The following is a 72089-nucleotide window of genomic DNA, read 5'->3' as shown; positions in this document are numbered from 1 at the left end:
CCCCTGTCTGGTAACCCCGTCGAGCACATGTTCGATGGCAGCTCGTTGGGAAGGCCTGGTGCCCTCCCATCACCCCTACCAACCAAGCCAGAGTGAGGACGCGCACTCCCTTCGCTCGTTGTTGTTGTTGTTGTTGTTGTTGTTGCTGAACTGTGAGGAAGAGTTGCGGGGAGGTATTGGGAGGTCCTAAACTTCCTAACGGTGCCATACAATCACATTCTGGTGCAACGAAGGGTCAGAATTAATGGAAACGAATCCTTAACTGACATAGACTAAGAATAACAAGCAAGATGTCCTATAGTTGTCTTACATGAGATGCGGTGAACCTGGGCACGACATTTAATGGGGGAAATAGGGGGAGGTCGGGTCTACAGAGTGTTGTTTACAGCAAATGGGACTAGGGAATGGGGGATTGGGGAGAGTTGGGAAGTATTGAGGAAATAGGGGAATATTTACAAGCGGATATGGATGGATGCAAATCCCATATCCGCAACATTGCACCCTTCTCTACCTCGGGGCGTCCCGACCCGATAAATTTTTACCTACTTTAGTGTGGCACTCAGATGTAGTTCCCTCTACTATTAACTCAACCCTGAGTGCGACAGTTTTACAGATGTTCACAAATGAGTAAATATGTCCCCCTGCGACGTTGCACACTTCTCCTCACAGAAACACACCCACAGGATAACCGAATCGCGGAAAGCATCCTCAAACTAAACATACAGCCGGTAGGGAGCATCATTTATACAAGACTGATATTTACACTACGATCCAGGACCTGTTCTTTGAGGAACACATGCAGATGTTATGCATAGGGAGAGCACGCATGCCAGCATCGATACACCAACCCACGAGTGCCCTGTGGCCCTATGGCCTTTAATAATGTGCAGAGCACCCCGTCCAAGCACCAAAAGCACCACCCCATTCCGCACAGTCAGCACAATCCGGTGCACCAATAAAGTGTTCATCAAAATGCACAATTAAGTGTCCATGGTCACCGGTGGTGTCGCAGCCGGCCGATGTTCTGCCGCTGGTCTTGCCTTCATGGAGTGCACTTGGCCTTCTGGCTTCTTTAGAAATAAAGAAAGGCGCCAACCGCGTCCATTTCTGAATTGTGGCCGTCAGGGGGGCCAACTAAAAGTGGTTCACCTGTATGGCATAGGTGCCACGTTTACCCAGAGGTCCATCAACGGGTGGTGCTTGCCAGCAAAAGAACTGCGGTCCATTGTGGGCGGCCACAAAAATTGCGGTCCATATGGTGTATCGATCCAGGCAGCAAGCAGTGGAAGTACAGGCCCACAACTGCGGAGCCAGCACCTCTCTCTCCTCTCTCTCTGCCCCAAAGCCAGATCCTCGGAGGTGGGAGACAAAAGAAGACAAGTGAGTAAGGTGGTAAGGGCGCAAAAGTGCACGCAATACAAGGTAATGCACACTGGGGGCACATGGGAACCAGGTGAGACAGGTACGTTCCTACCGTACGCCCCCCCCCCACCAGGTAACCTACATTGCCCCTCCCTTACCGCTTACTGTATCCACAAAACACAACACTACCCATAAACAGCTACTTTACACATCAACAAACGTCCCTACTGTCTTCCCCGTTCCTCCCATAAACCAAATTCGTCTTCTCTCCCTCCTAATCAATCAAATTTGCCATTTCCAACTCTCATCAAAATTTGCCATCTCCAACTCAACATCAAAATCTGCCATCACCAATTCATCATCAGTCCCTCCTAAGGAGGGAGAGATGGAATCACCCCAATGTCTCATCCACGTCGTGATGCGTCTCACAAATCCAAACAGCAATTCTCATTTCCTGCAACACAAAACAAGGAAAACACAGGTGTGGAGTCATCATCATCACCTCAGGTAAGTGGTGGCGTATGGTGCGACAGGTTCATCAATCCTAACTATTTCCTAAATGACATTAACACACTTTACACTACCCGGGGTCTTTCCCTGCCAATCCATTGGCCAACTTACACTATGGGTTCTGAAAACCAATTCCCATTGACCAAACTGTGGTGCTTCTCAATTTGGGGTCTCACTCCCCGATTCATCTCCCGGTGCCCTTGCACAATTTCTGGGCTGCGACGTGTAGCTCTCCCAGCAGGTCTACCCACCTGCACACCTCCACCACTGCAGTTGCCACCCGAGCTTACCTAGCTCCTCACCCTAACCTAACTAACTGGGGAAGGCCCCTCCTGGCTCTGTCACCCCACTCGGTGTCCTCTGGCACTGGGCTACCCGGGTCCGTCCACCGGATCCTCGGGCCCCATCCACAACAACTACTACTGGCTCCCAGAGCCCACCTGCGGCCTCACCTGGCCGACATCCTCACAGTGGTGGAGTGCCCAAACCAACTACACACACTAACAGGCTACACGCCCAGCCATTTCCACAACACTAATGCACCCATCCAATCATCATTCTTCCACCCGCACCACAGATGCCAATATCCAACCACAATTTACCTATACCTTCTAACTACTCTTTAAACTACCCTCCCCGGGTACTCGTGAAAGGGGTGCACTCTTCCCCCATCCACACCTTCGCACCATGCACACCACTCCGTACCACCTACTCCAACTCTCTCCACACCACTCATTCTCTGCTCCATATATTCCACACACCTGTACTTGCACACCTGTGCTCTCATACTTGGTGCCGCCTGCACCCTTCTCTCCCCCAAGCGCATTCGCGCTGATCCACAACACTCACTACTCACCATGACACTCATCTGCAATGCTCTCTCATTCATCACTTGTACACTCACGCAATCGTTCCTCTGAATACACCCCCAACACTCACACGACATCATCTAAACTACCTGTTGCCCTGCTAACTTAGTGCTCCCCGTCTTCCCTTTAAACTAAGCACATACCACGTCATTATCATCCACACTACCCTCTCTGCGTCCCCACTACAAGTGTCATTGTCACTACCTAATCTTAACGTCACCTAAGGTCATCTTCTAGGTCCCTACACATTATCCAAGCCCACCCGGGCTAGTTTTCACTGCCATACACCCCATAACTCTAGTGCTCCTTTGCCCCCCTTTTGTGAGGGATGACAGAGTTGCCATCCCACCACATCGGGCATCTCCCACTACCAATTTTGCACATCAAATTTCAACAAATCAAAAATTTGCCAATCACTACCCATCATCTGCCAATCATTACTGCCAAACCTTTGCCAATCATCAAATTTTCCCTTTTTCTAATTTTGGGTCCAAAACACTAACCTCATCACCCGTCTACTTACTAGATCCTCTCGGTGCGCCAATTCACTTCTAAAGCTCGGCTTCGTACAGCCGAGCAATGAATGCGGGTTCTTTGGTGCCGGCGGCTGGATGCGACCGACACTCGGTGCAGGGAAGGAGGTTTACCCGGGCCGATATCCCACGCACCACCTCGGCACGGAGCCATCCAATGTCCCGATCTCGACCTGCCGGAACGTCTCAACAAAAAGGGGTCGCCATGACGACCCTTCCTATCGGGCGGCCCGCTCCACCTAGTGGAGCACGGACGTGGCCGTTCCAAACGCGGCCCAGCGTGGATCACGTACGGCGGTCCTTTCGAACCCGCCGTGGTTCGGATCCCCGCCGGTCCTCGTGGCACGCGAAGCTGCCCGATGCGCACCGAGGGCCCGATTCGGCTATAAGTCGCTCTAACCGCTAACCCGGTTACCGTCGATGCCTCACCTGCATGCTTACACGCATACGCTACCCCTTTCTTGCCCATACATCCAGCTGTTCCCATGCTCCTCGTCGTACCTTCTCTAACACACCCAGGTACACTCATTCCGCTCACAGACTTGGTCACACACCTGACCACCGAACACCTTGGCACACATTCGTCGCTCGCACACCTCACCAACACACCTCTTCGCGCCCCCTTCTCGGTCACCTCCTCTGTGACAATCACAGGTGTGCTCTCACTCGCACACCCAACCACGTGCCTCACTACCAACTCAAGTGTGCATTCCCACACACGCTCTACCATTCCAGGTGTGCATCCTTCCATTCCAGGTGTACATCCTCTCTCCCCTGTCACAACCAACTCACGCTCCGTGTCACTCTTACTACTCTCACCACCACTCTTGACAGCGCACTCACCCGTACTCTCGACAGCGCACTCTTTCCTCATGCACCTGTCCGTTACACACCTTTCTCACGCACCTCTCCCGTTACACCCTCCGTAACACTCACCACAGGGTTGCATTCTTCCGTTACATCCTCTGTAACACTCCTCACTACGCGCTTCCATGTGCTCCCTCGCACACGCGCTACGACCGACTCACTCTCGACAGCACCCTCACTCCTTGGCGCGCACTTTTTCCTCACACACCCCAGAGTCGGACTTTCTCGCACACCTCCTTTTTCGCACACCAGACCTGTCGCACACTTCACCAACGGCCTCTCACGAACACCCGGGTCCATCTCGACCCCCAAGCTCATTAAATCACCTGGCGCATCATACGCACGACCATATTGGTCACCACTTACACCGGGTCCTCTTTCTCTTCGCTTCTCCTCCATCAACTGCGAATCCCTCATCCGGTTAATGAGCACATCATCACGATCCGAACACAGACTTTGGACCAATTCTTTTACTTCCTCTTTTATCTCTTTCTTATCCCCTCTCCGTCGCTTCTTAATTTCGCTCACCCCTTCTTCCACTTCTTCTAATTTCTGCTTCACCTCTTTTATTTCCCGGTGCGTCTCCTCAAGTTCGTCCTCTAAGGCTACCTTGACCGTTTCTATGTGCGTCCTCACCTGCCGGTCCTTCGTCTCCATTACCTCTGTCACCTCGTCCAACCTCATTGTCAGTCCCTCACGTACCATCTGACATTGCCTCTGTGTCGCTATCAAGTCATTTTTTATGTCGTTTTGTGTCGCTTTTAACCCTCCTAATACCGCAGTGTTCCTTTGAACCTGCTCCGTTAGTTCTTTTTGTCCCTCCGTCAGCTGTTCCACTTCCAGCGTCAACTCCTCTATACCACCTTGCAATTTTACAGTCCCCTTTCTCACCTCCTTCTCCATGCGCTCCTCACAGTGCCTCACCTCCTCGCGCACTCCTCCGACCTCCTCACTCACACCTCTTCTGATCTCCTCTCCCATCACTTGCATCTCCTGCCCAGATGCCACCCTCATCTGCTCCATTTCCTCCCTGTGAGCATCCAATTTAGTTTCTACCCCCATTCTGACCCCCTCTATCTGCTGCCCCATTTGTTTAACTTCCCTTTCCGCTTGGTCCCTCATGTCCCTCAATTTGCCTTCCATACTGTTTTCTAACCCCTCTAACCCCTTTTTCATCCCTTCCATTTGATTCTCTTGAGCGGCCATTCTATTTTCTACCCCCGTTAACCCCACCTGTATTTCCCCTAATCTATTGTCTAATCTCTCAAATTTGTTTCCTAATCCCTCTATTCTACTCCCTAACCCTCCGATCTGGACCCCCATGTCCTCCCTCAATTTCTCGCTATTGGACCCCATGTCCTCCCTCAATTTCTCGCTATTGGACCCCATGTCCTCCCTCAATTTCTCGCTATTGGACCCCATCCTTTGTTCTAACCGTTGGCTATTGGCCCCCATTTCCTCCCTCAATTTCTCGCTATTCTGGGCCAACAGGGCCCCTATTTGCACCATGAGGACCTGCATGTCCATCGGCGGCACGGGTACAGCTACCGCAATCCCCTGCGCGGCGCCGACCTGTTGTTCGCGCTCCTCTTCCCCATGCCTAGCGCCGCCATTTTGCGAACCTGCCGCCCTCACTGCTTCGCTCTCCTCATGTCCCTCAATTTTGTCCTGGATCGACCCTGCCTCACTCTCCTCTACCGGCACCCAGCCGTCTTGATCTGCCATAGCGCGACTTTCAAAATTCGGGTTTTTGTAAAACAAAAGCATTTTTTTTTTTAGCTGTTTTAAAAATTTGGTTCGGGCCTCGTATCTCACTCCTCGACACCAGTTGTTACGGACGCGGTTAAGATGTTATTTACCGAGCGGAGGTAACCGCGACCGCACAGTTGCTCCCCTTTTCTTCCCTTACACTCACCCGATTCACCCAGACGTTGGCCAAATCGCGCTATGCTAAATCAATGATGGAAAGGACACGACGAATGGGATAGATGAAACGACGCAAGGGGTACAGTTCTCAAGACCTCCGGAGGAGGGTATAATTACAGTGGTGGAGAAAAGGGGGTAGATTACAAGGCAGAGTGAGGTAAAGACACAGAAGAGATGGGCACTTAAATACAGTCTTATCTTAGCCCAGACAGACCACAGACAAACGGACAAGGTAGACTTACACAGGGATTGATGGCAGGAAGGGACAGGTAGGTCGATGGCACAAGGTGCACCTTGGCTCGGGGACAGGATAAAGCACGGTCCAAATGATGCAGGGAGGTGTCACAGCGCTCGGAGGGGACGTCTTGCTTGCTCCAAGCTCAGCGCGCATCTGACGTCACCTCCCTCTCACTGCGCATGCTCAGCGGGGAGTGACACGCCCTCGGCTGGTTGGTTCCGCCCCACTGGGGCCGGTCCGCCGCTTCCATTGGATGCGGGGGTTACCGGGCTCCGCCCTTGACGAGGAGCTGACAGGGGGGCCCCTGTCTGGTAACCCCATCGAGCACATGTTCGATGGCGGCTCGTTGGGAAAGCCTGGTGCCCTCCCATCACCCCTACCAACCAAGCCAGAGTGAGGACGCGCACTCCCTTCGCTCGTTGTTGTTGTTGTTGTTGTTGCTGAACTGTGAGGAAGAGCTGCGGGGAGGTATTGGGAGGTCCTAAACTTCCTAACAGTGCCATACAATCACATTCTGGTGCAACGAAGAGTCAGAATTAATGGAAACGAATCCTTAACTGACATAGACGAAGAATAACTAGCAAGATATCCTATAGTTGCCTTACATGAGATGCGGTGAACCTGGGCACGACATTTAAGGGGGGAAATAGGGGGAGGTCGGGTCTACAGAGTGTTGTTTACAGCAAATGGGACTAGGGAATGGGGGATTGGGGAGAGTTGGGAAGTATTGAGGAAATAGGGGAATATTTACAAGCGGATATGGATGGATGCAAATCCCATATCCGCAACAGTGGAAACCTCAAAGACGAACGGATGTGAAGAAGAAGAAGGCAAAAGTAGGAAGAACAAATATGATTTATTACTAATATTATGTACACAATGAAAAGTAACCAAGGAGGAGGAAAGATAAGAAAATAAAGACAGAAGGATGGAAGGACCAGAAGACACAGTGCAATATTAACTTACCTATTCAGTCTTACTTAACCCAGGGACAAGACACACAAAACAAACTCACGTCCACAAATGGGGAATTGAAGGTCGGAATGGCTGGAAGCGAAGGGTCCAGGCAGATGGTTCGGGAGGAAGGTCCGGGGCAGATGGTTCAGGCGTTGAGGTCCACGCTCGCGGTTCACGCTCCAGGCTCGAGGCGAAACCCGGCGAAAACGGCTTCGCGTCTCACCGACCGGCAATAGGGCCTAGAGGGTCTCGGCCTATTGCCGCAATACAGGCACCCCCTCACGTCTCTCTCTTTCAGTTTTGCTGGATCACGCCTCTCGTTCGTGCCTTCTCACCGACCTTGTACCTTCTCTGTCCAACTTTCATGAACCTTCAAGCACCTCCCTCCACAGAACTCTCACTTCAGAACTCCCTCTGCAGAACTGCTCGTGGGGCTCCCTCACTCATCTCTGGTGGGGGCTTCGCGTGATGGGTTATATAGGCCACACCCTCGAACCTTTGCGAACCTCCCCGATCGTTCTTCCTCCGCCCTCTCAAGCCAAACCCCTTGTGCTTGATTGGTTGATCGGGGCTGGCTCACTCCTCCCATCTATGACGAGGTGCGGAGACACGCCTTTCTTCTCCGAGCTGGCCGCGTGTTCAATGGCGGCAATGCAGTTGGCAATGGGGGCTTTGCACTAGACAGGGGATTCTACCTTATTTCAATTTGATGCAATGCAGAGTCAATTAATGGAAGACAGAGCCTTAAACTAATACACATAATAAGGAAATAACTATTTAGAAGGGTATATGATTTGCTACGTGCATGTATATGGACTAACTAAGAGGACGACCTTTGACCTTTACACACAAAACCGGGATATTTACCAGGAATCATTACACTACTTAGAGGGTGATATTTACAACAATATTCTCAAATCCACAACACTGCACCCTCCTCCTCTAGGCACGTGCTCGGGCCTATAAAACTTTAACTTAGTGTGACACGTAGGTGTAGTTCCCTCTACATTTAACCTGACCCTGAGTGTGACCCTTTTAAAACACAAATAAGTATGTCCCCCTGCTGCATTGCACCCTGCCTAACAGATTTACACCCACAGGATAACCGAATTGCGGAATTGTTCTCAAACTAAACATGTATGGTGGGGAGCATTATTTACAAGTGACGCTACTTGGACTATTTACAAGACGCAACCCAGGACCTGCGATTGTTCTTTCTGGGGGGGGGGGGGGGTGGAACAGCCTGCGCTGCATCGACGCATCAGCACCAATAAAGAGCACCATAAAGCACCAAAAACACACCGGAGTGCACAGTCACCAGTTCATAATAAAAATAAACAAACCCAGCTGGTGGTCTTGCTCTTCGGCTCCGTCTGCTGGCCAATGTTCTTCCAGATGTTGTCTTTCTTCATGTTCTTTGTGCTGGCGGCCTATTTGGACATGAAACAAAAGCACAACCGTGTCCACTGTTTTTTTATTTATTTATGGCCCACATGGGCCGACTATGGGTGGTTCACCTGTGTGGCATAGGTGCCACGTCACCGAGGTCCGCCAGCAAGATCTTGGGCCATCATGGCTGGTTCCAGCAGAGGGGCCATGCCCCAACCCGTGGGGTCCATAAGTGGTGCTCAGCCACAGACAGGTGGTCCATAAGTGGTGCATCAATGCAGGCAGCTAGTTGCGGGGGTTCGGGCACACAATGGCGGACTCCCGCATGCTCCCCTCGGTGCCCAGAGAGCACGACCCATGGGTCGGGGAAGGAAGACAGAGAGGGCAGGTTAGTGAGGGGTAAGGTCACAAGGGTACACATCAATAAAGGCAATGCAAGGTGAGGTGCATCTGGAGACCGAGCGGAGAAAAGCTCATCCCTATCGTACGCCACCCCACCCGTCACCTGTTCTACCCTTGCCCTTTACCCATATTTACAAAAAAAAAAAACTACACCTTTAGAAATCCGTCACTACGTCTCGTCCTCCCCATATTTCCCCTATACCAAATTCGTCACCATCCCATTAATCCAAAATTTGCCATCCCCAATTCATCATCAATCCTCATAAGGAGGGAGAGATGGACAACAACACAATGTCACATCCACGTCATGATGCGTCTCTCAATCCAAACATTTGCACAGAAAAATAAAACCAACAAACCACGGCATGGTGTGGAGTTTTGTCACCTCAGGTGAGTGGATGTAGATGGTGCGAGGAGATTCCAATCCTATCTACCTTCTAAATGACATTAACACATTTTACACTACCCGGGGTCTTTCCCTGCCAATCCATTGGCAATCTTACTCTATGCGGTTTTAAGAACCAAATTCCCATTGACCAAACTGTGGTGCTTCATCAATTTGGGGTCTCACTCCCCCGATTCAACTCCTTGTGCCCTTGCACAATTTCAGGACTGGGTCGTGTGGCTCTCCCAGCAGGTCTACCCACCTGCACACCTCCACCACTGCAGTTGCCTCCGAGCTTACCTGCTCCTTCCCTAACCTATCTAACTGGGGAAGGACCTCTGGCGCTCTCCCCACTCGGTGCCCTCTGGCACTGAACTACCCGGGTCCGTCCTCTGGATCCTCGGGCCCCATTCACAACTCTACCGGCTCCCAGAGCCCACCTGCGGCCTCACCTGGCCGACATCCTTACAGTGTTGGAGTGCCCATTCAACTACACACACTAACAGGCCACACGCCCAGCCATTTCCACCTCACTAATGCACCCATCCAAACACCATTCTTCCACACGCACCACAGATGCCAATATCCAACCACAATTTATCTACTCCCTCTACCTAACTCTTGAACTACCCTCCCCGGGTATTCGTGATGGGGTCCATCCTCCCCATACACACCTTCGCACCATCCACTCCACTCCACAGTTTCCACCATACTCACTCCACACTATCCATTCCATACTCCATGTATTTCACACAACCATTCTCCATACACCTGTATTTGCACACCTGTGCCATCACACCTGGTGCTTCCTGCACCCTCCTTCCTCCAGGACCATTCGGTCAACACAACACACAATCACCATTACTCACTCATACACTGCTCCATACACCTGTTCACTTGCACACCTGTGCCATCACACCTGGTGCTTCCTGCACCCTCCTTCCTCCCAGGCTTCTTCAATCATTCCATACAATGCACAACTACAATTGTTCCTCATGCACTGCTCCATACACTTCCATGCTCAATACAATCCACAATCACCTCACACTTTCCACAATACACTTCCGATTCTCAAACACACGGCATCATCTGATCTAACTACTCCCCTCTGAAACTCGTGCTTCCCAGTCACCCCTTTAAACTAAGCAGATCCCACATCGTTATCATCCATTCTAACCTCTCTATGTCCCCGACTACCTGTCCAAAGTCGCTACTTACCTCTACCGTTACCTATGGTCATCTCTAGGTCCCTATACATTATCCAAACCCTCCCTCGGCGAGCTTTCACTGCCAAACCCCATAGCTAGTGCTCATGTGCCCATTGTGAGGGATGGCAGAGTTGCCATCCCACCACATCGGGCATGTCCCACTATAAATTTTGCTCATCAAATTTCAGCCATTCAAAATTTGCCAATCTCTGCCAATCATTCTACCAATCATCTGCCAATCCAATTTTTGCCAATCACAAATTCCCTATCCTCAATTTCGGGTCCAAAACATTATTATCATCACAGTCCACTATATCTGAGCCTCGGTGCGTCGTTACATCATTAAAACTCGGCTTCGCAAAGCCGAGCAATGAGTGCGGGTGGTTTATTGCCGGCGGTTGGATCCATCCGGCACTCGGTTCAGGGAAGGAGGTTCTCTTGGGCCGAGATGCCAAGGTCCACCGCGGAGCCGTCCGATGCCCCAATCTCGGCCGGCCGGAGCGCTGCAACCACAAGGGGTCGCCGTGTCGACCCTTCCTAGGTGTCCTCAGACCGGGCCGCCCGCTCCGCTTAGCGGAGCACAGACGCGACTGGGCAGAGCGAGGCCCGGCATGGATCGCGCACGGCGGTTCTTTCGAAACTGCCATGGTTACGATCCCCGTTGGTTCCCGCTGCACACAACGCCCGGCACGGACCGAGGGCTCGCTTCGGCTAAAAGTCGATCTAACCGCTGCTCCGTTTAACGTCGATGCTTCACTTGCATGCTCACACCACGCGTTCCGTTCCTTGCTCACACTTCCAGCTGTCTCCATACACTTCGTCATTGCACCTTCTCTTACACACCCCCCAGGTACACTCAAAGACTTCGTCACACACCTGACCACCGCACACCTTGGCACACACTCATCGTTCGTACACCTCACCAACACACCTCTTCGCGCCCACTCCTCGGTCACATCCTCTGTGACAACCACGGGTGTGCACTCACCTGCACACCCAATCACGTGCTTCAGTATCAACTCAAGTGTGCATTCCCACACGCGCTCGACCATTCCAGGTGTGCATCCTTCCATTCCAGGTGTACATTCTCTCTCACCTGCCACAACCAACTCGTGCTCCGTGTCACTCTCACTACTCTCACCACCACACTCGGTCGCGCATTCACCCTTACTCTCGACAGCGCACTCTGTTGTCATGCACCCGTCCGTTACACACCTTTCCCGTGTATCCTCTTGTGCACACTCTCTCGTTACGTCCCCCATAACACTCACAACAGGTGTGCACTCTTTTGTTACATCCCCTGTAGCACTCCCCATCACGCGCTTCCATGTGCCCCCCCCCCCCCCGCACCTGCGCCACGACCAACTCACTCTTGACAGCACACTCACTCCTCGGCGCGCACTTTTTCCTCACACACCCCATAGTCGGACATACTCGCACACCTCCTCCTTCACACTCTGTACCTGTCGCACACCTTACCAGCGGCCTCTCACGAACACCCGGGTCTAAACCAACACCCAAGCCGACTGAATCTCCCCTCACACCATATACATTTCTGAGCATATCGCCACTCACCTCGGCACCTCGTCTCCGCTCCTCCTCCGCCACCTGCAAAGTCTTTATTTGGTCAGTAAGCACATCATCATGATTTGAGCACAGACCTTGTACATATTCCATCACTTCCTCCTTTATCTCCATCTTAGTTTCCCTCCGTCTCTTCTTAATTTCACTCACCTCCTCTTCCACATTCTCTAATTTTTGCTTCACCTCTTTCATTTCCCGGTGCGCCCCCTCGATTTTGTCCTCTAAGGCCACCTTAATCGTTTCTATGTGCGTCCTCACCTCCCGTTCTTTCGTCTCCATTGCCTCTGTCACCTCGTCCAACCTCTTTGTCAACCCCTCATGTACCATCTGACATTCCCTCTTTGTCGCTATAAGTTCCTTCTTTATGTCTTTCTGCGTCGCCTTTAACTCCCCGATTATCGCAGTGTTCTTTTCCACTTGTTCCACTAATTCCTTTTGTCCCACCGTCAGCTGTTCTACTCCCCTCGTTAGATCCTCTATGCCCCCCTGTAACCTAGCCGTACTATTTCTCACCTCTTTCTCCATACGCTCCTCACCTCGCTTTACCTCCTCGCGTACCCCCGACACCTCCTCGCCCACACCTCGTCTGATCTCCTCCCCCATTTCTCCCATCTCTTTGGTAGATGCTGCCCTCATCTGTTCCAAATCATTCCTCTGAGCATCCAATTTGGTTTCTAACCCGATTTTCACCTCCTCGATCTGATCTCCCATCTGTTTAATTTCCCGGGTGGATTGCTCCCCTATTTCCCTCAATTTGCCTTCCATGGTGTTTTCTAACCCCCCTAACCCATTCTTCACCCCTTCCATCTGGTTCTCCTGGGCAGCCATTCTCCTTTCCAACCCCGTTAACCCCTCCTTCATTTCCCAAATTTGATTACCCATGTCCTCTAGTTGGCCCCCCACTTTACCTTCGAGCCCCCCGATTTGGCTTCCCATATCATTCCTCAATTCCCCTATTTGATTTTCTAATCCCCCAAATTTGTTGTCTAACCCCTCAAATTTATTGTCTAACCGTTCACTGGTACCCCTTGCTTCGTCCCTCATTGCTCCCATTTGGCCTCCCATTGCTTCCATTTGGCCTCCCATTGCTTCCATTTGGCCTCCCAGCCCCCTGTTCTCTTCCATGAAGGCCCGCATTTGCAGCATGAATAGCCCCAGTCCATTGGCGGCGCTGCTACGGTCACGGGCGCGGCGACATTTGGTGCCGCCGCAACCACGTGCGTGAGGGCGCCATTTTGTGTACCTGATACCCCCGCAACCACATCTTCATTGCTCTCCTCCTCCCTTTCCCCCATATACATTTCCCTGGAGTCCTGGGCCGCTTCTAACCCCCCTTCTGACTCACCCACCAGCATCCGATCGCCTTGACCATCCATGGCACGATTTTAAATTTAGGATGTTATATAAATAAAATCTTGGGCCACTCGTAATTTTGAGTGCGCTAAGCGCACTTCAGGTCCGAATGTTGCTCCTGACACCAATTGTTACGGATCTCAGCGTCGGCCTTTTTCCCCTTAAGAAGGGGGGATTAATCCCCTTGTGTATGACTGACTGACGTGAGACACAGAAGACCTGTGAGATTGTGGAAATAAGCACAGGTTTATTAACAAATGTAAACTGGTGAGAGAAAAGAGACACAGAAGAGAAACTTAACAGTCCTTACTTACGTTTCCCAGACAAGGGCCCTCTGACTCGCCCGGGGAAGGGGAGGAAGAAGAAGACGCGCACAAATCACGGCCGCTTAGTGCAGCATTGGGCGTTCCCCTTGAGGATGTTCGCCGCAGGGACGTCGGCCTCAGTCATGCATGAACGGGAATCTCCGCATTGTGTCCCAAAGTCGGCGAGGCAAAAGTGCACATGCAGGGAGTCCAGACAGGGAGAACGTCAGAGTACAGGGCCAATGAGAGAGATCGTCCTGCGAGAGCCTGAATCCCAAGAGAGCGAGGGCAACTTTGGGGCTCAGGACCTGCACTTTGAGGAAAATAATTGGGGGAAGGAAATCAAGGCACTTGCTGCTTGCATCTTGCATCTTCTTGTCTTGTGTGTGCGGGCCAACAAAAAACCCGCTGGCTCTGACCGGCATACAGGCCATGTGAAACATCAGGGCCATCTAAATCTTCACATCTTTCCGAATGGCACACAATTGCACACACTTTCTTTTTCATTTGCCAGCAGGGCCACTCGTCACGTGGTACAACTGCATGGCATCAGTGCCACTCCACAGGTGGTCCGAAGGTGCAAGATGAATTGCAGCAAGATGCTGCACAGTAGAGGTGCGGGGCCACAAGGCTTATGGTCCATAGGTGTAAATGACTTCGCAGCATGGTGCTGCACAGGTCAGCCTCCAAATGGTCCTGGGGCGGGGAGGGAAGACAATGCGCAACAAGAAAAAGGAAAAGCACACGGTAGCACACGAAAAACAAGGTGGCCAGGCACCACCATACCTGGTGCGGTGCGAGGGACGCGGCAGAGTGAGTGGAGCAAGCTCGTCCCTAAACGTCCGTACCCCCCACTGTTGGCAATACTAGCCTAGCCCCCCTTGTATTTACAATTCGTCTCTATGTCTTGTCTTCCATATCCCCCTCTAATGCCAAATTCGTCCCCAAATCCCTCCCAGGTTCTCCCAGGAAGGAAGGGATGGAACAAAACAATGTCTCACTCACGTCATGATGCGTCTCACTTCCCAACAGCTTACAGAGCCTCGGTGTGAAGCTCGTCATCCTCGGTGAATGGCTGTGGATGGTGCGAAGGGATCTCACATCCTAACTACTCTACTAAAATTTACTTTTAAACTACCCGGGGTCATACCCTGCCAATCGGCCTCTTTAAATTATGTGGTTCGAAGAACCTGAATTCCCATTGCCCACACAGTGGTGCCCTCCTGAATTTGCGTCTCACCCAACAAATTTTCTACTCGTGCCCTCGCACAATTTCAGGGCTGGGTCATGTGGCTCTACCAGCAGGTCTAACTACCTGTGCTCCTCCATCACTGGAGCCGCCTCCCGAGCTTGCCTGCTCCTCGCAACTACCCTAACTGGGGAAGGCCCTCCCTGGCGCTTACCCCCTCGATGCCAACCTCGGAATTGGGCAACCCGGGTCCTTCCCTGGGATCCTCGGGCCCCACTCACTCACTAACCTAACCGGCTCCCAGAGCCTACCTGCGGCCTTACCTGGCCGACAAGCTACCAGTGACGGAGTGACCGTAACTTCTAATTGGTAACGTAACAACCATAACCCACAAGAAATTGGAACATCAAGGAATTGAAACACTCAAGGAATTGGTGATGTAATATTATGGTTAATAACCATAACTTCCAATTGGTACCATAACAAGCATAACCCCCAAGGAATTGGAACTTCAAGGAATAGAAACCCCCAAGGAATTGGTAACTCCTGACACCAATTGGGACAATTATGGTCAATAACCATAACTACAAATTAAGCCACACGCCCAGCCATTTCACTGTCTCCTGCACCTCACAAAACACTAAGTTCCACTACCCACACCACAGGTGTCAATATCCATGCAATTTACCTATGCCCTCTAGCTGGCTTTAAACTACACCCCCTGGGCTTTCATGAATGGGTTCCACTCCCCCCCCCCCCATTCAATCCTTCACACCATGCATTCCACACCAAGCATTCCACACCTTTTATTCTCACACCATTTATTTTGCACACCACTACTTTCACACACCATTACACAATTCCATTGATCTCACTCACAATTCCTCAAACACACAACATCATCTATCTAACCAATTTATCCTACAACTCGTGCTTCCCCGTCGTCCCTTTACACGATGCACACCCTTTTTTTAACAACCACATAAACTCTCTATGTCCCCTCTACAGTTCAGGTGTCCTACTTAAATCTCAGTCCCTATTGTCTTCTAAATCCCTAACAATTATCCTAGCCCTCCCTCGGCTAGCTTCGGTGCTCCATGGAGGCAACCATTGCTGGCCCCTCCATGGGCCTAACACTGCCATCCCCCTAAACTAATGCTCATGGGCCCTCCCGTGGGAGGAATGGTCACACTACCATTCCGCCACCTGGGGTACACTACTCTCCCAGTCCTCTAAACTATGAGCCCCTCCATCTATGGAGGTACCTTGACACGGCTCGGCCCCGAAGGGCCGAGCGATCCATGTGGTTGGTTGGTCGCCTGTATGGGTTATCCGTCCGGCATTTACGATCCGAGGGGGGCGGGATTGATGGGCCCAGGTGCCGGGCTCCATCCCTGCATGGGGCCCTTCGGTACCACGCACGATGACCCAACCAGCCACGGTCAGAGCACCTCACCTGATAAGGTGCGTGGCTCCGAAACTCCACATTTCCCCTCGAACCCGGCCAACCACCCTTGCCACCATACGGCACCAACCATACCGTGCGGGCGCCGGAGGCACGAACCGTGCACGCTGGTCCTTGCGAGACCGACGCAGCACCGATTCCCTCCAGTCTCCACGGCACACAACTCACCGGGGGCTTGCGTACGCTACTCGTCCCGCTAAGCTCTACCCCGGTAGGTGTCGATGCCTGGGCCGCGTCATCACACCTCGCGACCCACTCTAGACTCACACACACAGGCGCACATGCACCTTTCACACACTCCGTTTTCGCACACCCAGGCACACACTCTTCTTTTACACAATCAGTCGTCACACATGCCGGTGCACACTCTTATTTTACACACTCGGCCATCGCACACGCCGGTGCACACTCTTGCTCACACTCTGGTGCACACTCTCTCTCACACTCCCTCTCACACTCCGGTGCATACTCCTTCTAACACTCCGGTGTGCACTCTCTCTCACACTCCGGTGCACACTCTCTCTCACACTGCGGTGTGCACTCTTTCTCACACTCCGTACCACTACCACTCGTACACCGCACAATGGGCCCTTCTCGAACGCCCGGGTCTCGCCCGATCCCCAAGCTCACCGAGCACCCGTTCGCATCAAACACATTCCCGCCATTTTTACTCACCTCGGGGCTCTCCTTCCCCTGCTTCTCCGCCAGCACCTGCAAACTTTCCATTGGGTTAGGGAGCACCACATCACGGTGCGAACACGAACCTTGCACATGCTCCATAACTTCCTCCCGTGATTCACTCCCTGTCTCTCCCGTCTTTTCATCCCCAAATAACTCTTCTTTTTCTAAGGTTACCTCCTCTATTCCCTGGTGCACCTCCGAAATCTCCCCTCCTACGTGTTCCTCACACCGCTTCACCTCGTCGCGTACCACCGCGACCTCTTCGCTTGGCTTACGCCCAATCTCCTCCCCCATTGTGTCCATCCGAGTACTCATTTTATTCCTCTCACATCTCGTCTCCCCCCTCATATTCATTTGATCCAACGTTTCATTAATTTCCCATCTTGACACTTTCATGATCGCAAAGAATTGCGTCATGAATAATTGCATGTCCATAACCCCCACTTGCACAGTGGGCTCGGCCTCCGCTGCCACGTGCGAGGCGCCGCTATTTTCTTTACCTACTGCCACACCCTCTTCAACTCCCCATTCTACCAATTCTTCCTGCTGGTCCTGGGTCATTAATTCTTCCCTATCTCCTATTCCCACCGGCACTCAGTCGCCTTGGCCAGCACGAACTCAATTACATTTGGTTTTAAAACTAAATTTCGTACGCTCGTAATTTTGAGTACATGAAGCGCCCTCCAGGTACAAATATCCCATTCCCGGACACCAATTTGTTGCGGATCCCGAGCTTGTCGATGTACTGAGGGGGGATTAAGCCCTGCTCCCCCTCGAGCTTCGAGGCCACGAGGCCGCTACCCACTCTACACTCATGGGGGCGGATTGCTGAGCAATTCCAGCCGCCAAACCCGCAGCGAGCGCATGGAAGGGTTTCCGGTCAATAACCTGAGTACCTTCAATACACACGCCGCAGCGAGGACGGGGGCTGGACTTCACACGAGTCATGCTGGTCTGATACGCCCGAGCAGTTTGCGTGTTGTGTAACTCGTGCCGTTAATTACTAGGAACCCGATCGAGCGGTTTTATCTCATGCAATGCAAGGCCAAGGCGAAAACGGCAAAGTTGTAAACAAGCACAGGTTTATTTAAAATGTACACTGGTGAGAGAAAAGAGACACAGAAGAGAAACTTAACAGTCCTTGTTTACTTTTTCCCAGACAAGGGCCCTCTGACTCGCTCGGGGAAGGGGAGGAAGAAGAATATGTGCACAAAGTGCGGCCGCTTAGTGCAGCTCGCCCCAGATGGCTCGTTGGGCGTTCCCCTCGAGGATGTTCGCGGCAGGGACGTCGGCCTCAGTTGTGCATGAACGGGAATCCCCGCAGCGTGTCCCGATGTCGGCGAGGCAAAAGCGCACGTGCAGGGAGTCCAGGCAGGGAGATCGTCGGAGTACAGGGCCAACGAGAGAGATCGTCTTGCGAGAGCCTGAATCCCAAGAGAGCGAGGGCAAAAGAGAGACCAGAGCCAGGGAGAACGTGGGGCAGCAGAGAGAGAGTTCGTGGGCAGAGAGTGTTTGGGGGTCCGGGCCGGATCTTATATCCCTCCGGAGCCCCACTAGAATGTTCCACGGGCCTCCACTCGCCACCGGGGGTCACGCGTCATGTTAGCCCCTCATCAGCCACTCCCCTTTGTTCTCATTGGCCGCCGTTCTTGGCCACTCCCCTTTAGCTCGCATTGGCCGCAGTTATTGGCCACTCCCCTTTAATTCCTCCCTCGGGCCTCCTAGACCTGCCATAGGCCCTCCACATGGCATTCCAAGCTTCAATGAGGCCTACCCTTACTTTACCTGCCTCAACGCATACCAACACTGGAAAGGAGACTATACTTCACATTTAATAAGAAATAACTGACTAAGCGAGGCTACATGTTGTGGGACAACGAATGAAAAGGGGCGTTGCCTTCATTTACAAAACCACAACAATATATATATATATATATATAATGTTTCGGACGCGGCTAGGATGTTAATTGCCGAGCGGATGGCGGCCGCAGCCCGAACAGTTACCCCGGTAGGTGTCGATGCCTGGGCCGCGTCATCACACCTCGCGACCCACTCTAGACTCACACACACAGGCTCCACACTCTCTCCTCACATCAATGATCCCCCAGCTCTCTCCCATCTACTAACCCGATTCCTGAACGTTGGCCAAAAGCGCGCCACAGATATTCAATATGGAAAAGACAAAGACGACGGATGTGAAGAAGAGGAAGACACAATGACACAATCTGTCAATTTCCCGACCCGGATCTCAGTCAACCCGGATTTCCCGACCCGGATCTCAGAACTTCTTGGAGAGGATTGTTGAGAAAGTAGATGGGAGGGTTGTCCAGTCGATCTTTTCGGAGGATGCCCGGGGAAGGGGATGGGCCGGTGCTCCTGCCTCAGAGCCCTCAGGAGAGCCAGGAAACAATATCTCTCCGTTCTCAAGACCGAACTCTCTTATCTGTCTCCCTCTTCCAAATCCTGGTGGCGTCTGGTCAAATCCGTTTCTGGTGTTTATTCCCCCTCCATCCCCTCCCTTACCTCAAACGGCTACACAGCTGACTCCGCACGTGAAAAAGCTGAATGCCTCAACTCTGTGTTTGCCTCTAAATCTTGTGTCCCAAACCCATCCCTCTCTGTACCCACCATACCCAGTCGTACCCTGCTGCTCCTGGACTCTGTGTCCTTTCCTCCTGACAAGGTGGAAAAGTTTCTGTCAACCCTCGACTCTGATTCTGCAACTGGACCCGACGGCATCAGCCCACGGGTCCTAAAATCCTGCTCTGCTGCTCTATCTCACCCTCTCTCTGTTCTCTTCACCCTCTCTTTTGCTCAAGGTCAACTGCCATCTGCTTGGAAATCAGCCAACATCACCGCTTTGCACAAAAAAGGTGCAAAAACAGATCCTAGCAACTACAGACCAATCAGCCTTCTCCCAATTATCAGCAAAGTCATGGAATCCATCATTGCTTCGGATATGAAATCTTTCCTCTTCTCCAATGGCTTGATCTCTGATCATCAATTTGGTTTCAGACCTGGTCACTCTACTCTGGACATGCTGCTTCTGCTTTCTCAACAATGGATGGAGGTCCTCAACGCCAAACAGGAAATTAGAGCTGTCTCCCTTGACATTTCACGTGCCTTCGATACGGTCTGGCACCCCGCTCTGCTCACTAAACTCTCCTCCTTTGGTATCCATGGAAATCTCCACGCATGGCTGGCGGACTTCCTCTCTAGTCGTCGTCAACGTGTGGCCCTGAATGGGTTTCTCTCATCTCCTCTTCCTGTTCAGGCTGGAGTTCCCCAAGGCAGTGTTCTGGGCCCCGTGCTTTTTCTGGTCTTCATCAATGATCTCTCTGACTCTCTCGAAAATCCTCTCTATCTCTTTGCTGATGACTCCACTCTCTGCCGCTCCATTCCTCTTCCCTCAGATCGGCAGTCTGCTGCCTCCTCACTCTCTGAAGACCTGGACAAAATCACAGACTGGTCAAACAAGTGGAACATGTCTTTCAATCCTGACAAATCTCACACTCTTACTATGTCTCTCCGAAAAGATCGACTGGACAACCCTCCCATCTACTTTCTCAACAATCCTCTCCAAGAAGTTCTGTCGCTCAAGATTTTGGGTCTCACTATCTGCCATGATATTTCTTGGGAAAACCACATTTCCAAGCTGGCCTCCAAAGCCAGTCGCCGACTGGGCATCCTCCGTCGTGCGAAGTCCTTCCTCGGCACACCTGAGCTCCTCACCACATACAAGGCTTTCATCCGCAGCTCAATGGAATACTGTTCTCCCCTATGGGCCGGTGCTCCTGCCTCACACCTAGCTCGGCTTCACGCTGTTGAAACCAAAGCTTTCAGAATTATTGGAATCTCCCGCGATGAAGCTATCTCTGAGGGCCTTTCACTCACTCACCGCAGGCAGGTAGGTGGTCTTTCTGTCTTCTACCGACTCCTCTCCGGCCTTGCACCCCCAGCTCTCTCTGTGCTCTGTCCCCCAAATATTCCTACAGGTCGCACAAGATCTGCCAGCAACCCTCTGATGGTTAAACTGCCGAAATCTCGGCTCTCTGCTCACCTTCACTCTTTCATTCCTCTTTTCTCCCGCCTCTGTAACAAACTCCCTCACTCCCTTCAATCCCACTCCTCCCTCCAGGTCTTTAAAACAGCTGTTCACCACCATCTCTTATCTTCCCCCATCCAAAACCTTGATCTTTTCTACCCCCGCTAATTCACCCCAGATCCACCTTGTTTGAAATTCCAACTTCTTTCCTGGAAGTCCTGGCAGTGTCCATATGTTTTATACCTCTCCCACCGACCCCTTCCCATGCCCCCCCCCCAAAGCCCTCGCCCTCTCTCAGATCTCTCGATGTCTCCATGTCTCTCGGTCCCTGCTCTCAAATGTTGTGTTTGTGTCCTTCCCCCTCTCTCCCCATCTTGTCTACCGCTCCCGATGTTATATGTTTTATGTGTCGGTTTGTCTTTCTGTGTGATTAATGTTCGCTCTTTCACGAGCCTCGATCTTGTATACAAAAAAACAACAAAAAAAAAAAAAAAACGGAACATCTTCTCTTCTGGACTTGGTTATGACTAACTTCCCTGAAAATGTCTGCTGCTCTTCTTCTGCTCCGATCGGATCATCTGATCATGTCCTTGTTAAAGTGGACATCTCTCTGACCATCCTCAGGAAGCCTGCTCAGCGTCGACGAGTCTGGCATTTCACTCAGGCCAACTGGCACGGTCTTCAAGCAGCCATCAATCATCTGGACTGGTCTCCCATCTCTACCACCTCTGACATCAGCTCATCCTGGGAATTCTTCCAAAGTAAATTGCTCTCTCTCATGCACAGATTTATCCCATCTCGTCTTCAGTTGTCATACCCTTCCTCCCGTCCATGGTACACGGAATCTTGTGGTGAGGCTGTTGCCCAGAAACAACTTGCCTTCGTCTCCTGGAAAGCAAATCCAACGGAAGTAAATCTCATTTCCTTTCACAAAGCCCGAAACAAGTGTGTGTCCACCCTCAGGAGAGCCAGGAAACAATATCTCTCCGTTCTCAAGACCGAACTCTCTTATCTGTCTCCCTCTTCCAAATCCTGGTGGCGTCTGGTCAAATCCGTTTCTGGTGTTTGTTCCCCCTCCATCCCCTCCCTTACCTCAAACGGCTACACAGCTGACTCCGCACGTGAAAAAGCTGAATGCCTCAACTCTGTGTTTGCCTCTAAATCTTGTGTCCCAAACCCATCCCTCTCTGTACCCACCATACCCAGTCGTACCCTGCTGCTCCTGGACTCCGTGTCCTTTCCTCCTGACAAGGTGGAAAAGTTTCTGTCAACCCTCGACTCTGATTCTGCAACTGGACCCGACGGCATCAGCCCACGGGTCCTAAAATCCTGCTCTGCTGCTCTATCTCACCCTCTCTCTGTTCTCTTCACCCTCTCTTTTGCTCAAGGTCAACTGCCATCTGCTTGGAAATCAGCCAACATCACCGCTTTGCACAAAAAAGGTGCAAAAACAGATCCTAGCAACTACAGACCAATCAGCCTTCTCCCAATTATCAGCAAAGTCATGGAATCCATCATTGCTTCGGATATGAAAACTTTCCTCTTCTCCAATGGCTTGATCTCTGATCATCAATTTGGTTTCAGACCAGGTCACTCTACTCTGGACATGCTGCTTCTGCTGTCTCAACAATGGATGGAGGTCCTCAATGCCAAACAGGAAATTAGAGCTGTCTCCCTCGACATATCCCGTGCCTTCGACACGGTCTGGCACCCCGCTCTGCTCACCAAACTCTCCTCCTTTGGTATCCATGGAAATCTCCACGCATGGCTGGCGGACTTCCTCTATAGCCGTCGTCAACGTGTGGCCCTGAATGGGTTTCTCTCATCTCCTCTTCCTGTTCAGGCTGGAGTTCCCCAAGGCAGTGTTCTGGGCCCCGTGCTTTTTCTGGTCTTCATCAATGATCTCTCTGACTCTCTCGAAAATCCTCTGTATCTCTTTGCTGATGACTCCACTCTCTGCCGCTCCATTCCTCTTCCCTCAGATCGGCAGTCTGCTGCCTCCTCACTCTCTGAAGACCTGGACAAAATCACAGACTGGTCAAACAAGTGGAACATGTCTTTCAATCCTGACAAATCTCACACTCTTACTATGTCTCTCCGAAAAGATAGACTGGACAACCCTCCCATCTACTTTCTCAACAATCCTCTCCAAGAAGTTCTGTCGCTCAAGATTTTGGGTCTCACTATCTGCCATGATCTTTCTTGGGAAAACCACATTTCCAAGCTGGCCTCCAAAGCCAGTCGCCGACTGGGCATCCTCCGTCGTGCGAAGTCCTTCCTCGGCACACCTGAGCTCCTCACCACATACAAGGCTTTCATCCGCAGCTCAATGGAATACTGTTCTCCCCTATGGGCCGGTGCTCCTGCCTCACACCTAGCTCGGCTTCACGCTGTTGAAACCAAAGCTTTCAGAATTATTGGAATCTCCCGCGATGAAGCTATCTCTGAGGGCCTTTCACTCACTCACCGCAGGCAGGTAGGTGGTCTTTCTGTCTTCTACCGACTCCTCTCCGGCCTTGCACCCCCAGCTCTCTCTGTGCTCTGTCCCCCAAATATTCCTACAGGTCGCACAAGATCTGCCAGCAACCCTCTGATGGTTAAACTGCCGAAATCTCGGCTCTCTGCTCACCTTCACTCTTTCATTCCTCTTTCTCCCGCCTCTGGAACAAACTCCCTCACTCCCTTCAATCCCACTCCTCCCTCCAGGTCTTTAAAACAGCTGTTCACCACCATCTCTTCTCTTCCCCCATCCAAAACCTTGATCTTTTCTACCCCCGCTAATTCACCCCAGATCCACCTTGTTTGAAATTCCAACTTCTTTCCTGGAAGTCCTGGCAGTGTCCATATGTTTTATACCTCTCCCACCGCCCCCTTCCCATGCCCCCCCCCAAAGCCCTCGCCCTCTCTCAGATCTCTCGATGTCTCCATGTCTCTCGGTCCCTGCTCTCAAATGTTGTATTGTGTTTGTGTCCTTCCCCCTCTCTCCCCATCTTGTCTACCGCTCCCGATGTTATATGTTTTATGTGTCGGTTTGTCTTTCTGTGTGATTAATGTTCGCTCTTTCACGAGCCTCGATCTTGTATACAAAAAAAAAAAAAAAAAAAAAAGACAGAAGTAGGAAATACGAATATAATTTTTTTGCTATTTACACAATCAAAGAAACCAAGGAGAAGGAAGGATAATAAAATAAAAGCAGAAAGAGGGACGGACCAGAAGGACACAGTGAAACTTAGCTTACCTATTACAGTCTTACTTAACCCAGGACAGAACAAACAAAAGACAGACTCACACGAATAGGGAATGAAGGGTGGACTGGCTGGAGGGATCAGAAGGTTCCGGTGGTCCACAGAGCTGGAAGGATGCGGGTGGTGGGTGTGATCCTGGCTCGAGTTGAGCAGCCGCCGACTCTCCCCAATCGTCTCCACAGGGCGACGTTACTTCTTGGCCGCAACTGCCGTCACCGCCGTCGGTGGTCAATGGGAATTGGTTATTAGAACCCATAGTGTAAGTTGGCCAATGGATTGGCAGGGAGAGACCCCGGGTAGTGTAAAGTGTGTTAAAGTCATTTAGAGGATAGTTAGGATGAAGGATCTCCTCGCACCATCTGCATCCACTCACCTGAGGTGACAGGTACTCCACACCATGCCATGTTTTGATTATTTTTTTATGATGCAAATGTTTGGATTGTGAGACGCATCATGACGTGGATGTGACATTGTGCGTAATTCCATCTCTCCCTCCTTATGAGGATTGATGATGAATTGGTGATGGCAAATTTTGAAGTAGAGGGATTGTGGTGACGAATTTGGTATAGGGGAAATATGGGGAAGACGTGACAGTAGTGACGAATTGGTAATGTGTAGATTTTGTACATATGGGGTAAGGGCAAGGGCAGGGGTAGGGTAGGTGACAGGGGGGTGACGTACGGTAGGGACGAGCTTTCTCACTTCGCCCTCCGTACGCATTTCACCTTGCATTGCCTTATTGACGTGTACCGTTGTGACCTTACCCCTCGCTCAATTGTCTTTCTTTTGTCTCCCACATGACCTGTGCGCCATTGGGTGCCGAGGGGAGCGTGCGTGAGGTGGCCATTGTGCGCCCGAGATTCCCAGAACCAGCATGCATTGCGTTGATGTACCACTTTATGGACCGCTGTTCTGCGGCCAAGTACCACTTGATGGACCCCAGGTTCTGGGGCAGGGCACCTCTGTTGGAGACCGGCCATAGTGGCCAGGGAATCTTGCTTGCGGACCTCGGTAAGGTGGCACCTATGCCAAACAGGTGGACCACCCTTAGTTGGCCCCTGAGGCCCTAAATAAAAATGGACACAAGTTGTGCTTTTTATTATTTCCAACTAGGCCGCATGAAGCCAGAAGACGTCGGGAAGAACATCGGCCCAGCAGAGAAAGAGAAGACCACCACCAGTTGTTTTGTTGTGTTTATTATGAACCATGGTGACTGCGCACCGGGTGGTGCTTTGTGGTGCTTTTGGTGCTTTGTGGTGCTTTTGGTGCTTTTGGGTGCTTTGGTGGTATTGGTACTGGTGCATCGATGCAATGCGTGCTGTCTCCTCCCTCCCAACAGGAATTTCTTTCTCTTGTTCCCTAAAAAGAAAAAAAAAAAAAAAAACACAGGTCCTGGGTTGCGTTGTAAATAAGAAATCACGTCATTGTAAATAATGCTCCCCACCGTAAATGTATAGTTTGAGAATAATTCCGTAATTCGGTTAGCTGTGGGCTTGAGTCTGTTAGACAGGATGCAATGCAATAGGGGGACATACTTATTTGTGTTTTAAGATTGTCACACTCAGGGTCAGGTTAATTGTAGAGGGAATTACACCTACGTGTCACACTAAGTTAAAGTTTAATAGGCCCGAGTACGGGCCTGAAGAAAGGAGGGTGCAGTGTAACGATTTTGAGAAGTGTGTAACGAATTTGAGAAGTGTAACGGTTTAGAGAAGTGTAACAATTTTGGAGGAAGTGTAACGAATGTGAAAACGTTACAATGTGAACGTTACAAAAGGTACGGTAACACCCTGTTAATGTAAATAATGGTCGCAGTCGGCGTCCTAGTTAATTCCATGAAACTTACACGCAGGTCACGATATATCTTTTAAATAGTGTATTTCCTTATTCCATGTAGGCTAAATATGTGTTTCCCACTAGATTGACTTTGCATTGTATCAAACAAAATAAGCGTAGGCCCTTCCAATTTCCCCAAAACCTCCCTTCCAATTGCCTTCCGCATTTTGGGCGGTTTTCTTCAAACCACCATTGGCCACGAGGTAGGGTTGGGGAAGAAAGGCGTGTCTCCACCTCGTCATAAGAGGGAAGGAGTGAACCAGCCCTAACAGCCAATCAACACCGCGGTGAGCGACCCGGTAGGCGTGCCCTCGGAGTCGGCGGCTTGATTTCGCTCGAGGTGATAAAAGCGACTGTAAGGGACTGCTTTAAGGGAGGCCTTGAGAGATGACCCTGGGAGATGAGCAAAGAGGCTGCACCAAGAGAAGCGGTGAGATGCGAAACGCTCCAAGCCAAAGAGGAGAGGTACTCGGCAAGGAAACCAGCTTTGGAGAGACGCGCTGAAAGGAGGGAGACGGCTCCACCCCAAGAAGAGGAGCAGGTGTGCCGAACCAGCGCGTGACGTCTACCGCAGCGGATACACGACGGAGGGTTTCCCGCCAAAACCGCGAGGAATTGCGAACTGCGGCCTCCCGACCTTGCCTCCCTCTCAAGCAATCCATCTCAAGCCCTACCTGCCTGCAATATCCCCTGTGTAAGTGTGAACGTCCTGTCCTACTCGTTGTCTTGGGGCTAAGTAAAAATGAATAGTGTAAGTTAACGATTCGCTGTGTTACTGCTTCTTCCATCCATTGCTTGTGTGTGTATAATAAAATCTGTTCTTCCTCCGTATTCTTCTTCTTCTTCTTTTTCATTCTCTTTCGGTCGCTTTAGAGATTTCCCGATTGAATATCTGTGGGGCGATCTGGTCAACGTCGGGTGGAATCGGGTTCTAATCGGGGAGTAACTGTTCGGACGCGGTTAAATACACCACCGCTCGGTCAATATAACATCTAAAGCCGCGTCTGTAACAATATATATATATATACATATATATATATATATATATATATATATATATATATATATATATATTGTTACGGATCTCAGCGTCGGCCTTTTTCCCCTTAAGAAGGGGGGATGAATCCCCTTGTGTATGACTGACCGACGTGAGTCCTGAAGTTGCCCAAGCTCCCTCCGGAGAGGCAGGTGAGCAACCCCGTTCGCGACCACGGACAAGATGTTAATTGCCGAGCGGATTAGCAGCCGCGGCACGAACCATTAGCAAGTAACTGACCCGATTCTTAAATGTTGGTCAAAATTGCGCCACAGGTGTTCAATGTGGTGTTACGGACCGCGGATTGGATGTTATTTACCGAGCGGAGGTAACCGCGACCGCACAGTTGCTCCCCTTTTCTTCCCTTATACTCACCCGATTCACCCAGACGTTGGCTAAATCGCGCTATGCTAAATCAATGATGGAAAGGACACGACGACTGGGATAGATGAAACGACACAAGGGGTACAGTTATCAAGACCTCCGGAGGAGGGTATAATTACAGTGGTGGAGAAAAGGGGGTAGATTACAAGGCAGATTGAGGTAAAGACACAGAAGAGATGGGCACTTAAATACAGTCTTATCTTAGCCCAGACATGCTCAGCGGGGAGTGACACGCCCTCGGCTGGTTGGTTCCGCCCCACTGGGGCTGGTCCGCCGCTTCCATTGGGTGCGGGGGTTACCGGGCTCCACCCTTGACGAGGAGGTGACAGGGGGCCCCTGTCTGGTAACCCCGTCGAGCACATGTTCGATGGCAGCTCATTGGGAAGGCCTGGTGCCCTCCCATCACCCCTACCAACCAAGCCAGAGTGAGGACGCGCACTCCCTTCGCTCGTTGTTGTTGTTGTTGTTGTTGTTGTTGTTGTTGCTGAACTGTGAGGAAGAGCTGCGGGGAGGTATTGGGAGGTCCTAAACTTCCTAACGGTGCCATACAATCACATTCTGGTGCAACGAAGGGTCAGAATTAATGGAAACGAATCCTTAACTGACATAGACTAAGAATAACTAGCAAGATGTCCTATAGTTGTCTTACATGAGATGCGGTGAACCTGGGCACGACATTTAATGGGGGAAATAGGGGGAGGTCGGGTCTACAGAGTGTTGTTTACAGCAAATGGGACTAGGGAATGGGGGATTGGGGAGAGTTGGGAAGTATTGAGGAAATAGGGGAATATTTACAAGCGGATATGGATGGATGCAAATCCCATATCCGCAACATTGCACCCTTCTCTACCTCGGGGCGTCCCGACCCGATAAATTTTTACCTACTTTAGTGTGGCACTCAGATGTAGTTCCCTCTACTATTAACTCAACCCTGAGTGCGACAGTTTTACAGATGTTCACAAATGAGTAAATATGTCCCCCTGCGACGTTGCACCCTTCTCCTCACAGAAACACACCCACAGGATAACCGAATCGCGGAAAGCATCCTCAAACTAAACATACAGCCGGTAGGGAGCATCATTTATACAAGACTGATATTTACACTACGATCCAGGACCTGTTCTTTGAGGAACACATGCAGATGTTATGCATAGGGAGAGCACGCATGCCAGCATCGATACACCAACCCACGAGTGCCCTGTGGCCCTATGGCCTTTAATAATGTGCAGAGCACCCCGTCCAAGCACCAAAAGCACCACCCCATTCCGCACAGTCAGCACAATCCGGTGCACCAATAAAGTGTTCATCAAAATGCACAATTAAGTGTCCATGGTCACCGGTGGTGTCGCAGCCGGCCGATGTTCTGCCGCTGGTCTTGCCTTCATGGAGTGCACTTGGCCTTCTGGCTTCTTTAGAAATAAAGAAAGGCGCCAACCGCGTCCATTTCTGAATTGTGGCCGTCAGGGGGGCCAACTAAAAGTGGTTCACCTGTATGGCATAGGTGCCACGTTTACCCAGAGGTCCATCAACGGGTGGTGCTTGCCAGCAAAAGAACTGCGGTCCATTGTGGGCGGCCACAAAAATTGCGGTCCATATGGTGTATCGATCCAGGCAGCAAGCAGTGGAAGTACAGGCCCACAACTGCGGAGCCAGCACCTCTCTCTCCTCTCTCTCTGCCCCAAAGCCAGATCCTCGGAGGTGGGAGACAAAAGAAGACAAGTGAGTAAGGTGGTAAGGGCGCAAAAGTGCACGCAATACAAGGTAATGCACACTGGGGGCACATGGGAACCAGGTGAGACAGGTACGTTCCTACCGTACGCCCCCCCCCCCACCAGGTAACCTACATTGCCCCTCCCTTACCGCTTACTGTATCCACAAAACACAACACTACCCATAAACATCTACTTTACACATCAACAAACGTCCCTACTGTCTTCCCCGTTCCTCCCATAAACCAAATTCGTCTTCTCTCCCTCCTAATCAATCAAATTTGCCATTTCCAACTCTCATCAAAATTTGCCATCTCCAACTCAACATCAAAATCTGCCATCACCAATTCATCATCAGTCCCTCCTAAGGAGGGAGAGATGGAATCACCCCAATGTCTCATCCACGTCGTGATGCGTCTCACAAATCCAAACAGCAATTCTCATTTCCTGCAACACAAAACAAGGAAAACACAGGTGTGGAGTCATCATCATCACCTCAGGTAAGTGGTGGCGTATGGTGCGACAGGTTCATCAATCCTAACTATTTCCTAAATGACATTAACACACTTTACACTACCCGGGGTCTTTCCCTGCCAATCCATTGGCCAACTTACACTATGGGTTCTGAAAACCAATTCCCATTGACCAAACTGTGGTGCTTCTCAATTTGGGGTCTCACTCCCCGATTCATCTCCCGGTGCCCTTGCACAATTTCTGGGCTGCGACGTGTAGCTCTCCCAGCAGGTCTACCCACCTGCACACCTCCACCACTGCAGTTGCCACCCGAGCTTACCTAGCTCCTCACCCTAACCTAACTAACTGGGGAAGGCCCCTCCTGGCTCTGTCACCCCACTCGGTGTCCTCTGGCACTGGGCTACCCGGGTCCGTCCACCGGATCCTCGGGCCCCATCCACAACAACTACTACTGGCTCCCAGAGCCCACCTGCGGCCTCACCTGGCCGACATCCTCACAGTGGTGGAGTGCCCAAACCAACTACACACACTAACAGGCTACACGCCCAGCCATTTCCACAACACTAATGCACCCATCCAATCATCATTCTTCCACCCGCACCACAGATGCCAATATCCAACCACAATTTACCTATACCTTCTAACTACTCTTTAAACTACCCTCCCCGGGTACTCGTGAAAGGGGTCCACTCTTCCCCCATCCACACCTTCGCACCATGCACACCACTCCGTACCACCTACTCCAACTCTCTCCACACCACTCATTCTCTGCTCCATATATTCCACACACCTGTACTTGCACACCTGTGCTCTCATACTTGGTGCCGCCTGCACCCTTCTCTCCCCCAAGCGCATTCGCGCTGATCCACAACACTCACTACTCACCATGACACTCATCTGCAATGCTCTCTCATTCATCACTTGTACACTCACAATCGTTCCTCTGAATACACCCCCAACACTCACACGGCATCATCTAAACTACCTGTTGCCCTGCTAACTTAGTGCTCCCCGTCTTCCCTTTAAACTAAGCACATACCACGTCATTATCATCCACACTACCCTCTCTGCGTCCCCACTACAAGTGTCATTGTCACTACCTAATCTTAACGTCACCTAAGGTCATCTTCTAGGTCCCTACACATTATCCAAGCCCACCCGGGCTAGTTTTCACTGCCATACACCCCATAACTCTAGTGCTCCTTTGCCCCCCTTTTGTGAGGGATGACAGAGTTGCCATCCCACCACATCGGGCATCTCCCACTACCAATTTTGCACATCAAATTTCAACAAATCAAAAATTTGCCAATCACTACCCATCATCTGCCAATCATTACTGCCAAACCTTTGCCAATCATCAAATTTTCCCTTTTTCTAATTTTGGGTCCAAAACACTAACCTCATCACCCGTCTACTTACTAGATCCTCTCGGTGCGCCAATTCACTTCTAAAGCTCGGCTTCGTACAGCCGAGCAATGAATGCGGGTTCTTTGGTGCCGGCGGCTGGATGCGTCCGACACTCGGTGCAGGGAAGGAGGTTTACCCGGGCCGATATCCCATGCACCACCTCGGCACGGAGCCATCCAATGTCCCGATCTCGACCTGCCGGAACGTCTCAACAAAAAGGGGTCGCCATGACGACCCTTCCTATCGGGCGGCCCGCTCCACCTAGTGGAGCACGGACGTGGCCGTTCCAAACGCGGCCCAGCGTGGATCACGTACGGCGGTCCTTTCGAACCCGCCATGGTTCGGATCCCCGCCGGTCCTCGTGGCACGCGAAGCTGCCCGATGCGCACCGAGGGCCCGATTCGGCTATAAGTCGCTCTAACCGCTAACCCGGTTACCGTCGATGCCTCACCTGCATGCTTACACGCATACGCTACCCCTTTCTTGCCCATACATCCAGCTGTTCCCATGCTCCTCGTCGTACCTTCTCTAACACACCCAGGTACACTCATTCCGCTCACAGACTTGGTCACACACCTGACCACCGAACACCGTGGCACACATTCGTCGCTCGCACACCTCACCAACACACCTCTTCGCGCCCCCTTCTCGGTCATCTCCTCTGTGACAATCACAGGTGTGCTCTCACTCGCACACCCAACCACGTGCCTCACTACCAACTCAAGTGTGCATTCCCACACACGCTCTACCATTCCAGGTGTGCATCCTTCCATTCCAGGTGTACATCCTCTCTCCCCTGTCACAACCAACTCACGATCCGTGTCACTCTTACTACTCTCACCACCACTCTTGACAGCGCACTCACCCTTACTCTCGACAGCGCACTCTTTCCTCATGCACCTGTCCGTTACACACCTTTCTCACGCACCTCTCCCGTTACACCCTCCGTAACACTCACCACAGGGTTGCATTCTTCCGTTACATCCTCTGTAACACTCCTCACTACGCGCTTCCATGTGCTCCCTCGCACACGCGCTACGACCGACTCACTCTCGACAGCACCCTCACTCCTTGGTGCGCACTTTTTCCTCACACACCCCAGAGTCGGACTTTCTCGCACACCTCCTTTTTCGCACACCAGACCTGTCGCACACTTCACCAACGGCCTCTCACGAACACCCGGGTCCATCTCGACCCCCAAGCTCATTAAATCACCTGGCGCATCATACGCACGACCATATTGGTCACCACTTACACCGGGTCCTCTTTCTCTTCGCTTCTCCTCCATCACCTGCGAATCCCTCATCCGGTTAATGAGCACATCATCACGATCCGAACACAGACTTTGGACCAATTCTTTTACTTCCTCTTTTATCTCTTTCTTATCCCCTCTCCGTCGCTTCTTAATTTCGCTCACCCCTTCTTCCACTTCTTCTAATTTCTGCTTCACCTCTTTTATTTCCCGGTGCGTCTCCTCAAGTTCGTCCTCTAAGGCTACCTTGACCGTTTCTATGTGCGTCCTCACCTGCCGGTCCTTCGTCTCCATTACCTCTGTCACCTCGTCCAACCTCATTGTCAGTCCCTCACGTACCATCTGACATTGCCTCTGTGTCGCTATCAAGTCATTTTTTATGTCGTTTTGTGTCGCTTTTAACCCTCCTAATACCGCAGTGTTCCTTTGAACCTGCTCCGTTAGTTCTTTTTGTCCCTCCGTCAGCTGTTCCACTTCCAGCGTCAACTCCTCTATACCACCTTGCAATTTTACAGTCCCCTTTCTCACCTCCTTCTCCATGCGCTCCTCACAGTGCCTCACCTCCTCGCGCACTCCTCCGACCTCCTCACTCACACCTCTTCTGATCTCCCCTCCCATCACTTGCATCTCCTGCCCAGATTCCACCCTCATCTGCTCCATTTCCTCCCTGTGAGCATCCAATTTAGTTTCTACCCCCATTCTGACCCCCTCTATCTGCTGCCCCATTTGTTTAACTTCCCTTTCCGCTTGGTCCCTCATGTCCCTCAATTTGCCTTCCATACTGTTTTCTAACCCCTCTAACCCCTTTTTCATCCCTTCCATTTGATTCTCTTGAGCGGCCATTCTGTTTTCTACCCCCGTTAACCCCACCTGTATTTCCCCTAATCTATTGTCTAATCTCTCAAATTTGTTTCCTAATCCCTCTATTCTACTCCCTAACCCTCCGATCTGGACCCCCATGTCCTCCCTCAATTTCTCGCTATTGGACCCCATGTCCTGCCTCAATTTCTCGCTATTGGACCCCATGTCCTCCCTCAATTTCTCGCTATTGGACCCCATCCTTTGTTCTAACCGTTGGCTATTGGCCCCCATTTCCTCCCTCAATTTCTCGCTATTCTGGGCCAACAGGGCCCCTATTTGCACCATGAGGACCTGCATGTCCATCGGCGGCACGGGTACAGCTACCGCAATCCCCTGCGCGGCGCCGACCTGTTGTTCGCGCTCCTCTTCCCCATGCCTAGCGCCGCCATTTTGCGAACCTGCCGCCCTCACTGCTTCGCTCTCCTCATGTCCCTCAATTTTGTCCTGGATCGACCCTGCCTCACTCTCCTCTACCGGCACCCAGCCGTCTTGATCTGCCATAGCGCGACTTTCAAAATTCGGGTTTTTGTAAAACAAAAGCATTTTTTTTTTTAGCTGTTTTAAAAATTTGGTTCGGGCCTCGTATCTCACTCCTCGACACCAGTTGTTACGGACGCGGTTAAGATGTTATTTACCGAGCGGAGGTAACCGCGATCGCACAGTTGCTCCCCTTTTCTTCCCTTACACTCACCCGATTCACCCAGACGTTGGCCAAATCGCGCTATGCTAAATCAATGATGGAAAGGACACGACGAATGGGATAGATGAAACGACGCAAGGGGTACAGTTCTCAAGACCTCCGGAGGAGGGTATAATTACAGTGGTGGAGAAAAGGGGGTAGATTACAAGGCAGAGTGAGGTAAAGACACAGAAGAGATGGGCACTTAAATACAGTCTTATCTTAGCCCAGACAGACCACAGACAAACGGACAAGGTAGACTTACACAGGGATTGATGGCAGGAAGGGACAGGTAGGTCGATGGCACAAGGTGCACCTTGGCTCGGGGACAGGATAAAGCACGGTCCAAATGATGCAGGGAGGTGTCACAGCGCTCGGAGGGGACGTCTTGCTTGCTCCAAGCTCAGCGCGCATCTGACGTCACCTCCCTCTCACTGCGCATGCTCAGCGGGGAGTGACACGCCCTCGGCTGGTTGGTTCCGCCCCACTGGGGCCGGTCCGCCGCTTCCATTGGATGCGGGGGTTACCGGGCTCCGCCCTTGACGAGGAGCTGACAGGGGGCCCCTGTCTGGTAACCCCGTCGAGCACATGTTCGATGGCGGCTCGTTGGGAAGGCCTGGTGCCCTCCCATCACCCCTACCAACCAAGCCAGAGTGAGGACGCGCACTCCCTTCGCTCGTTGTTGTTGTTGTTGTTGTTGTTGCTGAACTGTGAGGAAGAGCTGCGGGGAGGTATTGGGAGGTCCTAAACTTCCTAACAGTGCCATACAATCACATTCTGGTGCAACGAAGAGTCAGAATTAATGGAAACGAATCCTTAACTGACATAGACTAAGAATAACTAGCAAGATGTCCTATAGTTGTCTTACATGAGATGCGGTGAACCTGGGCACGACATTTAAGGGGGGAAATAGGGGGAGGTCGGGTCTACAGAGTGTTGTTTACAGCAAATGGGACTAGGGAATGGGGGATTGGGGAGAGTTGGGAAGTATTGAGGAAATAGGGGAATATTTACAAGCGGATATGGATGGATGCAAATCCCATATCCGCAACAGTGGAAACCTCAAAGACGAACGGATGTGAAGAAGAAGAAGGCAAAAGTAGGAAGAACAAATATGATTTATTACTACTATTATGTACACAATGAAAAGTAACCAAGGAGGAGGAAAGATAAGAAAATAAAGACAGAAGGATGGAAGGACCAGAAGACACAGTGCAATATTAACTTACCTATTCAGTCTTACTTAACCCAGGGACAAGACACACAAAACAAACTCACGTACACAAATGGGGAATTGAAGGTCGGAATGGCTGGAAGCGAAGGGTCCAGGCAGATGGTTCGGGAGGAAGGTCCGGGGCAGATGGTTCAGGCGTTGAGGTCCACGCTCGCGGTTCACGCTCCAGGCTCGAGGCGAAACCCGGCGAAAACGGCTTCGCGTCTCACCGACCGGCAATAGGGCCTAGAGGGTCTCGGCCTATTGCCGCAATACAGGCACCCCCTCACGTCTCTCTCTTTCAGTTTTGCTGGATCACGCCTCTCGTTCGTGCCTTCTCACCGACCTTGTACCTTCTCTGCGAGATCTCGCGAGATCTTGGAGACGGCGGCAGGGATTTTCGAAGCCCCACACGGTCTCCACGTTTTTCGAAGTTAAGTCTGTTCACAATTGTATTTTGTCGAAACTGTATTTATCTTTCGGTGTGTGAAGTTATTGTGTGCAACTTTGGTTGTTTCTCGGTGTTTATCTTTCATAAATTGATCGTCTGTTTGCCGTGTCGCGAGCAAGGCCTTGTACAGTGTGCACTGTACAACCTTGAGGCTTTGTTTTTCTCTCAGTGGTCCGTCGTTTGTGATCCAATAACTTTCGTTCTCTGTATTCCCAGTCTTTTCACCCATAGCCTACTTCCTTGTGTAAATCTCAACTCAAAAAAAAAAAAAAACATTTCCTTCTCTGTTCTCATTCGTTTATTCATTCTTATTCGTTCGTTCGTTCTTCGACCACGTGTTTCTCCCCCATTTCCCCAGATAGTTTTCACTCATTAACCTTCAATGTTTACACTTTCCCCTCAAGTTATGTATTCCGTCATATTTTATAACACCTTTTTCTTCTTCTTCTTTAAAAGGCTGCTTTCGACTTGCTCACCAAATCAATTCATCCCAAAAAAAATATCCATCTCCTATAGTGCCTTTGTTCTACATTCCCTAAACTCTCCTGCACTCCATCCTCCATCCAGCGTCCTTAAACGTATTTTTAACTCGAAGGTCACAAGAAACTCATTTTGCAATAAATGTTCGTTTCCCATAAATCGTACACTTTCAAAAATCCAATCTCACCCCTCCCCTCCAAATCTTCCCCATCACCCTGGCTGGTTGGTTCCGCCCCACTGGGGCCGGTCCGCCGCTTCCATTGGATGCGGCGGTCCGCCGCTTCCTCTGTCCAACTTTCATGAACCTTCAAGCACCTCCCTCCACAGAACTTTCACTTCAGAACTCCCTCTGCAGAACTGCTCGTGGGGCTCCCTCACTCATCTCTGGTGGGGGCTTCGCGTGATGGGTTATATAGGCCACACCCTCGAACCTTTGCGAACCTCCCCGATCGTTCTTCCTCCGCCCTCTCAAGCCAAACCCCTTGTGCTTGATTGGTTGATCGGGGCTGGCTCACTCCTCCCATCTATGACGAGGTGCGGAGACACGCCTTTCTTCTCCGAGCTGGCCGCGTGTTCAATGGCGGCAATGCAGTTGGCAATGGGGGCTTTGCACTAGACAGGGGATTCTACCTTATTTCAATTTGATGCAATGCAGAGTCAATTAATGGAAGACAGAGCCTTAAACTAATACACATAATAAGGAAATAACTATTTAGAAGGGTATATGATTTGCTACGTGCATGTATATGGACTAACTAAGAGGACGACCTTTGACCTTTACACACAAAACCGGGATATTTACCAGGAATCATTACACTACTTAGAGGGTGATATTTACAACAATATTCTCAAATCCACAACACTGCACCCTCCTCCTCTAGGCACGTGCTCGGGCCTATAAAACTTTAACTTAGTGTGACACGTAGGTGTAGTTCCCTCTACATTTAACCTGACCCTGAGTGTGACCCTTTTAAAACACAAATAAGTATGTCCCCCTGCTGCATTGCACCCTGCCTAACAGATTTACACCCACAGGATAACCGAATTGCGGAATTGTTCTCAAACTAAACATGTATGGTGGGGAGCATTATTTACAAGTGACGCTACTTGGACTATTTACAAGACGCAACCCAGGACCTGCGATTGTTCTTTCTGGGGGGGGGGGGGGGTGGAACAGCCTGCGCTGCATCGACGCATCAGCACCAATAAAGAGCACCATAAAGCACCAAAAACACACCGGAGTGCACAGTCACCAGTTCATAATAAAAATAAACAAACCCAGCTGGTGGTCTTGCTCTTCGGCTCCGTCTGCTGGCCAATGTTCTTCCAGATGTTGTCTTTCTTCATGTTCTTTGTGCTGGCGGCCTATTTGGACATGAAACAAAAGCACAACCGTGTCCACTGTTTTTTTATTTATTTATGGCCCACATGGGCCGACTATGGGTGGTTCACCTGTGTGGCATAGGTGCCACGTCACCGAGGTCCGCCAGCAAGATCTTGGGCCATCATGGCTGGTTCCAGCAGAGGGGCCATGCCCCAACCCGTGGGGTCCATAAGTGGTGCTCAGCCACAGACAGGTGGTCCATAAGTGGTGCATCAATGCAGGCAGCTAGTTGCGGGGGTTCGGGCACACAATGGCGGACTCCCGCATGCTCCCCTCGGTGCCCAGAGAGCACGACCCATGGGTCGGGGAAGGAAGACAGAGAGGGCAGGTTAGCGAGGGGTAAGGTCACAAGGGTACACATCAATAAAGGCAATGCAAGGTGAGGTGCATCTGGAGACCGAGCGGAGAAAAGCTCATCCCTATCGTACGCCACCCCACCCGTCACCTGTTCTACCCTTGCCCTTTACCCATATTTACAAAAAAAAAAAACTACACCTCACTACGTCTCGTCCTCCCCATATTTCCCCTATACCAAATTCGTCACCATCCCATTAATCCAAAATTTGCCATCCCCAATTCATCATCAATCCTCATAAGGAGGGAGAGATGGAACAACAACACAATGTCACATCCACGTCATGATGCGTCTCTCAATCCAAACATTTGCACAGAAAAATAAAACCAACAAACCACGGCATGGTGTGGAGTTTTGTCACCTCAGGTGAGTGGATGTAGATGGTGCGAGGAGATTCCAATCCTATCTACCTTCTAAATGACATTAACACATTTTACACTACCCGGGGTCTTTCCCTGCCAATCCATTGGCAATCTTACTCTATGCGGTTTTAAGAACCAAATTCCCATTGACCAAACTGTGGTGCTTCATCAATTTGGGGTCTCACTCCCCCGATTCAACTCCTTGTGCCCTTGCACAATTTCAGGACTGGGTCGTGTGGCTCTCCCAGCAGGTCTACCCACCTGCACACCTCCACCACTGCAGTTGCCTCCGAGCTTACCTGCTCCTTCCCTAACCTATCTAACTGGGGAAGGACCTCTGGCGCTCTCCCCACTCGGTGCCCTCTGGCACTGAACTACCCGGGTCCGTCCTCTGGATCCTCGGGCCCCATCCACAACTCTACCGGCTCCCAGAGCCCACCTGCGGCCTCACCTGGCCGACATCCTTACAGTGTTGGAGTGCCCATTCAACTACACACACTAACAGGCCACACGCCCAGCCATTTCCACCTCAATAATGCACCCATCCAAACACCATTCTTCCACACGCACCACAGATGCCAATATCCAACCACAATTTACCTACTCCCTCTACCTAACTCTTGAACTACCCTCCCCGGGTATTCGTGATGGGGTCCATCCTCCCCATACACACCTTCGCACCATCCACTCCACTCCACAGTTTCCACCATACTCACTCCACACTATCCATTCCATACTCCATGTATTTCACACAACCATTCTCCATACATCTGTATTTGCACACCTGTGCCATCACACCTGGTGCTTCCTGCACCCTCCTTCCTCCAGGACCATTCGGTCAACACAACACACAATCACCATTACTCACTCATACACTGCTCCATACACCTGTTCACTTGCACACCTGTGCCATCACACCTGGTGCTTCCTGCACCCTCCTTCCTCCCAGGCTTCTTCAATCATTCCATACAATGCACAACTACAATTGTTCCTCATGCACTGCTCCATACACTTCCATGCTCAATACAATCCACAATCACCTCACACTTTCCACAATACACTTCCGATTCTCAAACACACGGCATCATCTGATCTAACTACTCCCCTCTGAAACTCGTGCTTCCCAGTCACCCCTTTAAACTAAGCAGATCCCACATCGTTATCATCCATTCTAACCTCTCTATGTCCCCGACTACCTGTCCAAAGTCGCTACTTACCTCTACCGTTACCTATGGTCATCTCTAGGTCCCTATACATTATCCAAACCCTCCCTCGGCGAGCTTTCACTGCCAAACCCCATAGCTAGTGCTCATGTGCCCATTGTGAGGGATGGCAGAGTTGCCATCCCACCACATCGGGCATGTCCCACTATAAATTTTGCTCATCAAATTTCAGCCATTCAAAATTTGCCAATCTCTGCCAATCATTCTACCAATCATCTGCCAATCCAATTTTTGCCAATCACAAATTCCCTATCCTCAATTTCGGGTCCAAAACATTATTATCATCACAGTCCACTATATCTGAGCCTCGGTGCGTCGTTACATCATTAAAACTCGGCTTCGCAAAGCCGAGCAATGAGTGCGGGTGGTTTATTGCCGGCGGTTGGATCCATCCGGCACTCGGTTCAGGGAAGGAGGTTCTCTTGGGCCGAGATGCCAAGGTCCACCGCGGAGCCGTCCGATGCCCCAATCTCGGCCGGCCGGAGCGCTGCAACCACAAGGGGTCGCCGTGTCGACCCTTCCTAGGTGTCCTCAGACCGGGCCGCCCGCTCCGCTTAGCGGAGCACAGACGCGACTGGGCAGAGCGAGGCCCGGCATGGATCGCGCACGGCGGTTCTTTCGAAACTGCCGTGGTTACGATCCCCGTTGGTTCCTGCTGCACACAACGCCCGGCACGGACCGAGGGCTCGCTTCGGCTAAAAGTCGATCTAACCGCTGCTCCGTTTAACGTCGATGCTTCACTTGCATGCTCACACCACGCGTTCCGTTCCTTGCTCACACTTCCAGCTGTCTCCATACACTTCGTCATTGCACCTTCTCTTACACACCCCCCAGGTACACTCAAAGACTTCGTCACACACCTGACCACCGCACACCTTGGCACACACTCATCGTTCGTACACCTCACCAACACACCTCTTCGCGCCCACTCCTCGGTCACATCCTCTGTGACAACCACGGGTGTGCACTCACCTGCACACCCAATCACGTGCTTCAGTATCAACTCAAGTGTGCATTCCCACATGCGCTCGACCATTCCAGGTGTGCATCCTTCCATTCCAGGTGTACATTCTCTCTCACCTGCCACAACCAACTCGTGCTCCGTGTCACTCTCACTACTCTCACCACCACACTCGGTCGCGCATTCACCCTTACTCTCGACAGCGCACTCTGTTGTCATGCACCCGTCCGTTACACACCTTTCCCATGTATCCTCTTGTGCACACTCTCTCGTTACGTCCCCCGTAACACTCACAACAGGTGTGCACTCTTTTGTTACATCCCCTGTAGCACTCCCCATCACGCGCTTCCATGTGCCCCCCCCCCCCCCGCACCTGCGCCACGACCAACTCACTCTTGACAGCACACTCACTCCTCGGCGCGCACTTTTTCCTCACACACCCCATAGTCGGACATACTCGCACACCTCCTCCTTCACACTCTGTACCTGTCGCACACCTTACCAGCGGCCTCTCACGAACACCCGGGTCTAAACCAACACCCAAGCCGACTGAATCTCCCCTCACACCATATACATTTCTGAGCATATCGCCACTCACCTCGGCACCTCGTCTCCGCTCCTCCTCCGCCACCTGCAAAGTCTTTATTTGGTCAGTAAGCACATCATCATGATTTGAGCACAGACCTTGTACATATTCCATCACTTCCTCCTTTATCTCCATCTTAGTTTCCCTCCGTCTCTTCTTAATTTCACTCACCTCCTCGTCCACATTCTCTAATTTTTGCTTCACCTCTTTCATTTCCCGGTGCGCCCCCTCGATTTTGTCCTCGAAGGCCACCTTAATCGTTTCTATGTGCGTCCTCACCTCCCGTTCTTTCGTCTCCATTGCCTCTGTCACCTCGTCCAACCTCTTTGTCAACCCCTCATGTACCATCTGACATTCCCTCTTTGTCGCTATAAGTTCCTTCTTTATGTCTTTCTGCGTCGCCTTTAACTCCCCGATTATCGCAGTGTTCTTTTCCACTTGTTCCACTAATTCCTTTTGTCCCACCGTCAGCTGTTCTACTCCCCTCGTTAGATCCTCTATGCCCCCCTGTAACCTAGCCGTACTATTTCTCACCTCTTTCTCCATACGCTCCTCACCTCGCTTTACCTCCTCGCGTACCCCCGACACCTCCTCGCCCACACCTCGTCTGATCTCCTCCCCCATTTCTCCCATCTCTTTGGTAGATGCTGCCCTCATCTGTTCCAAATCATTCCTCTGAGCATCCAATTTGGTTTCTAACCCGATTTTCACCTCCTCGATCTGATCTCCCATCTGTTTAATTTCCCGGGTGGATTGCTCCCCTATTTCCCTCAATTTGCCTTCCATGGTGTTTTCTAACCCCCCCTAACCCATTCTTCACCCCTTCCATCTGGTTCTCCTGGGCAGCCATTCTCCTTTCCAACCCCGTTAACCCCTCCTTCATTTCCCAAATTTGATTACCCATGTCCTCTAGTTGGCCCCCCACTTTACCTTCGAGCCCCCCGATTTGGCTTCCCATATCATTCCTCAATTCCCCTATTTGATTTTCTAATCCCCCAAATTTGTTGTCTAACCCCTCAAATTTATTGTCTAACCGTTCACTGGTACCCCTTGCTTCGTCCCTCATTGCTCCCATTTGGCCTCCCATTGCTTCCATTTGGCCTCCCATTGCTTCCATTTGGCCTCCCAGCCCCCTGTTCTCTTCCATGAAGGCCCGCATTTGCAGCATGAATAGGCCCCAGTCCATTGGCGGCGCTGCTACGGTCATGGGCGCGGTGACATTTGGTGCCGCCGCAACCACGTGCGTGAGGGCGCCATTTTGTGTACCTGATACCCCCGCAACCACATCTTCATTGCTCTCCTCCTCCCTTTCCCCCATATACATTTCCCTGGAGTCCTGGGCCGCTTCTAACCCCCCTTCTGACTCACCCACCAGCATCCGATCGCCTTGACCATCCATGGCACGATTTTAAATTTAGGATGTTATATAAATAAAATCTTGGGCCACTCGTAATTTTGAGTGCGCTAAGCGCACTTCAGGTCCGGATGTTGCTCCTGACACCAATTGTTACGGATCTCAGCGTCGGCCTTTTTCCCCTTAAGAAGGGGGGATTAATCCCCTTGTGTATGACTGACTGACGTGAGACACAGAAGACCTGTGAGATTGTGGACATAAGCACAGGTTTATTAACAAATGTAAACTGGTGAGAGAAAAGAGACACAGAAGAGAAACTTAACAGTCCTTACTTACGTTTCCCAGACAAGGGCCCTCTGACTCGCCCGGGGAAGGGGAGGAAGAAGAAGACGCGCACAAATCACGGCCGCTTAGTGCAGCATTGGGCGTTCCCCTTGAGGATGTTCGCCGCAGGGACGTCGGCCTCAGTCATGCATGAACGGGAATCTCCGCATTGTGTCCCAAAGTCGGCGAGGCAAAAGTGCACATGCAGGGAGTCCAGACAGGGAGAACTGACACCAATTACAGGGCCAATGAGAGAGATCGTCCTGCGAGAGCCTGAATCCCAAGAGAGCGAGGGCAACTTTGGGGCTCAGGACCTGCACTTTGAGGAAAATAATTGGGGGAAGGAAATCAAGGCACTTGCTGCTTGCATCTTGCATCTTCTTGTCTTGTGTGTGCGGGCCAACAAAAAACCCGCTGGCTCTGACCGGCATACAGGCCATGTGAAACATCAGGGCCATCTAAATCTTCACATCTTTCCGAATGGCACACAATTGCACACACTTTCTTTTTCATTTGCCAGCAGGGCCACTCGTCACGTGGTACAACTGCATGGCATCAGTGCCACTCCACAGGTGGTCCGAAGGTGCAAGATGAATTGCAGCAAGATGCTGCACAGTAGAGGTGCGGTGCCACAAGGCTTATGGTCCATAGGTGTAAATGACTTCGCAGCATGGTGCTGCACAGGTCAGCCTCCAAATGGTCCTGGGGCGGGGAGGGAAGACAATGCGCAACAAGAAAAAGGAAAAGCACACGGTAGCACACAAAAAACAAGGTGACCAGGCACCACCATACCTGGTGCGGTGCGAGGGACGCGGCAGAGTGAGTGGAGCAAGCTCGTCCCTAAACGTCCGTACCCCCCACTGTTGGCAATACTAGCCTAGCCCCCCTTGTATTTACAATTCGTCTCTATGTCTTGTCTTCCATATCCCCCTCTAATGCCAAATTTGTCCCCAAATCCCTCCCAGGTTCTCCCAGGAAGGAAGGGATGGAACAAAACAATGTCTCACTCACGTCATGATGCGTCTCATTTCCCAACAGCTTACAGAGCCTCGGTGTGAAGCTCGTCATCCTCGGTGAATGGCTGTGGATGGTGCGAAGGGATCTCACATCCTAACTACTCTACTAAAATTTACTTTTAAACTACCCGGGGTCATACCCTGCCAATCGGCCTCTTTAAATTATGTGGTTCGAAGTACCTGAATTCCCATTGCCCACACAGTGGTGCCCTCCTGAATTTGCGTCTCACCCAACAAATTTTCTACTCGTGCCCTCGCACAATTTCAGGGCTGGGTCATGTGGCTCTACCAGCAGGTCTAACTACCTGTGCTCCTCCATCACTGGAGCCGCCTCCCGAGCTTGCCTGCTCCTCGCAACTACCCTAACTGGGGAAGGCCCTCCCTGGCGCTTACCCCCTCGATGCCAACCTCGGAATTGGGCAACCCGGGTCCTTCCCTGGGATCCTCGGGCCCCACTCACTCACTAACCTAACCGGCTCCCAGAGCCTACCTGCGGCCTTACCTGGCCGACAAGCTACCAGTGACGGAGTGACCGTAACTTCTAATTGGTAACGTAACAACCATAACCCACAAGAAATTGGAACATCAAGGAATTGAAACACTCAAGGAATTGGTGATGTAATATTATGGTTAATAACCATAACTTCCAATTGGTACCATAACAAGCATAACCCCCAAGGAATTGGAACTTCAAGGAATAGAAACCCCCAAGGAATTGGTAACTCCTGACACCAATTGGGACAATTATGGTCAATAACCATAACTACAAATTAAGCCACACGCCCAGCCATTTCACTGTCTCCTGCACCTCACAAAACACTAAGTTCCACTACCCACACCACAGGTGTCAATATCCATGCAATTTACCTATGCCCTCTAGCTGGCTTTAAACTACACCCCCTGGGCTTTCATGAATGGGTTCCACTCCCCCCCCCCCCCATTCAATCCTTCACACCATGCATTCCACACCAAGCATTCCACACCTTTTATTCTCACACCATTTATTTTGCACACCACTACTTTCACACACCATTACACAATTCCATTGATCTCACTCACAATTCCTCAAACACACAACATCATCTATCTAACCAATTTATCCTACAACTCGTGCTTCCCCGTCGTCCCTTTACACGATGCACACCCTTTTTTTAACAACCACATAAACTCTCTATGTCCCCTCTACAGTTCAGGTGTCCTACTTAAATCTCAGTCCCTATTGTCTTCTAAATCCCTAACAATTATCCTAGCCCTCCCTCGGCTAGCTTCGGTGCTCCATGGAGGCAACCATTGCTGGCCCCTCCATGGGCCTAACACTGCCATCCCCCTAAACTAATGCTCATGGGCCCTCCCGTGGGAGGAATGGTCACACTACCATTCCGCCACCTGGGGTACACTACTCTCCCAGTCCTCTAAACTATGAGCCCCTCCATCTATGGAGGTACCTTGACACGGCTCGGCCCCGAAGGGCCGAGCGATCCATGTGGTTGGTTGGTCGCCTGTATGGGTTATCCGTCCGGCATTTACGATCCGAGGGGGGCGGGATTGATGGGCCCAGGTGCCGGGCTCCATCCCTGCATGGGGCCCTTCGGTACCACGCACGATGACCCAACCAGCCACGGTCAGAGCACCTCACCTGATAAGGTGCGTGGCTCCGAAACTCCACATTTCCCCTCGAACCCGGCCAACCACCCTTGCCACCATACGGCACCAACCATACCGTGCGGGCGCCGGAGGCACGAACCGTGCACGCTGGTCCTTGCGAGACCGACGCAGCACCGATTCCCTCCAGTCTCCACGGCACACAACTCACCGGGGGCTTGCGTACGCTACTCGTCCCGCTAAGCTCTACCCCGGTAGGTGTCGATGCCTGGGCCGCGTCATCACACCTCGCGACCCACTCTAGACTCACACACACAGGCGCACATGCACCTTTCACACACTCCGTTTTCGCACACCCAGGCACAAACTCTTCTTTTACACAATCAGTCGTCACACATGCCGGTGCACACTCTTATTTTACACACTCGGCCATCGCACACGCCGGTGCACACTCTTGCTCACACTCTGGTGCACACTCTCTCTCACACTCCGGTGCATACTCCTTCTAACACTCCGGTGTGCACTCTCTCTCACACTCCGGTGCACACTCTCTCTCACACTGCGGTGTGCACTCTTTCTCACACTCCGTACCACTACCACTCGTACACCGCACAATGGGCCCTTCTCGAACGCCCGGGTCTCGCCCGATCCCCAAGCTCACCGAGCACCCGTTCGCATCAAACACATTCCCGCCATTTTTACTCACCTCGGGGCTCTCCTTCCCCTGCTTCTCCGCCAGCACCTGCAAACTTTCCATTGGGTTAGGGAGCACCACATCACGGTGCGAACACGAACCTTGCACATGCTCCATAACTTCCTCCCCTGATTCACTCCCTGTCTCTCCCGTCTTTTCATCCCCAAATAACTCTTCTTTTTCTAAGGTTACCTCCTCTATTCCCTGGTGCACCTCCGAAATCTCCCCTCCTACGTGTTCCTCACACCGCTTCACCTCGTCGCGTACCACCGCGACCTCTTCGCTTGGCTTACGCCCAATCTCCTCCCCCATTGTGTCCATCCGAGTACTCATTTTATTCCTCTCACATCTCGTCTCCCCCCTCATATTCATTTGATCCAACGTTTCATTAATTTCCCATCTTGACACTTTCATGATCGCAAAGAATTGCGTCATGAATAATTGCATGTCCATAACCCCCACTTGCACAGTGGGCTCGGCCTCCGCTGCCACGTGCGAGGCGCCGCTATTTTCTTTACCTACTGCCACACCCTCTTCAACTCCCCATTCTACCAATTCTTCCTGCTGGTCCTGGGTCATTAATTCTTCCCTATCTCCTATTCCCACCGGCACTCAGTCGCCTTGGCCAGCACGAACTCAATTACATTTGGTTTTAAAACTAAATTTCGTACGCTCGTAATTTTGAGTACATGAAGCGCCCTCCAGGTACAAATATCCCACTCCCGGACACCAATTTGTTGCGGATCCCGAGCTTGTCGATGTACTGAGGGGGGATTAAGCCCTGCTCCCCCTCGAGCTTCGAGGCCACGAGGCCGCTACCCACTCTACACTCATGGGGGCGGATTGCTGAGCAATTCCAGCCGCCAAACCCGCAGCGAGCGCATGGAAGGGTTTCCGGTCAATAACCTGAGTACCTTCAATACACACGCCGCCGCGAGGACGGGGGCTGGACTTCACACGAGTCATGCTGGTCTGATACGCCCGAGCAGTTTGCGTGTTGTGTAACTCGTGCCGTTAATTACTAGGAACCCGATCGAGCGGTTTTATCTCATGCAATGCAAGGCCAAGGCGAAAATGGCAAAGTTGTAAACAAGCACAGGTTTATTTAAAATGTACACTGGTGAGAGAAAAGAGACACAGAAGAGAAACTTAACAGTCCTTGTTTACTTTTTCCCAGACAAGGGCCCTCTGACTCGCTCGGGGAAGGGGAGGAAGAAGAATATGTGCACAAAGTGCGGCCGCTTAGTGCAGCTCGCCCCAGATGGCTCGTTGGGCGTTCCCCTCGAGGATGTTCGCGGCAGGGACGTCGGCCTCAGTTGTGCATGAACGGGAATCCCCGCAGCGTGTCCCGATGTCGGCGAGGCAAAAGCGCACGTGCAGGGAGTCCAGGCAGGGAGATCGTCGGAGTACAGGGCCAACGAGAGAGATCGTCTTGCGAGAGCCTGAATCCCAAGAGAGCGAGGGCAAAAGAGAGACCAGAGCCAGGGAGAACGTGGGGCAGCAGAGAGAGAGTTCGTGGGCAGAGAGTGTTTGGGGGTCCGGGCCGGATCTTATATCCCTCCGGAGCCCCACTAGAATGTTCCACGGGCCTCCACTCGCCACCGGGGGTCACGCGTCATGTTAGCCCCTCATCAGCCACTCCCCTTTGTTCTCATTGGCCGCCGTTCTTGGCCACTCCCCTTTAGCTCGCATTGGCCGCAGTTATTGGCCACTCCCCTTTAATTCCTCCCTCGGGCCTCCTAGACCTGCCATAGGCCCTCCACATGGCATTCCAAGCTTCAATGAGGCCTACCCTTACTTTACCTGCCTCAACGCATACCAACACTGGAAAGGAGACTATACTTCACATTTAATAAGAAATAACTGACTAAGCGAGGCTACATGTTGTGGGACAACGAATGAAAAGGGGCGTTGCCTTCATTTACAAAACCACAACAATATATATATATATATATATAATGTTTCAGACGCGGCTAGGATGTTAATTGCCGAGCGGATGGCGGCCGCAGCCCGAACAGTTACCCCGACTAACCCGATTCCTGAACGTTGGCCAAAAGCGCGCCACAGATATTCAATATGGAAAAGACAAAGACGACGGATGTGAAGAAGAGGAAGACACAATGACACAATCTGTCAATTTCCCGACCCGGATCTCAGTCAACCCGGATTTCCCGACCCGGATCTCAGAACTTCTTGGAGAGGATTGTTGAGAAAGTAGATGGGAGGGTTGTCCAGTCGATCTTTTCGGAGGATGCCCGGGGAAGGGGATGGGCCGGTGCTCCTGCCTCAGAGCCCTCAGGAGAGCCAGGAAACAATATCTCTCCATTCTCAAGACCGAACTCTCTTATCTGTCTCCCTCTTCCAAATCCTGGTGGCGTCTGGTCAAATCCGTTTCTGGTGTTTATTCCCCCTCCATCCCCTCCCTTACCTCAAACGGCTACACAGCTGACTCCGCACGTGAAAAAGCTGAATGCCTCAACTCTGTGTTTGCCTCTAAATCTTGTGTCCCAAACCCATCCCTCTCTGTACCCACCATACCCAGTCGTACCCTGCTGCTCCTGGACTCTGTGTCCTTTCCTCCTGACAAGGTGGAAAAGTTTCTGTCAACCCTCGACTCTGATTCTGCAACTGGACCCGACGGCATCAGCCCACGGGTCCTAAAATCCTGCTCTGCTGCTCTATCTCACCCTCTCTCTGTTCTCTTCACCCTCTCTTTTGCTCAAGGTCAACTGCCATCTGCTTGGAAATCAGCCAACATCACCGCTTTGCACAAAAAAGGTGCAAAAACAGATCCTAGCAACTACAGACCAATCAGCCTTCTCCCAATTATCAGCAAAGTCATGGAATCCATCATTGCTTCGGATATGAAATCTTTCCTCTTCTCCAATGGCTTGATCTCTGATGATCAATTTGGTTTCAGACCAGGTCACTCTACTCTGGACATGCTGCTTCTGCTGTCTCAACAATGGATGGAGGTCCTCAATGCCAAACAGGAAATTAGAGCTGTCTCCCTCGACATATCACGTGCCTTCGACACGGTCTGGCACCCCGCTCTGCTCACCAAACTCTCCTCCTTTGGTATCCATGGAAATCTCCACGCATGGCTGGCGGACTTCCTCTCTAGTCGTCGTCAACGTGTGGCCCTGAATGGGTTTCTCTCATCTCCTCTTCCTGTTCAGGCTGGAGTTCCCCAAGGCAGTGTTCTGGGCCCCGTGCTTTTTCTGGTCTTCATCAATGATCTCTCTGACTCTCTCGAAAATCCTCTCTATCTCTTTGCTGATGACTCCACTCTCTGCCGCTCCATTCCTCTTCCCTCAGATCGGCAGTCTGCTGCCTCCTCACTCTCTGAAGACCTGGACAAAATCACAGACTGGTCAAACAAGTGGAACATGTCTTTCAATCCTGACAAATCTCACACTCTTACTATGTCTCTCCGAAAAGATCGACTGGACAACCCTCCCATCTACTTTCTCAACAATCCTCTCCAAGAAGTTCTGTCGCTCAAGATTTTGGGTCTCACTATCTGCCATGATCTTTCTTGGGAAAACCACATTTCCAAGCTGGCCTCCAAAGCCAGTCGCCGACTGGGCATCCTCCGTCGTGCGAAGTCCTTCCTCGGCACACCTGAGCTCCTCACCACATACAAGGCTTTCATCCGCAGCTCAATGGAATACTGTTCTCCCCTATGGGCCGGTGCTCCTGCCTCACCCCTAGCTCGGCTTCACGCTGTTGAAACCAAAGCTTTCAGAATTATTGGAATCTCCCGCGATGAAGCTATCTCTGAGGGCCTTTCACTCACTCACCGCAGGCAGGTAGGTGGTCTTTCTGTCTTCTACCGACTCCTCTCCGGCCTTGCACCCCCAGCTCTCTCTGTGCTCTGTCCCCCAAATATTCCTACAGGTCGCACAAGATCTGCCAGCAACCCTCTGATGGTTAAACTGCCGAAATCTCGGCTCTCTGCTCACCTTCACTCTTTCATTCCTCTTTTCTCCCGCCTCTGGAACAAACTCCCTCACTCCCTTCAATCCCACTCCTCCCTCCAGGTCTTTAAAACAGCTGTTCACCACCATCTCTTATCTTCCCCCATCCAAAACCTTGATCTTTTCTACCCCCGCTAATTCACCCCAGATCCACCTTGTTTGAAATTCCAACTTCTTTCCTGGAAGTCCTGGCAGTGTCCATATGTTTTATACCTCTCCCACCGCCCCCTTCCCATGCCCCCCCCCCCCAAAGCCCTCGCCCTCTCTCAGATCTCTCGATGTCTCCATGTCTCTCGGTCCCTGCTCTCAAATGTTGTGTTTGTGTCCTTCCCCCTCTCTCCCCATCTTGTCTACCGCTCCCGATGTTATATGTTTTATGTGTCGGTTTGTCTTTCTGTGTGATTAATGTTCGCTCTTTCACGAGCCTCGATCTTGTATACAAAAAAAAAAAAAAAAAAAAAAAAAACGGAACATCTTCTCTTCTGGACTTGGTTATGACTAACTTCCCTGAAAATGTCTGCTGCTCTTCTTCTGCTCCGATCGGATCATCTGATCATGTCCTTGTTAAAGTGGACATCTCTCTGACCATCCTCAGGAAGCCTGCTCAGCGTCGACGAGTCTGGCATTTCACTCAGGCCAACTGGCACGGTCTTCAAGCAGCCATCAATCATCTGGACTGGTCTCCCATCTCTACCACCTCTGACATCAGCTCATCCTGGGAATTCTTCCAAAGTAAATTGCTCTCTCTCATGCACAGATTTATCCCATCTCGTCTTCAGTTGTCATACCCTTCCTCCCGTCCATGGTACACGGAATTCTTGTGGTGAGGCTGTTGCCCAGAAACAACTTGCCTTCGTCTCCTGGAAAGCAAATCCAACGGAAGTAAATCTCATTTCCTTTCACAAAGCCCGAAACAAGTGTGTGTCCACCCTCAGGAGAGCCAGGAAACAATATCTCTCCGTTCTCAAGACCAAACTCTCTTATCTGTCTCCCTCTTCCAAATCCTGGTGGCGTCTGGTCAAATCCGTTTCTGGTGTTTGTTCCCCCTCCATCCCCTCCCTTACCTCAAACGGCTACACAGCTGACTCCGCACGTGAAAAAGCTGAATGCCTCAACTCTGTGTTTGCCTCTAAATCTTGTGTCCCAAACCCATCCCTCTCTGTACCCACCATACCCAGTCGTACCCTGCTGCTCCTGGACTCCGTGTCCTTTCCTCCTGACAAGGTGGAAACGTTTCTGTCAACCCTCGACTCTGATTCTGCAACTGGACCCGACGGCATCAGCCCACGGGTCCTAAAATCCTGCTCTGCTGCTCTATCTCACCCTCTCTCTGTTCTCTTCACCCTCTCTTTTGCTCAAGGTCAACTGCCATCTGCTTGGAAATCAGCCAACATCACCGCTTTGCACAAAAAAGGTGCAAAAACAGATCCTAGCAACTACAGACCAATCAGCCTTCTCCCAATTATCAGCAAAGTCATGGAATCCATCATTGCTTCGGATATGAAAACTTTCCTCTTCTCCAATGGCTTGATCTCTGATCATCAATTTGGTTTCAGACCAGGTCACTCTACTCTGGACATGCTGCTTCTGCTGTCTCAACAATGGATGGAGGTCCTCAATGCCAAACAGGAAATTAGAGCTGTCTCCCTCGACATATCCCGTGCCTTCGACACGGTCTGGCACCCCGCTCTGCTCACCAAACTCTCCTCCTTTGGTATCCATGGAAATCTCCACGCATGGCTGGCGGACTTCCTCTCTAGCCGTCGTCAACGTGTGGCCCTGAATGGGTTTCTCTCATCTCCTCTTCCTGTTCAGGCTGGAGTTCCCCAAGGCAGTGTTCTGGGCCCCGTGCTTTTTCTGGTCTTCATCAATGATCTCTCTGACTCTCTCGAAAATCCTCTGTATCTCTTTGCTGATGACTCCACTCTCTGCCGCTCCATTCCTCTTCCCTCAGATCGGCAGTCTGCTGCCTCCTCACTCTCTGAAGACCTGGACAAAATCACAGACTGGTCAAACAAGTGGAACATGTCTTTCAATCCTGACAAATCTCACACTCTTACTATGTCTCTCCGAAAAGATCGACTGGACAACCCTCCCATCTACTTTCTCAACAATCCTCTCCAAGAAGTTCTGTCGCTCAAGATTTTGGGTCTCACTATCTGCCATGATCTTTCTTGGGAAAACCACATTTCCAAGCTGGCCTCCAAAGCCAGTCGCCGACTGGGCATCCTCCGTCGTGCGAAGTCCTTCCTCGGCACACCTGAGCTCCTCACCACATACAAGGCTTTCATCCGCAGCTCAATGGAATACTGTTCTCCCCTATGGGCCGGTGCTCCTGCCTCACACCTAGCTCGGCTTCACGCTGTTGAAACCAAAGCTTTCAGAATTATTGGAATCTCCCGCGATGAAGCTATCTCTGAGGGCCTTTCACTCACTCACCGCAGGCAGGTAGGTGGTCTTTCTGTCTTCTACCGACTCCTCTCCGGCCTTGCACCCCCAGCTCTCTCTGTGCTCTGTCCCCCAAATATTCCTACAGGTCGCACAAGATCTGCCAGCAACCCTCTGATGGTTAAACTGCCGAAATCTCGGCTCTCTGCTCACCTTCACTCTTTCATTCCTCTTTCTCCCGCCTCTGGAACAAACTCCCTCACTCCCTTCAATCCCACTCCTCCCTCCAGGTCTTTAAAACAGCTGTTCACCACCATCTCTTATCTTCCCCCATCCAAAACCTTGATCTTTTCTACCCCCGCTAATTCACCCCAGATCCACCTTGTTTGAAATTCCAACTTCTTTCCTGGAAGTCCTGGCAGTGTCCATATGTTTTATACCTCTCCCACCGCCCCCTTCCCATGCCCCCCCCCCAAAGCCCTCGCCCTCTCTCAGATCTCTCGATGTCTCCATGTCTCTCGGTCCCTGCTCTCAAATGTTGTATTGTGTTTGTGTCCTTCCCCCTCTCTCCCCATCTTGTCTACCGCTCCCGATGTTATATGTTTTATGTGTCGGTTTGTCTTTCTGTGTGATTAATGTTCGCTCTTTCACGAGCCTCGATCTTGTATACAAAAAAAAAAAAAAAAAAAAAAGACAGAAGTAGGAAATACTAATATAATTTTTTTGCTATTTACACAATCAAAGAAACCAAGGAGAAGGAAGGATAATAAAATAAAAGCAGAAAGAGGGACGGACCAGAAGGACACAGTGAAACTTAGCTTACCTATTACAGTCTTACTTAACCCAGGACAGAACAAACAAAAGACAGACTCACACGAATAGGGAATGAAGGGTGGACTGGCTGGAGGGATCAGAAGGTTCCGGTGGTCCACAGAGCTGGAAGGATGCGGGTGGTGGGTGTGATCCTGGCTCGAGTTGAGCAGCCGCCGACTCTCCCCAATCGTCTCCGCACGGCGACGTTACTTCTTGGCCGCAACTGCCGTCACCGCCGTCGATGCTCCAAGCTGTGGTGGTTAAAGCTGCCGTTGGTTCGAAGCTGCGGTTTGTTCAAAAGCTGCTGGTTCGTTCAAAAACTGCGGTGGACTCTTTTGTGCATCTCTCTCCCTCAATCTCCTGCTTTTTGCCACCGTGGGGACGTCGCGTGCTTTTTCCAGGTCTCATCTCTCATGGGGGCGTCCCGCTGCGGGTTATATCGGCCACACCCCCTAACCTTTTCGAACCTCCCCGATCGCTCTTCCTCCGCCCTCTCAAGCCAAACCCCTCGTGCTTGGTTGGTTGTAGGGGCTCTCCTGGCCCCACCCTCCGATTACGAGGTGGAGACACGCCTTTCCTTCCCAACTTGACCGCGTGCGTAATGGAGGTTTTGGGGCGATTCGAGCGAGCCCCAGCGAAAGGGCAGCAGTGGCGAATGAAGAAAACTGCACGCAGAAAACCGCCCAATGCAGTTGGCATGACAAAAGGGGATTGGGAGGGAATCTACCTTATTTCACTTGGTGCAATGGAGTGTTAACTTAATGGAAGACAAGGCCTTACCGTACTACACAGAATAAGGGAATAACTGTCAACAAGGATATATGGTGCCCTGCGTGTATGTTTATGGAATTAACTACGGGCACGACCTTTGACCTTTATACAACAATGGAGGAAGGAGGGTGATATTTTACCACAATTCATTACACAACAATAAAAAAACAACATTCTCATATCCACAACAATATATATACAGTCACGTGAAAAAGTAAGTACACCCCAAGTAAAGTTTTGACTTTTTCAACATATTTCAATATACAGCTATTTGATCTTCAATTCAACAATATTGATAATAAACGTGATATAATGTAACAAATATCATGAAACATTTACATTTTGTAGTCCATTGTATAATTTAAATGAACATAAATGCGAATTTCGCATTTGGAAAAAGTAATTACACCCTTGGCTCTAATAGGTGGTATTGCCCCCTTTGGCAGAAACACCCTCAAGTAGGCGTTTTTTGGATTTACTGGTATGTTTCGGGTCATTGTCATGTTGCAAGGTCCACCTTCGCTTGAGCTTCAACTTTCCGACAGATGGCCTCACATGATCCTCAAGCACCCTCTGGTACAATGAAGAATTCAAAGTGGATTCTATGATGGTGAGCTGCCCAGGCCCTGATGCAGCAAAGCTGCCCCAAACCATAATATTTCCACCACCATGCTTTACAGTTGGTATCAGGTTCTTGTGGTCAAATGCTGTATTTGGTTTTCGCCGAACATGTCTTCTGGTACTGTGGCCAAATAGCTCTACCTTTCACTCATCTGTCCAGAGCACATTATTCTTGAAGGGCTGGTCTTTCATTGGCATTGAGGTGTTCATTGGCAAACTTTAGTCTTGCCCTGATGTTCTTTTTGAACAGCAAATGTTTCCTCCTGGCACAGCTCCCATGTAGATCAAAGTTGTGCAGCCTCTTTATAATGGCAGACTCGTGCACTTTGACATCAACCGTGGCAAGAGCTTCCTGTAGGTCCCGTCATGACATTCTGGGGTTCTTAGAGACTTCTTTCAGCATCTTGCGGTCTGCTCTTGGGCTGAACTTGCTGGGGTGGCCTGGCCTGAACAAGTTGGCAGTTGTTTGGAATCTTCTCCACTTGTAGATGATCTTCCGGTTATTCGAATGATTGATTTCAAATTGTTTGGAGATCTTTTTAAATCCCTTCCCAGACTCGTAGGCATCTATAACCTTCTTTCTGAAGGCCTCAGATAGCTATTTTGATCTAGGCATGGTGACGCCGCACACTTCAACAACAAAGAGCAAACCAAACTAAATGTCTGAGGTCTAAATAAGACAGGTTCCTCCAAGATCCTCTCTAACGATGTTCTCATCATTTGCACCTGAGCTGGTGCACCTGATTCTAATTTTAGGTATTTGAAGTAGTGATAAATGTAGGGGTGTATTTACTTTTTCCACATGCGAAATTTGCATTTATGTTTATTTAAATTATACAATGGACTACAAAATGTAAATGTTTCATGATATTTGTTTTACTGTATCACCTTTATCTATCAATATTGTTGAAATGAAGATCAAATCGCTGTATGTTGAAATATGTTGAAAAAGTCAAAACTTTACATGGGGTGTACTTACTTTTTCACGTGACTGTATACTGTATATATATATATATAAACTCATTTGTCTCTGTGTCTTTCTGTCTGCCTTTGCTCCACGTGCATGGTGACATATTTTAAGTTACAAACTCGAAACTCAAGGTGCAAATACAACTTTGGATTGGGTGTAACATGTGGCTATGTGGCCATGACCTCACGCAGGGGTGTGGGGGGAGTAAATTCCCTATGTAAGTGTACCATGTAGCACCACCTGGTGGTGGTGGCAGAGCGTATTACAATTTCCTTCTTTACACAAAGTCATGCAGCTTGTGACCGGATTTGAGATGGATATGGATGTTCTGGACAAAAGCACCAATTTATTCCCACATGTTACCCGTTAGTTATCGGATGGCAACATAGAGAGTAACCCAGTTCTTGGACCGGCAGAGAAGATAACTGAGAAAGAAGTTGTGGAAGTGATAAAAGCAATGAAGAGTAAAAAAGCGGGGAGGGCCGACGGGAGTTGTGGAAGATATGTTGAAGGCAGCGGGAAGTTGGGTGTGAAGGGAATTACAGAGATCTTTAATCTGGAGGTGAAAGAAGGCCGCATTCCAGTGGATTGGGAACTGAGTGCCCTCGTCCCTCTATACAAGGGGATGGAATGAAGGTATTAGAAAGGGTGTTCGAGAAGGGAATAAGAAAGACGGTGAAGATCGACGAAACACAGTTTGGATTTATGCCAGGAAGAGGAACGACAGACACGCTTTTTATTGTAAGGCAGTTGCAGGAGAAGTCCATGGAGAAGAGGAAGAAGTTGTTTATTGGGTTTGTTGGTCTGGAGAATGCATTTGATAGGGTTCCATGCAAAGGAGTGACATGGGCATTGAGGAGGTTAGGAATGGTGGAAGGGTTGATCGAGTAGTGATGGTAATGTTCGAGAGAGCATGCACAGCTGCAAGGATGAAGGACGGGAACAGTGGTGAATTTGAGGTGAAGGAGGGAGTGCTTCAGCGGTCGGTACTAAGTCCACTACTATTTGTAGCTGTGATGGAGGTGATGGCTTGGAACTTAAAGGAGGGTTTACCGTGGGAGTTGTTGTATGCATATGATCTGGTGTTGATTGGGGAGAGTATGTATGGACTGAAGGAGAAGATGAACAAGTGGAAGGAATGTATGGAGGCAAAAGGTCCGAAGCTGACTATCGGAAAGACGAAGGTGATGGCCAGTGGTAAAGCATGTGGTGAGGTGGAAAGAACTGGGAAGTGGCCATGTGCTGGAAGGGTGTCGGTGTGAACTCCATTCAGTGTTCATTGTGCGCTGAGTGAGTTCATCAAAATTGTGGTGGTCTGAAAGGGTCATTAACCAGTGTGGCAGCTACATTCAAGTGTAAGGTGTGCACCGAGGGAGTTGCACATGGAGGAAATGTTGAGTTGGATCTTGGAGATGTAGTGAAGCTGGAAGGTGTGAAAACGTTTTGCTGCCTAGGAGACATGCTGTATGAAGAAGGTGGATCAGACTCGGCAACGGTTGCTAGAGTGAGATGTGCATGGAAGAAGTTTCAGGAACTGAGTGGCGTGCTGGCGAGGAGGGGAGTGTTGTTGAAGCTGAAGGAAAGGTGTATGCTGCATGTGTGAGAAGTGTTATGATTTATGGGAGCGAGACATGGGTAATGAATGTCGAGCAGCAACGAAGTCTGGAAAGGGTGGAAATGCGAATGGTTCAGTGGATGTGCGGAGTATTGTTGAGAGAGAGGAAGACAAATGATGAATTGCGAAAGATGATGGGAATAGAGCCTGTGATTGATGCTGTGAAGAGGAACAGGTTGAGATGGTTGGGTGATGTGTTGAGGATGGATGAAAGTGACTGGTTGAGAAGAGTGATGGAAATCAATGCAGAAGGAAGTAGAGGATGGGGAGGACCAAGAAAGACTTGGCTAAAAGTGGTGAAAGAAGAAATGCGGGCAAGGGGGGATAACAAGGGGAGATGCATAAAATAGGGCAAAATGGGGAAGATTGTCATGGGGCCTGCAAGGCTAACCCCCGCTCTAACAGGGAAAATGGCCTTAAAATGCCTGTTGTTTTGTATGTTACTCATTCCCTTCGCTTTCCATTTTTGATAGGAACCACTTCCTCCAAATGCATTATGGTGGCCATCTTGGATTTTCAAGATGGCTGCCATGTAAAAACCTCCATCTACCAATATCTCAGCTTCTAAGCCACTAAGGATCACAATCTTGGTATCGAAACATACATTTTCTGGGTCAAGGAATACAACTATACCATTTAGAAAAGCAACAGACGATTTTTATGAACACAAAAAAGAAACTGAAAAGAAAACTTGAAAAACAAGCATTCTGAGTATTGCGCTGCAATACATGTCCCCTACCGGCAGTCTGTCGTCCGGAAAACTGTTGGGGAAATTACCAAGGGTTATTTATCCACAGGTTCTGAATCGTTCCCAATCGCTAATTACCTCAGGACGGGGTCACCTGTGATTCACACTCGGGACTTCGATTTATACACCTTGCAGACAGGTCCGCAGAAGCACGAGAAAATACGTTGTTGATAAAGAACCTTTCGAGTCGCTAAATATCAGTAATTTATTATATTTTCCGGTTCACGATCAATGATCGATGTGGATATATATGTTGCTCGGCTTGGCTCCGTCCCTCTGGAAAGCGCACGCTGTGTCGGCGTGTCGCGCTGTTGACTTTCGCGAGACGAGGCTGAGGGCGCGCGGTGTGGCTTGAGGAGAACTCTAGAATAAACAAGATATCCATTTTAAAAAAATATTTTCGTTTAATTAACGATATCTGCCAAACCACGCGCCCCATCGCAAATTCCAAAAGGATATTTTAGTAGATTGACATGCTGAACAGATCTGTGAAGTTACCGCTTGATTGGATCAAAAATGAGGGAGGAGCTCAGTTTTAAAGGTTCATGCTTAAAAACGTCATAACTCTGAAACCATGTGACGCATGACATCATGATCGCTGACTTTTTTGTTCGACATGGGTATGCGATTCTGCCTGCAAAGTTTGGCCTCGATCTGTTCAGCCGTTGCAGAGAAAAAGGGGTTTTCATGTTTTCACGAAAAACAATATGGCGGCCGAACCACGTGACCTGTGACGTAATAATTACATTAGAATATTCTACAGACCGAGTCCCTCATATGGTGAAAATTTGATCTCAATCGGTCCAATTATTGCAGAGAAAATCTTTTTTAAAGGAAATTAAAACTTAAAATGGCATTGAGTTAAGGATCATCAGAATTATCAGAATTCCCAAAATTCAAAGTGCCATAACTTTGTCAAAAATGATCGAAACGTCGTGAAGTTTGAACTCGATCTGTACCTTATCATGAGGAAAAGATGTGCCAAGTTTGAAATCATTAGCGTTAAGCGTTTAGAAAAAAAGTCCGGAAAACTGTTCTTTGCGTGACGGACTGATGGACTGACTGATGGACTGACAGACTGACGGACGGAGGGACGGCGTGCAAACCTATAGTCCCCTCTGGTGTACACCGGTAGGGGACTAACAAGCATTCTGAGTATTGCGCTGCAATACATGTCCCCTACCAAAGTTCAAAGTGCTATAACTTTGTCAAAAATGATCGAATATGCAAATTTATGCACGGTTAATGCTGGTTTTCAAACTTGATCTGAGGTATGCTGAGACACGTGTGTCATGCCTCGCCTCATTGATAAGCCCGCAAGGTCGCTCCGTGGAGCGGCCAGCACCTATTTCACTGTGTGAATTATATAATTACCAACTCACGGTCTGAGGTACTAGCGATTCAAGAGATATCCATTTAAAAAAATTTTTTTTTTGTTTAATTAACGATATCTGCCAAACCACATGCCCTATCGCAAATTCCAAAAGGGGCATTTTAGTAGACTGAAATGCTGAACAGATCTGTGAAGTTTCCCCTCGATTGGATCAAAAATGAGGGAGGAGCTCGGTTTTAAAGGTTCATGCTTAAAAACGTCATAACTCTGAAACCATGTGACGCATGACGTCATGCTCGCTGCCTTTTTGTTCGTCGTGGGTATGCAATTCTGCCTGCAAAGTTTGGCCTCGATCTGTTCAGCCATTGCAGAGAAAAAGGGGTTTTTGTGTTTTCACGAAAACCAATATGGCGGCCGAACCACGTGACCTGTGACGTCATAATTACCATTACCATATTCTACAGATTTACATTACATGTAAATCATTACATTACATGTAATGTACATTACATCTACATTACCATATTCTGCAAAGTTTGGCCTCGATCTGTTCAGCCATTGCAGAGAAAAAGGGTTTTTTGTGTTTTCACGAAAAACAATATGGCGGCCGAACCACTTGACCTGTGACGTCATAATTACCATTACCATATTCTACAGACCGATTCCCTCCTTTGGTGAAAATTAGATCTCAATCGGTCCAATTATTGCAGAGAAAATGTTTTTTAAAGGAAATTAAAACTTAAAATGGCACTGAGTTAAGGATCGTCAGAATTATCAGAATTCCCAAAGTTCAAAGTGCCATAACTTTGTCAAAAATGATCGAAACGTCGTGAAGTTCGAACTTGATCTGTAACTTATCAGGAGGAAACCATGTGCCAAGTTTAAAATCATTAGCATTGAGCGTTTAGAAGAAAAGTTCGGAAAGCTGTTCTTTTCATGACGGACTGACGGACTGACAGACGGAGGGACGGCGTGCAAACCTATAGTCCCCTCCGCTGTACTCGGTAGGGGACTAACAAGCATTCTGAGTATTGCGCTGCAATACATGTCCCCTACCGGCAGTCTGTCGTCCGGAAAACTGTTGGGGAAATTACCAAAGGTTATTTACCCACAGGTTCTGAATCGTTCCCAATTGCTAATTACCTCAGGACGGGCTCACCTGTGATTCACACTCGGGACTTCGATTTATACACCTTGCAGATAGATCAGCAGAAGCACGAGAAAATAAGTTGTTGATAAAGAACCTTTCGAGTCGCTAAATATCAGTAATTTATTATGTTGTTGTGGATATGAGAATTGTTTTTTTATTGTGGTAAAATGTCACCCTCCTTCCTCCATTTGTGGTGTATAAAGGTCAAAGGTCGTTCCCGTAGTTATTTCATGAACACCCACGTAGCCAATAATAGATTTCCTCCTTGTTGGTAGTTATTTCAGTATTCTGTCTACTAGGGTAAGGCTGTGTCTTCCATTAATTTAACATTCCATTGCACCAAGTGAAATAAGGTAGATTCCCTTCCATTCCCCAGTCAAGCAAAAAGCCTCGATTGCCAACTGCACTCCACCATTAGCCATGAGGTAATTTCGGGGAAGAAAGGCGTGTCTCCCCCTCGTCATGGAGGGGAGGAGTGAACCAGCCCTTGCCGACCAACCCAGAACGAGGGGTTTGGCTTGAGAGGGCGGAGAGAGAACGCTTGGAGGAGGTTCGAAGAGGTTGAAGGGTGGGGCTTATATAACCCGACCAAGACGCCCCCACCTGGGAGGAGTCCAACTCAGATGAGCCCCGATAGAGACGAGCCAGAGACGCGCAGGGAGAGGTGGACGGAGGCGGAGAGACACGTAATTTTGAAGAACACAGCGGTGCGCAAGAGGAGCTTTGCCCGCGCTGCCTTGGAACTGCAGCAGTTTGCACGAGAGTAGCTCGGCGTTTGACGGCGGCTGTGCATTTCCAGCCCGACCGTGCTCGGGTCCCCGCTGAACCATTCCTCTCCCTCCAAGCCATCGACCCCCCTGCGATTCGTTCCTGCCTTCAGTCCCCATTCGTGTGAGTTTGATTGTCGTCCGTTTTGTGTGTCTTGTCCTGGGGTATAAGTTAAGCCTGTTTAGTTAAGCTAGCGTTGCACTGTGTCTCCTTGATCTCTTCTGTCTTTATTTTATTATCTTTCCTTCTTCCTTGGTTTCTTTTGGTTGTAAATAGTAAATAAATTATATTCGTATTTCCTACCTTTGTTCTGCTTCTTCTTCACATCCGTCCTCTTAGTGATTTCCCCATTGAAAACCTGTGGCACGATTTTGGCCCACGTTTAAGGAATCGGATTAGTCATGGTAATAGTTCGGGCCGCGGCTGCCATCCGCTCGGCAAATTAACATCCTATCCGCGGTCCGCAACAATATTTTCCGGTTCACGATCAATGATCAATGTGTATATATATGTTTTTCGGCTCGGCTCTGCCCCTCCTGAAAGCACGCGCTGTGTCGCTCTTTTGACGTTTTGACTTTGACGAAGCTGAGGGCGCGCGGTGTTGCTTGAGGAGAACTCTAGAATAAACAAAGTGCCATAACTTTGTCAAACATGATAGAAACGTTGTGAAGTTCGAACTTGATCTGTAACTTATCATGAGGAAACCATGTACCAAGTTTGAAATCATTAGCATGAAGAGTTTAGAAAAAAAAGTCCGGAAAACTGTTCTTTGCATGACGGACTGACGGATTGACAGACTGATGGACTGACGGACTGACGGACTGACAGACGGACAAACGAGAGGACGATGAGGAGGTGGTTGAGGGAGTTTGAGGCATGCAAAATGGCGCCCTCGCGCACGTGATTACAGCGGCACCAAATTTGGCCGCGCCCGTGACCGTAGCAGCACCGCAAATGGACTGGGGCCTATTCATGCTGCAAATGCAGGCCCTCATGGAAGAGAACAGGGGGCTGGGAGACCAAATTAAAGGGATGGAAAGCAGAATGAGGGACGAAGCGCGGGGTACCAGTGAGCAATTGAGAGACGGGTTAAGGAATGATATGGGAAATCAATTTGAGGGGCTCGGAAGCAAATTGGAGGGACTCGGAAGCAAATTGGAGGGACTCGGAAGCAAATTTGAGGGATTCGGAAGCAGATTAGGGGACAAACTGGGGGGCATGGTTGGCCAAGCCAAAGAAATTAATAAGGGGTTGGAGAGGGACAGAGAGCGCAGGTTGGGCGAGCAGGTCCCACGGGTGCACAAGGAGGTAACGCGACTCGAGGAGCGCAGGTTGAGTGAGTTGGAGAAAAGCACGGGTAAAATGACCGGGGTAGAAATTGCAACCCGGGGTATGGGGCAGCCGGCGACCGCTGAGGTAGAAGAGGGAATTTTAATAAAGCCAGCGGTCGTCGATGTGAATAAAGAAAAAGCAGTAGTGGGTATAATTGAAATTGAAGAGGCGACGGAGGTAGCCCGGGAATTGAAGGGAGGGATGGATATTGCTCAAAGTCTTTGCTCAAATCATGATGATGTACTTGCTAATCCAAATGAAAGTTTGCAGCTGCGCGTGGAAAAGAGGATCCCCCAGGTGAGTCGTGCTGTTTGTTATGCGGGGAGATTTTGTAAAAGGGTGGTTGGCGCGAAGAGAATTGTCGCGAGCTTGGGATCGCGAAAGTTCCCGGGCGTTCGTGGAAGGTCCTTTGTGTGCTGTGTTAAAGCGAATGGCACGCGTGTGAGGAAAAAGTGTGCGTCGGCGAGTGGGTGTGTTATAAAGTGTACGAATTGTGACACAGAGGGTCAGTTGGTGGTGGCGTGAGTGCGAGAGAGCACATCGGAGCGCGTTAGTGGGTGGATGCAAGAGTGCACGCCCATGATGAGTGTTACGGAGGACGTGATGGAGGAGAGGTGTGGACCGAAGTGTGCGAACGGTGAGTGTGCGCAAGAAGGTGCGCGGGAGGTGTTGTGTGTAACAGGGAGTGCGTTGGTGGATTGGACGGAGTGTGTGGAATGTACGGACGGCATTGGAACGCCGGGTTTGGTGAGTGTCAAATGGGTCGCGTATGCGAGTGAAGCATCGACGTTAAACGGGGTAGCGTTTAGGGTGACGGATAGCCGAGGCGGGCGCTCAGTGCGCAGCGTGCTTTGTTGGATGCGAAGCTTCGCACGGGGCGCGCTTTGTTGGATGCGAAGCCCCGCACGGATCGGTGCCGCGTCGCTTCTCTTGGAAGCGTCGTGGCCGATTCGGGCCGGGCTCCGCCCTGCACGGACGAGTCCGGGCCTTGTCGGGCGAGGCGACCGGTCTGGTTCAAGGGCGGGTAAGAGGAAGCGGATTGGTGCCCCCTGATGGCGGGGACGGGGTTCCGACCGGGCGAGATTGAGCCATCGGGCCGGAGGCCACAAGGATCCACGCCGAGATGGTGCTTGGAATCTCGGCCCGAACAAACCACCTCCCTTGAATCGAAAGCCGGACGGACTCAACCTGCAGGCGACCAAACCACCCGAATTCATTGCTCGGCTGTGCAGAAGCCTTGCTTTGAAAGTGTAACGACGCACCGAGAGGCTCCAGTGAGTAGACTGATACTGATAGTGTTTTGATCCGAAATTGAGAATGGAGAATAAGATCTGCAGGAATTTGATGTGCAAAAATTATAGTGGGACATCCCCGATGTGGTGGGATGGCAACTATGCCATCCCTCACACACCGGGGGCAAAGGAGCACTAGTTATGGGGTTGGCAGTGAAAACTAGCCCGGGAGGGTTAGGATATCGTGTGTAGGGATCGAGAGAAGATGACCATAGGTAACGGTAAGGTTAGGTAGCAATAATGAACAGGTAGTGGGGACATAGAGAGGGTAGTTGGATGACAATGACGAGGGAGCGTAATAATGTTAGGGGCGATGGGGAAGCGCGAGTTTTAGCAGGGCACCAGGTAGCTTAGATGATGCTGTGTGAGTGTAAAAGTGTATTGAGCGTGGAAGTGTATGGAGCAGTGAGTGAGGAACGATTGTGATTGCACAGGTGTGCAATTGAACAGGTGTGTGGAGCAGTGTATGAGTGAGTGATGGTGATGTGTGTTGTGTTGACCAAATGGTCCAGGAAGGAAGGAGGGTGCAGGTGGCGCCAGGTGAGATTGCACAGGTGTGCAACTACAGGTGTATGGAGAATGGTAGTGTGGAATATATGGAGTATGGAATGGATGGTCGTGGAGTGAGTATGGTGGAAACTGTGGAGTGGATGGTGCGAAGGTGTGAATGGGGGAAGAGTGGACCCCTATCACGAATACCCGGGGAGGGTAGTGTAAGTGTTAGGTCGAGGGTACAGGTAAATTGTGGTGGGATATTGGCATCTGTGGTGCGTGCTGGAAGAATGGTGATTGAATGGATGCATTAGTGTTGTGGAAATGGCTGGGCGCGTGGCCTGTTAGTGAGTGTAGTTGGTTGAGCACTCCGCCACTGTTAGGATGTCGGCCAGGTGAGGCCGCAGGTGGGCTCTGGGAGCCGTTAGAGTTGTGGATGGGGCCCGAGGATCCGGAGGACGGACCCGGGTAGCCCAGAGCCAGAGGGCACCGAGTGGGGAGAGCGCAAGAGGGCCTTCCCCAGTTAGATAGGTTAAGGTGAGGAGCAGGTAAGCTCGGAGGCAACTACAGTGGGGGAGGTGTGCAGGTGGGTAGACCTGCTGGGAGAGCCACACGACCCAGTCCTGAAATTGTGCAAGGGCACAGGGAGTTGAATCGGGGGAGTGAGACCCCAAATTGATGAAGCACCACAGTTTGGTCAATGGGAATTGGTTTTTAGAACCCATAGTGTGAGTTGGCCAATGGATTGGCAGGGAAAGACCCCGGGTAGTGTAAAGTGTATTAAAGTCATTTAGAAGATAGTTAGGAGTAAAAATCTCCTCGCACCATCTACATCCACTCACCTGAGGTGACAGGACTCCACACCATGCCATGTTTTTATTATTTTGTTGTGCAAATGTTTGGATTGTGAGACGCATCATGACGTGGGTGTGACATTGTGCTGATGTTCCAACTCTCCCTCCTTAGGAGGATTGATGATGAAGTTGGGTGATGGCAAATTTTGATTAGAGGGATTATGATGACGAATTTGGTATAGGGGAAATGTGGGGAAGATGAGACGTAGCTACGAATTTGTAATGTGTAGATTTTGTAAATATGGGGTAAGGGCAAGGGTAGAGTAGGTAACAGGGGGGGGGGGTGACGTACGGTAGGGACGAGATTTCTCACTTCGCTCTCCGTACGCACCTTTTCTTGCATTACCTTGTTTGATGTGTACCCTTGTGACCTTACCCCTTGCTCACCTGTCTTCCCCCCCCACCCCCCTTGTCTCCCACCGAGGACTGTGCCTCTGGGCACCGAGGGGAGCGTGCAGGAGTCCGCCATTGTGCGCCCGAACTCTCGCAACCACAGCTGTCTGCAACGATGCACCACATTATGGACCACATGTCTGTGGCTGAGCATCACTGATGGACCCCATGGGTTGGGGCATGGCCCCTCTGCTGGAACCGGCCATGAAGGCCCGAGATCTTGCTGGCGGACCTTGGTCACAGGGCACCTGTGCCACACAGGTGAACCACACATAGTCAGCCCCGTGGGCCATAAATAAATAAAAGAACAATGGACACGGTTGTGCACTTTTATTATGTCCAAATAGGCCGCCAGCAAGAAAAACATGAAGAAAAGACAACATCTGGAAGAGTAATGTCCAGCAGAGGGAGCCGAAGAGGAAGACCAGCACCAGGGGTTTGTTGGTTTATTTTGATTATTGAACAGTGATGACTGTGCACCAATTGGTGCTTGATGGTGCTTAGGTGCGGTTGGGTACTTTGGTGCGTTTTGGTGCTTTCTGGTGCGTCAATGCAGGGCAGACTGTCTCCCCCCCAGAAAGAACAATCACAGGTCCTGGGTTGCGTATTGTAAATAAAAGTAGCGTCAATTGTAAATAATGCTCCCCCATCGTAAATGTATAGTTTGAAGACAATTCCGCAATTCGGTTAGCTGTGGGCATGAGTCTGTTAGGTAGGGTGCAATGGAGCAGCGGGACATATTTATTTGTGTTTTAAAACTGTCACACTCAGGGTCAGGTTAAATGTAGAGGGGGCTACACCTACGTGCCACACTAAAAGTAAAAGTAATAGGCCCGGGACGTGCCTAAGAGGAGGAGGGTGCAGTGTTGTGGATATGAGAATTGTTTTTTTATTGTGGTAAAATGTCACCCCCCTTCCTCCATTTGTGGTGTATAAAGGTCAAAGGTCGTTCCCGTAGTTATTTCATGAACACCCACGTAGCCAATAATAGATTTCCTCCTTGTTGGTAGTTATTTCCGTATTCTGTGTACTAGGGTAAGGCTGTGTCTTCCATTAATTTAACACTCCATTGCACCAAGTGAAATAAGGTAGATTCCCTGCCATTCCCCAGTCAAGCAAAAAGCCTCGATTGCCAACTGCACTCCACCATTAGCCACGAGGTAATTTCGGGGAAGAAAGGCGTGTCTCCCCCTCGTCATGGAGGGGAGGAGTGAACCAGCCCTTACCGACCAACCCAGAACGAGGGGTTTGGCTTGAGAGGGCGGAGAGAGAACGCTTGGAGGAGGTTCGAAGAGGTTGAAGGGTGGGGCTTATATAACCCGACCAAGACGCCCCCACCTGGGAGGAGTCCAACTCAGATGTGCCCCGAGAGAGACGAGCCAGAGACGTGCAGGGAGAGGCGGACGGAGGCGGAGAGACATGTAATTTTGAAGAACGCAGCGGTGCGCAAGAGGAGCTTCGCCCGTGCTGCCTTGGAACTGCAGCAGTTTGCACGAGAGTAGCTCGGCGTTTGACGGCGGCTGTGCACTTCCAGCCCGACCGTGCTCCGATCCCCGCTGAACCATTCCTCTCCCTCCAAGCAATCGATCCCCCTGCGATTCGTTCCTGCCTTCAGTCCCCATTCGTGTGAGTTTGATTGTCGTCCGTTTTGTGTGTCTTGTCCTGGGGTATAAGTTAAGCCTGTTTAGTTAAGCTAGCGTTGCACTGTGTCTCCTTGATCTCTTCTGTCTTTATTTTATTATCTTTCCTTCTTCCTTGGTTTCTTTTGGTTGTAAATAGTAAATAAATTATATTCGTATTTCCTACCTTTGTTCTGCTTCTTCTTCACATCCGTCGTCTTAGTGATTTCCCCATTGAAAACCTGTGGCACGATTTTGGCCCACGTTTAAGGAATCGGGTTAGTCTTGGTAATAGTTCGGGCCGCGGCCGCCATCCGCTCGGCAAATTAACATCCATCCACGGTCCGCAACAATATTTTCCAGTTCACGATCAATGATCAATGTGTATATATATGTTTTTCGGCTTGGCTCTGCCCCTCCTGAAAGCACGCGCTGTGTCGCTCTTTTGACGTTTTGACTTTGACGAGGCTGAGGGCACGCGGTGTGGCTTGAGGAGAACTCTAGAATAAACAAAGTGCCATAACTTTGTCAAAAATGATAGAAACGTTGTGAAGTTCGAACTTGATCTGTAACTTATCATGTGGAAACCATGTACCAAGTTTGAAATCATTAGCATGAAGAGTTTAGAAAAAAAAGTCCGGAAAACTGTTCTTTGCATGACGGACTGACGGATTGACGGACTGACGGACTGACGGACTGACAGACGGACAAACGAGAGGACGATGAGGAGGTGGTTGAGGGAGTTTGAGGCGTGCAAAATGGCGCCCTCGTGCACGTGATTACAGCGGCACCAAATTTGGCCGCGCCCGTGACCGTAGCAGCACCGCAAATGGACTGGGGCCTATTCATGCTGCAAATGCAGGCCCTCATGGAAGAGAACAGGGGGCTGGGAGACCAAATTAAAGGGATGGAAAGCAGAATGAGGGACGAAGCGCGGGTTACCAGTGAGCAATTGAGAGACGGGTTAAGGAATGATATGGGAAATCAATTTGAGGGGCTCGGAAGCAAATTGGAGGGACTCGGAAGCAAATTGGAGGGACTCGGAAGCAAATTTGAGGGATTCGGAAGCAGATTAGGGGACAAACTGGGGGGCATGGTTGGCCAAGCCAAAGAAATTAATAAGGGGTTGGAGAGGGACAGAGAGCGCAGGTTGGGCGAAAGTCCGGAAAACTGTTCTTTGCATGACGGACTGACGGACTGACGGACTGACGGACTGACGGACTGACGGACTGACGGACTGACGGACTGACAGACGGACAGACGGAGGGACGGCGTGCAAACCTATAGTCCCCTCCGGTGTATACCGGTAGGGGACTAAAAACAAAAAACTGAACACTGTTAATGTACCATAGTCTTAGAAATATAGTCAGAAATAGTCAAACAGTACCATAGTCAGACAGTACCAAATAGTGTACCATAGTCAGAAAATACTGCAAGGACTGTGACTATATCAACTGTAAATGTGACGGTATATTGTCATCACACACCACTGCACATGCATTTTATTCCTGGCCTACTTCTCACAGTGAGAACTGCAGAGTTCAGTGCACTTCCAACGTGCCTTTCTGCATGCGCACCGAGCGCCACATCCACTTTGAATATTGCAGCTACATTTGACTAGTTCACTGCAGGCCTTGGAGACCACAGGTAACATGTTCCACACAGGAACCCATTAATGGCTGTCCTCATCGAGAGTCCAGCCCCAACCTTCTGGAGTAGGTGCGTGTTGTTTAATCTACTCACTGGTGCAACATATTCCTCCCTGATATGCAACTCGCTTTGTGTGCTGCAATAGTGCACCCTGTGTTGGGGGAAGTCTCTCCATTGTCTTCCCCTTCTGGCAAAATAGCTCCTTCTTAGCTTCATCCACATGTTGCAGGTGTACTGGTCTTATACAGGATAACAGTGAATCGTGCCAGCAGCTGGAAATGTTGAGCACCAACCTCTACTTCTGTGGAAGGATGAAGTCCCATGTAGGTAAAGGCACATGTCACATCGTGATAGCCGTTCCAAGCCTCCTGTGCTGACTTCTTGCCTCTTCCAAAGAATGCAGATGCCATATCACATCCCGTGAAACTGTGAAAGATAGGGAGGCCCCAGGGATTTCTCCATACCCAGATCTTCGTAGATATCATTGATGTGATGATATGTAAAGTTTTTGCCGATACCAAAGGCAACCCAAATGCTCACATCTTGGCACAGGGTGATCAGGTGATGGAACTTGCCAATGAGAATCACCAGACAGTTGGTACCAGACAGTTGGTACAGCCATTCTGAAGAGCATCCTGTAAGTGGATCAGCAGCCTGGTGTCCGCTTCCTCATGATCACATGGTGCCATGGATCGATTGGTTCCTCGAAGAATAGCTGTGACACCAGATGTGATGATGATTTATTTCTCTTCAGGGAAATCCACAGTGGCAATCTTGTTGGAAAGGAATGCAAACAGTTTCTGTTTGTTGGCTCGGTCACGTAAGAAGTCGGCCCAGTTTCCTTGGAGCTTGTTCTTGCCCGCACCCTTTCTCCGAACACCCTTTCCGCACTTTTCTCTGGTGTGTGGGGGATACCCCATAGAGGCATAATTCACTAGCACAGGACCAGTGGGTCTGTTGACGGTATGGGCGTGGCGTGCGCTCAGGTGTTGGAGCCACGCCCCTTCAATAGTAGCGGGCAGAAGTCATGGGGGATATTAAATGAGATGAGTTCCGGTCGGGTTTCAGTTCTGTGGATATATAGGAGCCTTGAACAAGTCAAGAAGTGTTTTACCCTCTTGTTGTCCGCAACTCCTACATTGGTGACCCCATGTTGCTCTTGAACGTTTTCGGAGCTTTGAACAAACATGGCGACAAGCGCAGTTTCGATCAAACTGCCGGAGTTTTGGGAACGACAGGCTGCCGTTTGGTTCGCACAAGCTGAGGCCAAATTCACCATTCGGAGCATTTCTTCTGACAACACTAAGTATTATTATGTCATGTCTGCGCTCAGTGGCTCCACTGTGACCAGGGTGGTGAGCCTTCTCCAGGATCCTCCGGAGGGTGGCAAGTACGAGATGCTAAAGGCCCTGCTGATTGATACCTTCGAGCTCACTGAGACCGAGTGCGCCCGTCAGCTCCTTTTTCTACCTGGGCTGGGCGACTCCAAGCCGACAAAGCTGATGGACCACATGTTGTCTCTCCTGGGCAGCCACCGGCCATGTTTTCTCTTCAAGGAGCTGTTCCTGCAGCAGCTGCCAGGACAGGTATGGTCAGCCTTGACCAACTCGCCTGTTAAGGATTTCCGTGCCCTGGCCAGGGAAGCAGTCAAGTTTCTCTCCGCCAGACAGCAATGCAGTGCGGCTGCATGGGACCCCGGCTCCATCGAGCCTATGCTGCCGGCGGGCACCGTTGTGGCCGCCATTACGGCCCAGCGGCGGAACCCTCCAGGCTTGTGTTTTTACCACGCAAGGTTTGGTCCCAAGGCCAAGGCATGCCTGTCACCCTGCAGCTTCAGCGAGTCGGGAAACGGGGTGGCCGGCGCTCCTTATCTGCCATGAGCGTCGGCCGTTCGGGCAGTTTGTTGTTCATTTCAGACACTGACTCCGGACATCATTTCCTCTGCGACACAGGTGCCCAGGTGAGCGTTCTGCCTGCTTCGGCATTGGACCGGGAGGCCAGGAGGCCGGGAGTCACGGCCCCACCCTGAAAGCCGCCAATGGCAGTGCCATTCAGACTTTTGGTAAACGAAACGTGGCACTGTGTTTCGGCAGGCAGCGGTTCACATGGGATTTTGTTACGGCGAGGGTGTCCACCCCCTTGCTGGGCGCTGATTTCCTCTGCGACAACGGCCTATTGGTGGATGTTAAAAATTGGCGGCTCATTAATGCGGAGACATTAAGTTCACTTCCATGCTCGCTGATCGGGTCTGCCACGACGAGGCTTGCTTGCACGCTCTCGACCTCTGATGAGTTCGCCCGCCTCCTCACTGAGTTCCCGGCCCTTACACAGCCCACCTTTTTAGACGTTGTCATCAGACATTGGGTGGAGCATCACATTCCGACCACCGGCCCGCCTGTCTACTCCCGGGCTCGATGCCTCGACCCGGGTAAACTCGCTGTCGCAAAGGCGGAGTTCGACACGTTGGAGCATCTTGGCATCGTGCGATGGTCCGACAGCCCATGGGCCTCGCCTCTCCACATTGCGCCGAAGCCGGGTGGTGGTTGGCGCCCGTGCGGGGATTACTGCTGCCTTAACGACGCCACTACCCCTGACCGCTACCCAATCCTGCACATCCAGGATTTTACTGCCCGCTTGGCCGGTAAAGTTTTTTTTCTTCTAAGGTGGACCTCGTTCGTGGTTACCACTAGGTCCCTGTCCGGCCACAGGATGTTCCTTAGACCGCGGTGATTACACCGTTCAGGCTTTTCGAATTCCTCCGTATGCCTTTTGGGCTCAAGAACGTGGCCCAGGCTTTCCAGCGCCTGATGGACAGCATGTGTCAGGATTTGCCGTTTCTGTTTGTCTACCTGGACGATATTGTCATCGCCACCGCTTCCAGGATGGAGCACATACTTCACCTCCGAGCACTCTTTGAATGCCTCAGTCAGCACGGCCTTATCATTAACCCGGCCAAGTGCTTGTTCGGGGTGGCCTCAATTGACTTTCTTGGCCACCGCATCACGAAGGAGGGGGCCGTCCCACTGCCGTCTAAAGTGGAGGGTGTGAAGGGTTTTCCACGCCCCCTCACCATCAGGGCATTGCAGGAGTTTTTGGGCATGGTGAACTTTTACCTTTGTTTTGTGCCCCATGCTGCCCAGCTGA

The sequence above is a fragment of the Myxine glutinosa genome, chromosome 1 (assembly GCF_964187855.1).
Source record: "Myxine glutinosa chromosome 1, kmMyxGlut1.1, whole genome shotgun sequence".
NCBI classification, from domain to species: domain Eukaryota; kingdom Metazoa; phylum Chordata; class Myxini; order Myxiniformes; family Myxinidae; genus Myxine; species Myxine glutinosa.
The sequence above is the reverse complement of the archived record's forward strand: the minus strand, read 5'-3'. Positions refer to the sequence as shown.